Here is a 72089-nt window from a genome sequence, read left to right as displayed (position 1 = left end):
AGGTATGGTATTGTATCCTCAGCTGCCCTGCATGCTGCACTCATTTGGGTCAAGGTAAGTTCACAAGGCTCAGCTCTGTAATGCCCATATAGCAGTCAAATATGTGACCTCCGTAACAAGGATACATCTTCTCCTTTCATTGACACAGTGGTACCAAGTTAGTTAGCGGCAACTGAATTAGCAACGGCCCAAACACTGCATTTACTATTCCTGTGTGTGAGAGAGAGAGAGGATCTTCCTGTGTGACACGACACTAGCACACGCACATGCGCAGGGACGCACGCATGCATGCACACACAGACACACACTCACACACACACATACAAACACAAAGCCACTACTCATTCACCTTCTGCTCACAGTCATCTGTCTGTCTGTCTGTCTGGAACTGACATGCTGGAATATGTTATCTAGACAAAAACATCTGCATGTTACAGCTAATGTTTGAAACTATAGTCGTGCATAGCATACTGTAGGTACAGTAGCTTCTTTTTGTTTGTCTTTTCCTGGAAGTGACACTTTCTTTTTCCTGAAGTCCTGAAGTACAGTCATTTCAAGACAACAAAAACAAAACATAACCGATGTTGTAGGACTTTGGCAACTCTAGGCTGATATGGAAATAATCCCAAAATGTTATAGTCTTTCTCTGATGCTCTTCTCAATCCTCCAATCTTTTTTCCCCCTTTCTCTCTCACATCTGTTTCTCTGGCATGCACAGCAGCCTCTCTCTAGTGCCCAGTTGCCTAAACCTTTTCCTGGTCACTCCACCCGTCTGATTCTCTCGCCATACGCACATCTCTCCCCTCCCACCGAAACACTGCATTTCACTGATCACCACTCAAGGTCTTTACCTCAAAGAGATCGAAGGTTTGGAAGCGAATCACCACATCACGTGAAATTACTCCCCCAAATGTTGGTAAAACACACACACACAGACAGACAGACACACAGACAGACAGACACACAGACACACACACACACACACACACACACACACAACTCCATGAAAGAGCGTGGCAGGGAGAGTTAGCCGGGCCCGTAACTCAATTGCTGTAACTTTGCTCGAGGCACGTGAGATACCACTTGTTACGAGGCCTGAAATATCTCGCTGTTCCGTCTGGGCTTTCAACGTTCACGTGCGGAGTAGCTAGCCTATCCCCTCCCTCCCGTCTTTCTCTTCTGACACCAGGGCCCTTTGATTCCCATATGGGAGCATTTCCCCTACCTGGGTGAACCATGTCAAGCAGTTAATACCCCGAGTTACGCCTTTTAAGTGAGTCTTTTGCTCTCCGGGGCTCCCTGCGGCGATGAAACGGGCGGCGTCGTCTCACGTTAGACTCACGCAGCCTCATGCCCCACGGCATAAGTATTTACAGTTTTCAGTACTTCTACTCCACTACATCTCAGAGGCAAATATTGTACACTCCACTACCATTATTTGAAAGCTTTAGTTGCTAGTTACTCTTTATGATTTTTATTATTGTTACAAAACATACATTAACCTCTTCACCCCAGTATATATTTTGGCCATTTGAAAGTACCCGATCTACAAGCTCACGGCGTGTCGCAATGCGACACTTTGTGAGCTTGTAGATCTGCTATTTTCAATTGGACTTTTGAACACTGGTGACACACATGACACAATGACTATACTTCCTACTTTTGGTACTGCATTTGAATGCCAATACTTTTGTACTTTTACGCGAGTAAATTTAGAATTCTGGACTTTCACTTGTAACAGTAGTATTTCCAGATTGCAGTGTTGATAGATAAGGAGGTGGGGGGGGGGGGTGCGAAGCGTGAGGCAGTGCAGGTGTGGGGGTGTCGATGGTGGAGGTCGCGGGGTAAGAGATGAGGAAGCTAAGAGACAAAAAGAGAACGGAAGACAAGAGTAGAGACAGACACAGACACAGACAGAGAGAGAGAGAGAGAGAGAGAGAGAGAGGGAGAGAGAGAGAGAGAGAGAGAGAGAGTAGGCAGAGCGAAAGTTTTAAAACAAATCAGAGAGAGTAGACAGAGCGAAAGAAAAAGAAAAAAGAAAGAAAACTAGACAAAGACCAAACATCTCAGGAATGTATCAGGATGGTTGCGTTTTCTGTAGTAAGGTCCTATCTAAAGCCAAAGCCTATTAGCCACGTCTTATTAGCCCTGAGAATGTTAAAACAACTGTAGAGCGACCGTGAGTGAGTGCTCACTCGTTCAAAGGCTTTAGAGTCCGCCCAGGCACCCATGCTGACAATACTGCTGAAAACAGAGCAAGGTGTTTGTGTGTGAGTGGAGTTTCAGGGTCACGGCACAGGTCAAAAACATCTTAGCCCGCTAACGGATTCCTTTCTCAGATTCTCATAAGATCCTCTACGTACGTCTTTTTCTGTTCCTTGTACCCACCACGAAGGGGTTTGGCTAGCTGTCCTATCCTCTCCTCCCCTCCTCTCCACCTGCCTCAGTACAATTGAGGGCAGTGGAAAAGCTGTAGTTCTGCAGACCTACATGGGAACTAACACTCTCTCTCTATCAGATCTACACACATGAGAAGTGGACTTTATCAGATATTGCCGATTTCTTCCGTGACTATCTTGTCACTCAATCTCGTCTGAGGAACTGAAAGGTTTGGGACTCGGTGTGGGGAAGGGGGGTGGGTGGATTGCAGGGCAGAGACGCAGGGCTGTGGGGGGGGGGGGGGGGAGGGGAAGTGGAGAGAATGAATGAGAGTGTAAAGAGCGTGCGAAATATATGGGAAGAGAGAAAAGAGGAAGTTAAGAGGGAGAGAAAGGGCCTAGGCCGACTTATCGGTCCAGGCTCCATGTCTGGCAATCCAGCATGACAGTGTGTCGCGGGTTCGAGTTCCGATCCCGACGAACTTTACTGTGTGTCTTCCCCCCATCTCTCTCCCTGTTTCCTATCTACCTACTATACATCTATCAATAAAGGCAAAAAGCCGAAAGAATATCTTAAAAAAAGAGGGAGAAAAAGAAAGACAGTGAAAGAGAGAAAGATAGAGAAGAGATAAACTATACTATAAGCAATATAGTCTATACTAAGCTGACATGAATGTGGGACTGATGGTTCAGTGATGGCCATCAGAGAATTTACAATTTACAATTTAGGCATTTAGGCATTTAGCAGACGCTCTTAATCCAGAGCGACTTACATTAAGCAAGAACAAAAAAGCATGGGAATACATCACATAAAAACATTTATCAAGAAACATGCGTAAGCTAAGAAAGTAACAGTGGAATATATAATTAAGCTATACATATAAACTATACATCTATACTACTATGCTATACATATGTACTATGACGTGCTATGACTACATACAATGCAATTATAGTGCTGTCTACATAACATGCTATAAGTCTGTATCAAATGCTATCTAAGTCTACAGAAATGCTATCTAAGGGGGTGGGGTAAGTGCTATGGGCCTGAAAAGGTGGGTTTTCAGACTACGGCGGAAGATTGGGAGTGATGCTGCAGTTCTGACTGCAATGGGAAGTGCATTCCACAGTTTTGGAGCCAGAAGGGAGAAGAGTTTGGGACCTGTGGAGCGTTGTCCCGGCGTTTTTAGTGAGGGTACTTCCAGATTCCCTGCGTTGGCTGATCTGAGTGCGCAGGAGGGTTTGTAGGGTTCGATCATACTTGCAAGATATGGGGGAGCCATACCTTTGGTTGCTTTGAATGCCAGCATCAGAGTTTTGTATTCTGTGCGGGCAGCGACCGGGAGCCAGTGGAGGGAGCGGAGCAGGGGGGAGACATGTGAGAATTTTGGCTGGTTGAAGACCAAGCGAGCTGCGGCATTTTGGATCAGCTGGAGAGGCACATGCTGGTAGGCCAGTAAGGAGGGAGTTACAATAGTCGAGTTTTGACAAGACTGTTGTCTGGATTAGGAGCTGGGCTGATTCCTGGGTGAGGAGCGGTCTAATTCGTCGTATGTTATAGAGTGTGAACCTACAGGATCAGAGATGGAGACAGGTGGGGACAGACACGTACTGTAGGACAGGGGACTTGAGGGTTTAGGTGAAAGGAGACGGAGGACAAGGTGTGGAGGGTTGGGATATTGCCCCATCACTGTTGTCTGTGCACAAGACATACGGCACGAGAGGTTTGGAGTGTCCACTTTGTGTTCTTGGGTCTGTGGTGGCCCATTCTTCAATCTAAGATTGAACTCAGGCCAAGCTAATTAATCAATTTGGCTGTGACTGGTAAATGAGCGCTGAGAGGTAGTGCATGGGTAGTTGTGGGGGGTGTTGTGATACAATAAAAGCAACTGGACAAATCCAATCAATGTAGTAATCTGTACAGAAATTGATAGGGATCACTATCTTAATCAAATAGAGGAAAGGCTTGAATGAAACAAATACATAGATCAAGCTGATAATTGTTTCCCCACAATTGATTGGAGACAAAGCAAAGTTTGTGTGCAAGGCAGACAGTCAGTGGAGTTTGGACTGTAGGATGTATATTGTGGATTGGGGAGATGCTGCATGGGCACCAGGACAAGGTACAGTATGGCATACATACAGTATGGACGTCTGTAGACCCGGAGCAGGCAGATCTACAGCCCAGTTTAACAATCCATAAGTAAGCCTTGTCAACTCCTGCCGGTTTCTGTAGTGTGAGGCAGCTTTATACAAGTACTGGACATGATGTACAAGTACACCCTCGGACATGACGCTAGTATGTCTCAGGGACTTGCCCCCAATCCAACCCTTAATGCTGAGTGCCAAGCAGGGAGAAACTGAGTCCCATTTCTCAGAGTCTTTGGTATGTCTCGGCCGGGGATTGAACCCCGACCTCCCAGTTTCAGCGCTGGCACTCTAACCACAAGGCCACTGAGCCTTCGGCAAATCTTGCAAACCACTGTACAGATCAGCGCCGAATTATTTTGTGAATTTGCCAGTATAGTAGACCAAGGAAATAAATCCCTGAATGTCTTTCACATATTATTATAAATACTTTTCAAAATAATTAACTTTTTAATTGTATACTGCATGGAAGTCAAGGGAGAGGCACATAAACTCCATATTTGGAAGTTAATAGTCGTCACGGTGATATGACATGACTATGACGTCATAACATGATATCCAACATCCACATGGAAGACGTTCACATTATTAGACCCCATGTTGTTTTGAACTGATTGTTCCCCGTCTATCTACAGTAGGCTTACAGCATGCAACCAAAACAAACTCTTGTCTATATAGAAGAGTAGACATACTTTGTTAGCGATGATAGATGCTACAGTATAGACACTAGTTACTGTATGGATTTCAGTGTATTTTCTACTTGCTCACAAATGCTACGTACAGTATTTGGATTGATGTATTCCGTTTTCTTGTCCTCAGAGGTCAAATATGATTTTATAGTATAGATTAAAGGGATATTGTACCACGGTGCATCTCAGGAGCGGACACGTATAACTGAATAAAGAATTGGCAGCACCCTGTAACTTAACCCATTCTGAACGGGCAGCCATTTTGGTGTCAGCATCATGTTATGCTTTAGCTATTGAAAAATAGCAGATCTACAAGCTCATATCGCGCCACCGAGTCGCGCGATACGAGCTTGTAGGTCTGCTATTTTTGAAAAATCGAAGAGCGACTGACATTTCTAGAATCCGATCTCAGGTCAGAATGGGTTCATCAGACCAGTTTGTCTCCAGTGGAAACCTCGTATGAATCTGATCTCAGGTCAGAATGGGTTAAATAAATAAGGCCCAAATCGTCCAAGTTGCTCTAGCGCCCATTTCTTTATTAAATGATTTGATAGCCTATGTTATTTGGACAGATGCCAAGTAAGCATGCTAGGTTGACATCTACTAGTTAGTAGTTACTTAATTGTAGCACTTAATTTTTGAGCGGTGCAGCCGCTCCAATGCACAGCTTTGTGTGTATACGTCTGTTTAAGCACAGAATGCCCTCATATGATTGGCTGAGCACAGGGCTGGACTGAGACAAAAATTTGGCCCGTATACATTTTCTGTTACCAAGTGCATAATTGTTATGATTTCTTTACATATTAAATCCCAGTTTATAGGCATTTTAGCTCATTTTAGCCACCGCGGACACCATCTTGAAAACGATGCCTTTCTGGTTGTTCGTTTTCCCTAAAATGTTTGTATGTTATTTAACACACCCAATAGTAACAGAATCCATAAAATCTATTTTATCAATTATTTTGGATTTCAACCATACCTATAAGTGTCTAATATTTGAGTCTGTGAAAACAGACCACTAGGGGGCGCTCACAATATGTTTGCAAAGCTTTTTGAAAACATTATACCCATACCTAACACCACGCCAAAATTCAAAAACTAGTTACCAAAAGCCAAATCTTTACAAGTGTCGGCCCCAGCTAGTGTAGTTTTGTCTACCAGTGTTGATTTCGTCGACTAATACTATAGACAAAAAAAATCGTCGACTACCTTTTTTCACTGACGAAAACTAAAGGGAAACTAAACGAAGACTAAGCTATGATGACTAAAACTAAGACTAAATATATATTGGCAATATATCAACAAATAAAAACTAGACTAAAATGTTAGTGGACAAGAGATCCAGTAATGGACACAACTCATTTTAACACTGAAATTAGCAGATATACGAGCTCACAACGCGTCGCCTTGTAGATTGCCTATTTTCAGCAAGTGTAAAATCAGTCATTACAACGTGCCATCAAGGCCCGCCAAAATACATTTTAGTCGACTAAATCAACTGTAGATTTAGTTGACTAAAATCATATGACAATTTTAGTCGACTAAAACCACGCTAGCACTAAAACATTCCATGCAGGAGACTAAAATGTGACCAAAACTAAATTAAAACTATTCAAGAGACTATGACTAAAACTAAAATCTGGCAGGCCTGTGCGCACGAAAGTGCCCCTCGATGGGTCTCCCTCGGCATGCAGCGCCAACCCTCTGTCCTTCACATGGGTCCTCCTCCTCCGCTGGCTGCAGTCACAACAGCTCCCTCGTTCAAAAGATGGGGGCACAAAGATACCCGGAGCTCCGCCGCGGAAACAGACGGCCCCTTTGTCCGCCGCACACAAACCGTGTATTATTAGTTTGGCTAAGGTCAAAGTAGATCTAATTTTCTGCTTAGTTCTTATTAAACAGCTATTGCATTATTTAATTTCCCACAATCAAGTTAAGAGGACCGGGGGAGGGGGGGGGGGACGGGACAGGAGTGTGTGTGTGTGTGGGGGGGGGGGGGGGTGGGGGTGGATGGCACAGGGCGGGGGAGTGGGGTGGAGGGGGTTGGGGTTGGTAATCAATAGATCTCCCGTGCGAAGGCTTTTGAACGGCGAACAGATTTAGCCCACAAATGCCCTTTATAGGCGTTAGGGGGATAGGGCTTCTCCTTTGATGGTGCGCTCAGCTTCAAGAAGGTCAAGAGGGGCCCGCCCCACGCCCGCCAGCCCGCGGGAATCAGAGTACATTTCTATCTGCCCGTCTGCTCGTCAGCCGGAGAGACGGCTTTCGTGACTCCTGTTGTACAGCAGTGGAAGATCAAGGCTTGGAATTAACTTTATAGGGCTGTTACTCATTTAAATCACGATTAACTCACCGCTATATGTGAATTGCGATGTCTTATCTTAATCACAATTAATTAACCATATTCTTTATTATTTTAGCCATTTGGCCTATACCTGTCGTTTAGGTCAGTGTTTCTCAACATGTGGATCGCCCAAATTATTTTTAGTGGTCCCCAGATCGTAATGTATGCAACACTGTTTTCTCACTCAACAGTCAACAAGTAAACAAGTGTATATACAGGCCTGTATCAGCACATTTCTAATTTTAATTATTTTTATTAATACCTCTAAAATGTTTTTTTTGTTTATGTCAAAATCAAACTATACTTTAAAAATGGTTAAACATTGGCTATAATATCCTCTGCTCAATTTAGTTTTGTTTTATTTTGTAGAATACTGTATGATGTCAATACTTTAGTGAACCTTTATGTTAAAGCATAACATACTTAATAAAGCCAGCATATTGTTCCACTCTCATAATAGGGGTATAAAAGACTTGGGGGCACGGTGGAACAGTCGGTAGTGCTGTCGCCTCACAGCTAGAAGGTCTTGGGTTCGATTCCCGCTGGAGACCCTGTGGGCGCTGGGAGCGTTCTCCCTCCTCTGCGTCATCAGTGCCCATACCCGAGGCGGGGTTGGCGAAAGGGCCTTTCTGTGTGGAGTTTGCATGTTCTCCCTGTGTCCCCTATAGGGTAAGTACCCTCACAAAATCAAGCCTGATGGAGGGGAAAGGAACTGGTCGGAATAACGTGTTCCTTCCACGCGCTACGTCCAGCCAGGGAAATCCCCCCCCCTGTCAGGTGAAAAGAAGCAGATTGGACTCCTCATGCATAGATGGAAGCATGAGGTCAGTCCACTGCCCCCCCCCAGGTTGGCAGAGGAAGTGTAGTGCCCAGGATTAGATAATTGGCACTGGGTGAAAGAACTGGGTTGCAAAATCGTGGGATAAAAATTATAAAAGAAATGTTGATTATGTCGACTAAGACTATGACTATTCGCCGCCTACTTTCTTTCACTGGCGAAAAATAAATAAAGAGGAAATAAAAACTAAGCCACGATGACTAAAACTAAAGGTCTTGTGGGGGGAGGGGGGGGGGGGGGGGATTTATAAAATCTCATAAAGTCAATGCAAGGCTCCACATCAGCAACGGATTTCCACGGCGTACCTATACAGTATAGATGTGAATGTACCTATAGTATACAGTATAGATGTGAATGTACCTATACAGTATAGATGTGAATGTACCTATACAGTATAGATGTGAATGTACCTATACAGTATAGATGTGAATGTACCTATACAGTATAGATGTGAATGTACCTATACAGTATAGATGTGAATGTACCTATACAGTATAGATGTGAATGTACCTATACAGTATAGATGTGAATGTACCTATACAGTATAGATGTGAATGTACCTATACAGTAGATGTGAATGTACCTGCCGTGATGGTGAGTGGCTTTGTGAGTTCAGGAGCCTGAGTTCGGGCAGTAGTTCTACTGCAATGTAGAACTACTCAATTACTAGTAAAAGTCCGGAATTCAAAATGCGTCACATCGCGACGCATTGAGAGCTTGTAGATCGGCTATTTTCAAATGGCCGAAATGTATAGGACTGAAGTGGTTAATGTGTAGGCTATGTTTTGTAATAATAATACAAATCTATAAAGTAACTAGTAGTAACAAAAGTTTTCAAATAATTGTAGTGGAGAAAAAGTACCAAATGACTCTGGGCCCCCAACGCAATTGCGTTGTCTGCATTGCGGTAGTGATGAGGTCAGTCCGCTGCCCCCCCCCCCCCAGGTTGTCAGAGGGAGTGTAGAGCCCAGGATTTACATTAGATTATTGACACTGGGTGAAAAAATGGGTTGCAAAATTGTGGGATAAAAATGTAATTACAAAATAAATACAATAGCATCTACAAGCTCGCGACACGTTGTGAGCTTGTAGATCTGCTTGTTTCAGCATACAAAAATACATTTTTGTCAGCAAAATATTTTTAATTTAGTCGACAAAAACATAGACACTAACACTTCGCTGCGTTCTGCCAATCAAACACAAAGGTTTGGTCAATCCATGTGACTTCCATTGGAAAAGCATTGAGGCGGCCATCAAACACAGACAGAACACAGAACATGAGTTTGCTATGTGTGTACGAGGCTGCGTCTGACCCCAGACAGGCCGCCGGCTGAGGACCTGATCTGTCTGATCTTTAAACGAGCCTGATTGTGCGAAAGGAAGTAGCAAATTATAGCAATATGTGTTTCAAACAAAACGTATGTCTTCACCGAATTGAATTATGAATATAGAGATTTTGATCACATTACATTTATCTATAATGCGATACAGTTAGCGAACAGTGATGCATACATCGCCACTGCACCGTGGCAAATTGGAGCAGCAACAATCTGCACTTGACCAGCTTCAGTAAAAGAGAGAGATATTGAATCAAATACAGTAAGTTACATAATGCGAATCCACAGATGATGATATTATCATGCTAACTTTTGGGTCGAACCCCCCCCCCCCCCCCCCCCCAAATAAAAAACCCTGCATTGGATGAGTGAGAGAATACAGTATACAGAGGTGAGCTTTTCATTGAGTGGCCAGCCCATTGAGGCTGACTTTGTTGACAGAGCATTGAATTTATAAACGTGCATTGTCGCAGCAATTCTTTTCTAACTCAAATGTGCAGGTTTCTCTATCAGAGAGAGAGAGAGAAATAGAGAGAGATAGAGGGAGTTACATTGTTTTATTTGATTGTGTTGTTCCACTTCTGCTTTGGCAATGTAAACTTACGTTTTCTCACGCCAATAAAGCTCCTTTGAGCTTTTCGGGTAGGTACCCTCACAAAAAACATGCAGTAATCCTGGTCTCTAAACTACTCGGAATAACGTGTTCCTTCCACTCGCTAAGTGGAAGGAAAATTGTGGAATATAATTATAATAATAAAAAAGCTCCTTTGAATTGAATTGTAGTGAGAGAGAGAGAGTGAGAGAGAGAGAGAGAGAGAGAAAAGATTATATGATTTATGATTTATGACACAAGTGGTAGATTGCAAATCCTGAGCAGCTGAGATATAGCCTAATTTAATAATGAAAGTGTCTTTCAACCACTTTAGCTGTACACTTTGTTGACTGCGGTCCCCCAGGGTCATGTAATTGGTCCCCTCCTTTCCCCCCCTCAACAACAAATCTCTTCACTGAAATGAGCAGATCTACATGCACACACACACACGCACACACACACACACACACACACACACACACACACACACACACACACACACACACACACACACACACACACACACACACACACACACACACACACACACACACACACACACACACACACACACACACACACACACACACACACACACACACACACACACTTTTATAGACAATCTCTGTCGTCATTCTGCTCATGCATTGTCATGGGGAGCACCAATGGAATCCAAGGGATAGAAATGGACCCTTGTTGTTGGCAACTTTTCAAGGCGTGCTACGGTGTAAAACCTACAGTATGGCCGATGTATAAATACTTTTCATCCTTGAGTGAAGAATGTGACTTGTCCATACTTAATGTGGCACCGTTTGCAATGCATTGCTGTATTATACTGTATTATGTATATACAGTACTGTGCACTTCACGTGATCGGAAATCGGGGCCGATCACAGCACCAGCATCAATATTACATCCTTATCATGACATTAGACTGGATATTGTACTATTGTGATATGGCATGGCAAGTGTTCTATAAAAATCTAAATATGGGACCGGGAAAAATCGTTATCGGCAAATACTCAAAATCAAACGATCGGAATAGGATCTGGAGCAAAAAAAGAAAAGAAAAACCTTGATCCCTACTCACGGTATTTTTTTTCCCCACTGGAATCAAATGCTGGAAAAAAATCCCTTATGAAGCAAAGGCCTCGGTTTGTGCATGCAAAGACTCAATCAATCATGTGCATAATTTTAATAGGACTTCATAGTTACAGACTGAGCCCAGCGGGGGGGGCATCCCAAAGTCTGCCACACGGGGAGATTAACCCATTCTGACCTGAGATCAGATTCATACGAGGTATTCCACTGGACACACACTGGTCTGATTAAACCCATTCTGACCTGAGATCAGATTCTAAAAATGTCAGTCGTTCTTCGATTTCTTTCAAAAATAGCAGACCTACAAGCTCGTAGCGCGCCACTCGGTGGCGCGCTACGAGCTTGTAGATCTGCTATTTTTCAATAGCTAAAGCACAACATGATGCCCACACCAAAATGGGTGCCCGTTCAGAATGGGTTAAAGCCGTCTGTACAGTGCACTGCTCTCTGGCATCACTAAGAGAAGTTCAGGCTCACGGGGCAGTGAGCATCAAGGATGATCTCTCCCTTTCTCAACAACAACGGCCACTCAGCAATTTCCCCCCAAAAATCCCTTGGCCTGTACATGTACTGTAGTGTAGTGCCGGCCTAAGGTTTATGGGGACTCTAAACAGAAAAGTCTTTATGGGGCCCGATTTGGCACCAATAGAACTTAACCCACTTCACGCCATTGCCATGAATCTACGTCAATTAAAGCCGAATAATCAATGCTACACTTGACGCCATTGGCGTAGCTCTACGGCAATTGGGTTTTTATAGTGCTTTCGATTGATCAAGTCATAATCACACACGCACACACAGCCTCAGTACAATAGTTTCACATTTGACATGCGTATAAGTTTCCCTTCTACAATGAGCATGTCTCGACAACATATCCTCTCGGCAACTACAGTATACATGGAAAACGTACACTGTCACTGTATCTTGAATGCGACAGGTCTTCTGTATATTCTGTACAGTCAGCAGTGTTGTAGTCGAGTCCACCTAAAGCAAGTCCAAGTCAAGAGTCAGAGTCAAGAACGAGTGTGGGAGGGGTAGAGTTCGAGTCAAGACCGATGGGGGGGGGGGGGGGGGGGGGACTCGAGAGCATGCACACTCGAGACCGAGAGCCGAGCGGAGTAGCCTACTACAACACTAATACTCACAAAGGGCAGACGCTGTGAGTTTGTGTGACTTCGGTAGGTTCCGGATCCCTGGCTATATCCAGGATATGCCATTTAGCCAGTGAATGGATTATTGTCACTATTAACCCATTCTGACCTGAGATCAGATTCATACGAGGTTTCCACTGGACACACACTGGTTTGATTAACCCATTCTGACCCTGAGCTTGTAGATCTGCTATTTTTCAATAGCTAAAGCATGACATGATGCTAATACCAAAATGGGTGCCCGGTCAGAATGGGTTAATAGCCTACATGAACGGATTATTTTCGAAAGCGGAAATATGTTTGCAATTTAATAAACACACGTCTCCAAGAAATGAAGACGTGTGCACCGTAGAGGAGCTAGACGTGGAATATTTAGTGTATGTGTGCGTGCATTGGAATATGCACAATGGCATAACAACACCATTATGGAATATGGATGAACGATTAAGAGCATTGTGTGCATGTCAGCATGCTCATTGACTCATGTTGCTTCAGAGGGACTATAGCGTACAGTACATTTAATCCCACATCATGCAGCAGTCAGCACACATGCGAGGGGTTAGAGACCGCACGTGTGTTTATGGGTAGGCCTGCCCTACTGTATGTCCTCAGTATGTGTGTGTGTGTGTGTGTGTGTGTGTGTGTGTGTGTGTGTGTGTGTGTGCACGTTTGAGCGTGTATGTAACATGGATAGGGTCCTCTCTCTCTCTCTCTCTCTCTCTCTCTCTCTCTCTCTCTCTCAGGTGTGCCTGTGTGAACAGGCCTCTTGTCGTTCCTCACAGAGAATAATGTGCTCTAATTGATTTAGGGCGAAAATCACATTATCCCATTTTGGCTAATTGCATCTCCTCTGCAATGACTGAGAGCCTCGACTGTGCCCTCCTGTCACACCCCCCCCCCCCCACCCACCCACCCACCCCTCTGCCTCTCTCTATCTCTCTCCATCTCTCCCTTCCAGCCTTCAGAAGACCAAAGCTGGTTTATGTAACATCCGTTGGTCGTAAAAATAGACGAAAAACAGAAAAAAAACAAAAGGATTCAATCTCGAATCAGGGCTGCATGTGTTCAGATATTGCTCTTGGCGGAAAGCAGCGCCGGCAACTGGATCCAGTTTGATCCGGCTCGCAGCCAGGGCTGTCGGAAGCTGTCCGACTGCTGTACAGCCGTTACTGTGGTTCACAAGTGTCGTTTTCCGTGATAGCGGCGCTGACATGCTGTCTTGACCACTTAAACCTTTCTCAAGAAATCCAGGGTTGCAAGAAACATGGGGGGTGGTGGGGGGGGGCGGGGGGATATCAAACTGTATACGATTATGCTGGATGAGGCGGCATATGATGTAATTTTGGTTAGTAGTTCAATAATCTAAATGTTGTCATGGGCTGACTTTTTGTGAAGCCATGGAAGACCTAAAGTCAATCTTTATCAATAATCTATATAAATATATATCCATATCATACTTGAGTTAGGTTCCGTCGGGTATATGGAGCTGCCAATCACACCTAAACAACAGCAAGTACCAGTACCAGTAGATGCTTCTACACCAACTAATATGATTTGGTTACATGTGTACATTCTCATAGTTACAAGTGGATAAATTAACAACACACACACACACACACACACCCCTGCTTATATGAGACCATTTAAAATGAAACTTCTATGACAGTGCTGACATAATGAAGTGACATAATTCCGGCCCGTCGCCTTAAACCATTCTGAACGGGCACCCATTTTGGTGTTGGCATCATGTTATGTTTTAGCTATTTAAAAATAGCAGATCTACAAGCTCATAACGTGCCACCGAGTGGCGCGATACGAGCTTGTAGGTCTGCTATTTTTTGAAAAATCGAAGAACGACTGACATTTTTAGAATCTGATCTCAGGTCAAAATGGGTTCATCAGACCAGTGTGTGTCCGGCGGAAACCTGGAGCTATAGACTAAATTGTGACCTTTTTGTATTTCTTTGATATTAACTTATCCTTGCTGTACGCACGCAAGCACACATACACACGCACGCACGCATGCACTCGCGCGCACGCAGGCACGCGTTCACATGTAATCCGGTTAAAATGGCTGTAATATTTAATTCATATTAGAATCATTAGAAGTGCAGTGGGTGTCATGTCTATTATGCATTCCTTTTCTAGCTGGATAAAACAGCCCTCAGATGTGGGTGCAGCCCTTTGAAGTGTATAGTCTCAGAAGCTGGCGCGCTGCAACAGGAAGTTCCTGATGTTTTAAACATGGCTGTGCGAGGGGGACCAACAAAAGGTGAGCGAGTGCGCCGGGGCGCGGCACCACCGAGATGAGCCCAAAGTGGCCAGCCAGGAATTTTGGGTGTTATATGGTTGTGTGTATACTGTGTACACAGAGGGCATCAAATAAACATGATGTAGACTAGGGTATACAGGTGGGTACTGCAGAGGAGACACTCTCTCTCTCGCTCTCTCTCTCTCACACACACACATGCACGCACGTACGCACGCACGCACGCATGCACAGCTTTAAAGAAACATACCATGGGTAAACATAAATCTCTACCACTACGAGACCCGATCGCCTCATGCATGTATGTACTGTACATCTTAACCGTATAGGAACCCCCCCACCGATTCTATACTTCCCATACGGGTCCATTTTGGTTTCAATTTATGTTACATTGTTCCAACATCTGCATTACTTAATTTACAAGAAGTCTACACAATTAGAGAATGTTGAAGAATTGTTATTTTGATCAAAGTTTGCCAACAGAATGCAATTCACGACGACAAAATGTTCTTTGGTTTTGGGGTCTGCGATGCTCTATCTCATCAAATGGGGCGGTCCGTGGCTCAAATGCTGAATAAATAATTCAGTCTTGACATGAAACGGGTTGAAAAGCAATGGTCTAGGTCTCTAGGACGTCTGGAGAACCGGTTAGTGTGTTATAGGGAAGGCTCAAACAACCTTCCTGTGTGTCTTAACCCATTCTGAACGGGCACCCATTTTGGTGTTGGCATCATGTTATGCTTTAGCTATTTAAAAATAGCAGATCTACAAGCTCATAGCGCGCCACCGAGTGGCGCGCTACGAGCTTGTAGGTCTGCTATTTTAGAAAAGAAAAAAAACGACTGACATTTTTTTAATCTGATCTCAGGTCAGAATGGGTTAATAATGAAACTGTCAGGATGTAATAGACATTTTTTTTATCTGATCTCAGGTCAGAATGGGTTAAGATGAGCGGGCGGTGGGCAGGGATGTGGGGTTGTGCCTATAGCTGGAGATGGCTGAGGCCTGGATATGGACACTTCTGATGCTGTAAAACAGCTGTGGTTTTCAATTATTTTCATATCAAGGCCCACTATTTATTCTGCATTTGATCCACGGACCGCCATGTGATGACATTTAGCCTATCGGAAGACCCAAAAAATATATATATGTTGTCGTCGTTTACTGATTTTGTCCACAATTCCATGCTGTTGGCAAACATTGATCAAAATAGCAATTCTTATACATTCTCTGAAATTAAACAAAATGGACCTGTATATGGGTCCATTTGGTTTCATTATGTGCTCTCAAGAGTTAAATATCTATAAGGGTCCATTTGGTTAACAACTCTCCATCAATTAGCTGGGGACCACTGGTGTGTGCGTGCGTGCGTCTTGACAGCCGGCCGGCAGTCCATGACAACAGGCATAGACTCTTGGCAGTTGGAACAGAAGCCACCAGGGAGTAGGCCTTGGTGGAAATGTAAAGGACTTACCTGGGAAGAAGAGAGGCTCATGTGTTTGACCGTGTTGAGCTTGAGGTGGAGGGAGCGTGAGACGTCCACTGTGAGATGTCAGCCATGCGGGCAAGCAGCGATAGCTGCTCTTCAGCCTGAGTGACAGGAGGGAGAAAAGGAAGGAGAAACACAGTTGAGTGTCATCAGTTGTCAGTGATGGGAGAGCATGTGAGCAAAGTTCACAGTGCCAAGAGATTTTGGGCTCCATTTTCATTCGAGCATTCTAAATACACTGTTTGGGGATTTAGCAGTGGGGAAGGGGTGTTCCCCCACTAACGTTGGTATTTTGGTTACCTGTCCAAATCCATAAAACACCTATCATTATGCATAGGTGTGGTTTGGGCGTTACAATAATTAAACCAATCACTGTGCCACATACCATTGCCTTTAAGAGATCCCTTATCCATTGCCCGTTATCTTATGCCGATGTGCTATTGCTTCATAGCCTTACGGTCTCCCATGGAAGAGTGATGCGTTGCTTGCCTTGAAGTCTCACTTGTACTGCAATCTCCCCCCCTTCTTTTTTTCCCCGACCACGCACAGAGCCAAGAACACTCGTCTTTTCATTGAGTCACACCTCGCTCAAATCTCACTCATTTTTAACATTTCAAGCTTTCATTTGGTATATAGATTGTGCGTGTAGGCCGTATACGAAACGGTAAAGAGAAAATGCGCTATGGGGTGATGAAACTGAACGAGCAAATGGAATCGCACACAATGGCTGGCACAACTTAAGTCAAATAACTTCTTTGACTAGATAAACACAATGGACACAAGGAAGGGATAGGCACTTACTATATATTCTTTTACTTCCTCTAATTCCTCTAATCTGGTGTTCAGGTGATGATATGCACATTGCATGCACAATAGAATTACAATTTATTTATTTTACGAATAATGGGCTTCGGTGGCAACGAGGACCAAAACTGGTGTCCACCAGGTGTCACTGAATGAGTCAAATAAAATAAAGAAATAAAGGTCCTGTACCTGCGACAGTAAATCTTTATACTGGAAACGAACTGTATTGTAGAGCAAAAGGTAAACACAACTATTTCTTGTTAACTTAAATGTCACTGTTCTTTATCTCAATTAAGGTAGATCAAACCAAAATAATACAATTGAACAATCAATCCCTTCAAAATGTAAATTAAACATTCACTTCTCCCCCACAATGTCCCTTTAAAGGTGTCCCAGAGTCAAGTATCCCCAAAGTAATCTCCAAAGAGTAATCCGAGTATATTCCGAACGCTGTAGATCCTCTCTTTTGCTAAATAAAGTAGTCCAAAAAGTTATAAAACAAAAAGGCAATGCATGCATTGCTAACTGGAAAAGGAATATCCTTCTCACCCAACCTTTAAGTCAGGAGTCCTCGGCTGGTTCCTTTGTGCACAAACACAGAATTGTTTGCTTAGATTTCAAAGCTTCAGAAATGTCTGACCAAACTTTACTTCTTCCCACACCCAAAATTCTTCGGTCCTTTATAGCTTCTGGAAGTTCACTTCCTGGAATTGGAACTATTCTTGGAACTATTGCTCCCGAGCTGCACAGCTCCCCCTTGACCAAACTTAGTCATTTTGTCAACAGGACCATGGTTCAACTACACAAAACACATTATATTATATTCTCTGTACACTACATTTTAGTGTCAAATACGGTATTCAACCATAGTTTCAACCAATATATTCCCTTGTTAGTCCCCCGTATGTTTCATTTTCTTTCAATACACATACAGGTACAAGGACAGGAAATACATTATGTCCCACATTTTATGTGGCAGTGTCACAACTTGCGAGCCGCAACGCAGGTTTACTATTTAAAAAAACATTTTTGAATAGTTAAAATAGCCAATCTACAAGCTCACAACGTGTCGATGTAGATTGGCTATTTTAACAATTCAAAAATGTTTTACAAAAAAAAAAAAAAAAAAGGTAAATTAGTTTAGGGATAAGGGGTTTAGCATGGACGAATATAGAGCCCTTAGGGCCCTATCTTGCGCCACCCCCTTACCCATTATCGCTTAACTTATTTGCCATTTTTACTATTTTGACAAACATTTAAAAAAAGGGTTCAACCAGCCAATCTACATCAACACGTTGTGAGCTTGTATATCAGCTAGGCTATTTGAACAATTTAAAAATCTTTTAAAATAGTAAAAATGGCAAATAAGTTTAGGGATAAGGGGTAAGGGGTGGCGCAAGATATAGCTGTCGGTGTAGAAGGAATAATGACGGGGCATATTGAGTGCGGACCCCTGGGGGGGGGGGATCCAGGTCGAGAGGCAAGGGGGGGGGGGGAGTGATGGGGGGTTGAAAGCAAAATCTTTACACACGCACGCACGCAGTCGCACGCAGCCGAATTATTTTATTTGGGTGGCGCAATATAATAGACCCAAACACTGATCAGAATTAGGTTACATTATATGGTACAACCAGATATAACTGCTGCACATGCTTAACACAGAGGAGGAAAAAAAAGATAGCACATTGCATTGCATTTGTCTTTTGCAATCCACCCAATTGCAGAGCACAAGTTTATGGACATGGCCCAGACTTCCAAATACAAGGACAATAAGTTGACAAATTATATCCCAAGGCCATAATACGTTCCACCAAAAGCTGATATTTCATAAGTTTGGATGTAAAACAAGTGTCCGTATACAAATCAAATGGGCAGCCTATTTCAAAGATAGTGACAGTTTTTCTAATTTCATTGATGAACACAATATCTGGAGTATTTGGAATATCTTGCAGTGAATTGACATGTGTGTCATTATGATCAAACCAGGGGGGCAGTCAGCCAGAAATTCCGTGAAGCCTCATTTGAAATCGGTAGTTCATATAATGGCCTGTTGTGGCGCTGGACTAGACCCAAAAAGCCCCATAGCTCCATAGAGGCCCATGTATTTTGGCCCAACTTCACCTAGACTGTATTACCTTAATAAACATGGTCATGAATACTTTCTTCTTCCAGTCACTAGTTTAAAGTCTCATTTCTAATGTCATAATATTCTTTTTGGAAAATTATGGTCCCATTAATTAAAAAAATGACCATAAAGAAAAAAAAACATCGCGTATGTTCTGAGGGGCGTGGCTACCGTTACAGTCTATGATCGGGATTCCCCTCCCACTCGAGTCAAAATAAAAACCAACGGAGAAGAAGGGGGGAAGTCCCGCCTCGTTGTCTGGGCAGCCAATGGCCAGCTGGTCCAAAACGGAGCCAGCCAATGGCCAGCTGGTACCAAACGGATCTAGAAAGATGGCGACTTACATCAGGAATTACCATATTATTACAGGCTTCATTTTACGTTCATGTTAGACCCGGCGAACGCTTTGTCCATATTTTTTACAGTCTATGGATCAAACCAGTCTATTTTTACAGTGCTGTGTTTATACATTCTTGTTGTCCTGTCCTCCTCTGATCTTGCACACACACACACGCACGCGCGCGCACGCACGCACGCACGCACACACGCACACACGCACACACGCACACACACACGCACACACACCCTCACACACACACACACACACACACACACACACACACACACACACACACACACACACACAATTCAATTCAATGGGCTTTATTGGCATGAGAAAACATACGTTTACATTGCCAAAGCAGAAAGAACAATACAACAATACAGCAATACAATCAAAACAAAAATTATGTACTTTGTCAGAATCTTCAATAGATCAACTTCTATGTACCAAGATCACTCGATGCAGGTGTGGTGCAGGAATATACACAATGATTAGTCTTTACGGTGGTTGTGTTCCATTTGATATCCTTCTCCTATCACAGCAACTCACAAATCTTGCTGTGTTTGCACATTGTTGTACTTCGCCCAGCAGATATGGGAGTTTTTTGTCATTGGTCATGTTTTCAAAATCTCCGTGTGTGGTTGTAATCTGTGGGAAGTATGTGTCTCTGATGTCTTGGTACAATGGACAGATGGTTAGGAAGTGTAGCTCGGTTTCCACTTCATTTAGTGTGCAGTGGGTGCATAGTCTGTCTTCTCTCGGGATACAGGTCTGCCTATGACGGCCTTTCTCGATCGCGAGACTGTGCTCACTGAGTCTGTACCTAGTTAAGACACACAGCACCTAGTTAAGACACACAGCAGAACAACTCAAAACGTCCAACTTTTAAATGTGATTTAGACAAGAATAACCACCAATCCATCTAATTGGACCGTTGATTGAGTAACCTGTCTGTGTGTTGCTTTATCTTATTCCGTTTAAAGAGCTGACACCGTATTCACTGGCATTAGGGAGCATATAATTGCATCAGGTCAGGGCATTTCCAATATAGTGAAGTCGTCAGCCATGGAAGGCACTACGACATTACGAGTCACAACTGCATGTTTTAGTGTCAAGTTAAGTGACTAATGCCTAAGGAAACTTGCTGGCTTTGAAATGTAATCACTAGCACAATTTCGCTGTACTTCAATTTGGCTCGGATGCACCGAGCCAAATTGCCGCGCTACGAGCTTGTAGATCTGCTATTTTTGAAAAATCGTGAAAATGTGCCGCAAATCTTTGAATATATATTATTTCAGAGCGAACATTTTTAAATGAAAAATATTTGGGGGGTCCCTGGAAACAACATATTTTCAGATGGGTGTTGGCGGCCAATTACATATATTTTTGGGTGACTTTGACATGAAAATGACTGACACAGAAACATAGGGTTTTTCAGAAAACTGTCAGGATTTAGAAGACATTTGTAAAAATCGCCCTCGGGACTAAACGGTTTAAGGCTGAAAGGGGTTTCGCAGCGTTCTTCACTTGCATAACTGACTTGCTGACCTCAGTGGGACGGTCTAATTCTATTTCCGTCCAGTTACAGAGGTTGTTGGCTCCACGGTGCGCTGACTGTCCTCGTATCAAGCGAGCGTTGTGACTGAAGGAGCTTTGCTGTGTCCAGGCGTTCTCCTGCAGGGCAGGGCCCCTCTGGGAAGGAATGCTTCTGTTGGCCGTCCAGCGTGACCCTCCAATGACTGGAACATCAAGTTCCTCCACCGTTATTAGTTACAGCTCTCTGAGGTAGAGACCAAAAGTGCGTGTGTGCGCACGCGTGTGCGTGACTGTGTGTGCACGTGCGTGCGTGCGCATGTGCATGCAATGCGTGCGTGTGTGCGTGCGCACGTGTGTGTGTGTGCGTGTGCATTTTGCATACACGTTTGTGTGCGTTCGCATAAACAGGGGGCTGCAGGTCTGTCTATCTGTATGTGTTGGGGATTCAGGTGCGCGCGCGCACACACACACACACACACACACACACACACACACACACGAGCGCATGCATGTACATTATGTGCGAATGACTGTGTGTGTGTGTGTGTGTGTGTGTGTGTGTGTGTGTGTGTGTGTGTGTGTGTGCGTGGCGGCCTGTGCGCGTGCGTGCATGCGTGCGTGCGTATTCCCCTAGTTAAGGACATGGTTGCAGTTTGCTGCAGTAGTTGAAAGGCCTTGCTGTAGGAAAGTGGGTGTCGTTGCAATAACCTGGAGGGAATGTGCTGAGCTGAGCTGGAAGGCCTGAAGACAGGAAAACGTGGTGTTCCACAGGCAGGAACTCACTGGCTGTCAACGTACTACACACACACACACACACACACACACACACACACACACACACACACACACACACACACACACAAGTGCGCGCACACACACCTCTCCTGCCTTACCCTAACTGCCATCTGTATTTCTGCCTCTGTCAGTCCTTTCACTGACCGACGCGTGCGAGCGCATATATGCACACACCTGCACACACACACACACACACACCCACCCACACCCACACACACACACACACACCCTCACACACACACACACACACACACACACAAACACATGCACACAGGAAACAGCCTGCGCGGCTCACCACCAGTAAGCTGATGTGTCATGTCTTCCTTTTTCTTTTCCGACATTTCTGCAAAGCTCAGGAAGGTCTCAAGCAGCCACCTCGTCTCTCTCTCTCTCTCTCTCTCTCTCTCCCCTCCTCTGCTCATGCTCTATCTTCTCCCCCCCCCCCCTGTTTCTGGAACCCCCGGCAAACGCACCGCCCGAGACACGGAGACACCATCGCCGTCCCGTTGACAGCTCCCCCTCTTCTCGCGTCCCGACTTTTCTTTTTTTTATTCGTTCTTTTTTTCTTCGTATTTTATTTTATTTTGCAGCAGCAGCAGCTCTCCCTATAGCTCCGCGAGGGGCCGGGGGGGAGGGGGGAGGGGGGGGGGGATTGGGTTGGGTTGGGGGCGGGCGAGAGAGACGCACGCGGCTGCCAAGCGCTGGAGCCATGAGTCGACGCCGTGTGGTCAAAGTGATCACCCTGACAGAGGTTCAGCTGCTGCAGGTAGGCTGGGAGGGGGGGGGGGGGGGTGTTGGAAGGAGGGGAGGGGAGCTGGAGGGAGGCAGCGATATGCACGGAGCGGGGGGGGGGGGGGGGGTTGCAAACGGTATTCGATGCATTGAAATAAGAGAGAGATAAGGAGGAATAGGGGTGGGTGTTGCTATTCTGGATGTGAGGAAAATAGAGAGCCTACAGGTGCGTGTGTGTGTAGGGAGGGGGGGGGGAGAGAGAGAGAGAGAGAGAGAGAGAGGCGGGTGCAGTTCGATCACGGTTGTAACTTGTTGTTTCAGTTTGTTCTTGCTTGACCACAAATACTAATAATTCTATTTCAATAGCATGTCGTTTCCAGTTACTTTTCCAGTTAAGCACACAATTTCACTCATGTAATGTACGTTACATGTATACGCAGACAACCTGGTTGACTGTAGGGTTCATGGCATTTACTCCACTATTGCACCTGGTAGGCTACTGTACCTACTGTAGGTTGAATAAGAACGCAATCGAAAGTTGAATGTGGTGAAAATGTATTGATGTATGGTGGGGTGGGGAAGTACATTTACTTAAGTACTGTACTTAAGTATAAATATGAGGCATTTGAGCTTTACTTGAGTATTTCCAATTTCCAATACTTTTACTTCTACTCCACTACAAATATTGTACTTTTACGCCACTACAGTTATTAGAAAACTTTAGTTACTATAGTTACTTTGTAGATTTGTATTATATTTACAAAACATACATTAACCACCTGCAGCCCTGCAGTATATATATATTTCTGCCATTTTAAAATAGCCGATCGACAAGCTCACAATGCGTCGCATAGCTTGTAGATCTGCTATTTTCAAAAGATTTTTATACATTCTAAAACTTGAAACGGGATACCTGATGAAGGTCGTGAGATCGAAACGTTGGAACTCAGTGACGGGCACCCATTTTGGTGTTGGCATCATGTTATGCTTTAGCTATTGAAAAATAGCAGATCTACAAGCTCATATCGCGCCACTGAGTGGCGCGATACGAGCTTGTAGGTCTGCTATTTTACTTATTTTACTTGTAGGACTGACATTTCTAGAATCTGATCTCAGGTCAGAATGGGTTAATCAGACCAGTGTGTGTCCAGTGGAAACCTCGTATGAATCTGATCTCAGGTCAGAATGGGTTAATAAACTATACTGCTATATATGTGAAGACAGTGTGCGGGATCTCCTCTCTCTCAAAACGTGAAACGGGACATTGCGCACAATGAGTACTTTTACTTCTAGTACTTTAAGTACATTTTTATACCAATACTTTTGTACTTTTACTCAAGTACATTTTGAATTCCGAACTTTTCCGGAGTATTTCTATATTGCAGTATTGATACTTTTACTTAACACTTTCAGGGGTTTAAATTCATCCTACCATCCTGCCTAGGCTGCCTAGATTGTCTCATTACCTTTGGAGCATACGCCGAAGTGTTTTCAGCTTTGATCGGCGAACCCCCTTTCTTTTTAATTATTAAAACACTGCGAATTAAACACGTTAAACAAACAGCGGGTTTAGCGTATTTCGCAGCACCGACACATGGATTAAATAGCGGGGGAACGTGGGTGACGCAGTAGAACCGCTAAGTAAAACAAACGAGTACCTTTCTCCACCACAGATGGCGCTGTGGGGTGGGGGATGGAGGGGAAGGTTGTGCCATGGCTCTGGAAGGCTGAGATGACGCCGGGTGGTCTGAAGGATGCTGGAATGGACAGAGAGAGAAAAAGCCAAATAGTACTTAAAACCCATTCTGACCTGAGATCAGATTCATACGAGGTTTCCGCTGGACACACACTGGTCTGATGAACCCATTCTGACCTGAGATCAGATTCTAAAAATGTCAGTCGTTCTTCGATTTTTTTCAAAAATAGCAGACCTACAAGCTCGTATCGCGCCACTCGGTGGCGCGATATGAGCTTGTAGATCTGCTATTTTTCAATAGCTAAAGCATAACATGATGCTAACACCAAAATGGGTGCCCGGTCAGAATGGGTTAAGGTGTTTTGACTTATTGTAGTATTTATTCACAGTATATGCAGAATGGGTACATTGCAAGTGAAAGCACAACTCAATACATTAAAACTGTTGCTGTGGATGACACACTGGGAAAAGCATTACACTTGTTTACAACAGGGACCACCATTTTCAATTCATCAGAACTGAAAGTGTGGAGTGTGCATGGAGTTCATGGAGTGATTTAACAAGCAGCCGCCAACAGAGGGAGTTAAAAGGTGTGAAAGAAAGGTAACATTGTTGCTGCAATGCTGTATATGCACCATGCGGTACGCTGTGGCTGTGTGCGCGCATGCTCGTGTGTGTGCATGTTGTGTGCATGCGTGTGCGTGTGCGTGTGTGTGTGTGTGTGTGTGTGTGTGTGTGTGAAATTGACCAGGCCTTATAGAAAGCACGCTTTTTACAACCGGAATAACAGAATAGGTCATCAGTCGGTCCCTGTGGAAATCCTGATTTTGTGAATCAGTTTGCTTTCGCACACTTATCTGCTCTCGCGTTGCACCATCTGTCCGATGTGTGGTCACGGCTGTTTGCCGGTTAGCAGGCTCAGCAAAACCAGAGCGAGCATGCCTGAGAAAAGGCTGTGTTCCACATTTTGTCCCATCTATCAGTAGATTCAAGATAGGAGAGAGAGAACAGTGCTCAGTGGTCGACGACATTCCACAAAATGTGTCAACATGGCCTTAAATTAAAACATATAGGGCTTTGGTAGGAAATGAATACAAAACTTGTACTGCAGGTTATGTCCATTATGTCCAAAGCTTAACATTGTCCATGTAGCCCTGCAGTGTTTCATAAGTCAGGTTTTTTTTTCTTTTCTTTTCTCTTTTTTTTTCTGAAGTGAAAGGAGAACTTGGGCAAGAATGAAACTAGGTTAAGCAAGAACGGTTCATTGAGGAGACACCTGTGGGTTTGTCTGCCACACTATGTCCCTGTTTGCGCAGCAATTCACTGGGATTTTTAAGACATAGACCTGCTTATGCGAAGGTAATCACATTGCTTTGAATCTGTGTACAATGACAGCTTTAGATAAATCATCAACTAAAATACTCATAATGGGTTTTCTTTATTTCTTTTTAGATTCAGTGTGTCATTTGTTTGAGTTTTTTTTTATCTCCGTCTTGCGTTTGCACTAAAATGCCTTAATAGTCCTCTTAAAAATTTAAGAGCATAAATGCAGAAGGCAGTTTTTGTTAAATTTGAAGTCAAGACGTGCCAATTATCCAGCCTTTTAACTTAAATCTGTTGGTATTTCCGCTTTGGCTTGTGTGCTCTGGGTTGACTTGACTGCTGGCAATATGGATGTCATTTCTCTTTAAGGTTGACATGTTGATTGTCATCAGAAACAGAGTTATCATATGGTACTGTGTGTGTGTCTAATACACATGGCCACATGCATTACGTGCAAGTTCTTTATGGCCGCTGTCAGTATAGTGCTTTGACATGGTTTCCTGGGGTAGCAACACTGCACGTTTCTTGGATTTGATTAGCGTGCGTGCGTGTGTTTGTGTGTTTGTGTGTTGACATGCCTTTACAGCCTGCAATGTTGATGTCAGCTGTAATACAATGTGCACATGACACTTATACTATATACAGTGTGTGTGTGTGTGTGTGTGTGTGTGTGTGTGTGTGTGTGTGTGTGTGTGTGTGTGTGTGTGTGTGTGTGTTTTGCCAACATTTTTGTGATCCCCCATAAATCCCCCTACCTACTCATTAGTACTATCATACTACAGCGTTACACAATAGTTTCAACAAATAGCAATTCTGCAAGCTTGTTTTGTGCTTGTAGATCTGCTACTTTTGCTCTCTGCATTTGAATCCTGAAAAATCACAGTTTTGGACAAAGTCAAAGACTGAAATTGCAAATGTTTTTTTTAAACTATCGACACCAGGGTTGACGTAGTTATGAGAAACAGAAAGACAGACAGAGCGAGAGAGAGAGAGAGAGAGAGAGAGAGAGAGGGAGTGAAGTTCAGATTTGTGTAACATTCCTCATTTTAGTGGCTTAGGCATCCCTAATGAAGTTAAGAGGACACAGCTGGTCTCCTAACAGTGGCAAAGTCTTACTTAACGGGATTAGAAAAACAAACTGAATGACAACTAATCTGTGCCCTGATTCAATCATGAGACAGTATTACTGTATCCAATATGTATTAGGCAACTCGTTTTGAATGTCCAAATTAATCTGGCCCTGATATGTCATATTTGTAGATGATTTGAGGATGGAGTGCACTCTTGGTAGGCAAAAGCATGGGAAATGTTCTTGCAGCATCACTTTTGTTTTTTGTTATGGTGCTGGCCGACTGCAAATTGCACACAAGTGACGGATAGTTCTTTAACACAAGGTGGACTTATTGTGCAGCTCTCGGTCAAGGTTTTGCATACAATGTTGACCTTAGTGGGCACTGGGCTGCTCAAATCCTACAGCCCCTGTTATACCAGCAGCAAACTCTCAGCCACCATGTCAGGAAAAACGCCCCAGCAGGTGTCATCAACAATGGTGGCGTGCATGCGTGCGTGCGTGCGTGCGTGCGTGCGTGCGTGCGTGCGTGCGTGCGTGCGTGCATGCAGGGATGTGGAGGGGGGGGCATGAACAATTGCCACAATAACTCAAAACCAGCTAGTTCTCTTAGCAACTTAAGGGGGCATACATGTGGGCCTTTTCTCTTCCTCAAAATGTTATTTAATTCCCCCCCCCCCCCCCCCCCCCCCAAACTGGTTTTTAATTATTCCTTTATTTAGACATAATTATTGGCCTATTCAGGATTGTTATTAAAGTCTGATTCCACTCAAAACATAATCTCAAACACCTCTAAAATCAGGCAAAACGTAAGCTACTTCATCACTTGCTATTCTGATAGGTTGGTTAGACAACTTCCATCCATAAAGAAGTCTCAGGTGCATGCATGGGACTGGGGGTAGGCTTCTTTGCTATTTTTGAAAAAACAAACAAAAAAAAAACATGACATGACATGACTTGACTTGACATTTTTCTGAATAAAATAAATGCATAAGTAAAACCTATCTCGTCTATAGATAATGACTCGCCCCCCCCCCCCCCCCAAATAGGGACGCCAGGTTAAAAGTAGTTAGATTAGATCGTTATCTCGCTCGCTTGCTGCTCCCGTTTGTCCGTGCGTCAGTACACGGCGCTCCTTCACACATGCACAGGGCACGCCATTGTCGGGGCTGGTCTCAGTGACTGAAGCGCCATTACATCTCAAATTTAATCAGCTGCCCCCACCCCACCCCGACCACCCAGCTTAATTGGCTAATGAGCACGTCTCCGGCATTTACAGTAGTGAGAGCAGCCGATGTGATACCAGGACAATCCCGCCGACACACTGTGTGTGTGTCTGTGTCTGTGTGTGCGTGTGCGTGTGTGTGTGTGCGTGTGTGTGTGTGTGTGTGTGTGTGTGGCGGCTCTGGCATCTCTTCCTCTAGCCCCTGCTCGTCAGAGAGCAATGTTGATTGGGAAACAACTGGCATTTTGTTTGGCCCTCGGCAGCCAGATATAAGAGCCCATAGATGCCGGTGACAAGCTGGGTATTGTGGGTGATGGAGTCGTTCCTTAGCCCATTCTGACCTGAGATCAGATTCATATACGAGGTTTCCGCCGGACACACACTGGTCTGATGAACCCATTCTGACCTGAGATCAGATTCTAAAAAATGTCAGTCGCTCTTTCGATTTTTCAAAAATAGCAGACCTACAAGCTCGTATCGCGCCACTCGGTGGCGCGATATGAGCTTGTAGATCTGCTATTTTTCAATAGCTAAAGCATGACATGATGCCAACACCAAAATGGGTGCCCGGTCAGAATGGGTTAGTTATGTCGACGGGCGCTGAATAACTGCAGCCAATCTACGGCTGACAAGTGGAATTTCATGCTTTTCATAGTTTTTTTTTCCTTTTTTGGTTCTGGGGTATACTGTGACCCTTAATTACGTACTTATAGTATTCCCTCCAATCCTAAACTAAATTAAACTTGATAGAAATCGTCTGACCCACGCCCCCCCACCTGTCGTTTGGCTGTAAATATACCTTATGATTCTATTGAGCTTGCAGGTTCCATTATGTTTTGTATTGTATTTGCCCCTGGGGCTTTTTGTGTGATCCTAAAAGGATAGCATAACCTTTGACTGTACTATAGCCTACCTATACTGTTAATAATCGTGTTAATAAAGTATTCAATCAATCAATCAATACCTTAACTTCTCACTAATACATTGCATGCTTTGTTGTACGATGGATTGTGATAATTACTTTACTTTACTTTATTTGTCTATTTAGTCGGGACAGTGTATATTGCTGAACATTACATTAAAAATGGAGTGTAAATATACCAGATTTAGAAAAGCATGCTAATTTCCATCTGCAGTCCCCCGACATCAAACAATACAAACAGGACTGACATACAGGACATGGCATACAAATACCTAGTACATTTCAAACGTAATAAGACTAGTAAGAATAAAAAATAAGAAAAGATTAAACTATGATTAGGGTAGGTTTACTCTATTTTGGACTAAGCGTCATACATGATCACAAGACTGGTTATTTTTTAACCATTGTTTCAAATTGTCCTTTAAAAGCTGTGAGAGTGCGAGAGAGCTCATTCCAGTATTGACAACGTTTTATGGACAGTACATTTTGACTGAAGGTAGACTTTCTGCCATGGACCTCACAGTCACCCCTGGATGCAGACCTTGTGTCTCTCTTTTTATGTTTAAATTCCTTGAGAGGAGGAGGAGCTAAATCATTTATAGATAAAACAGGCACTCTTGAACTTTCTAAAGTTTTCAAAATTCAAAAGATAATATTTCTCCAAAATGGCACAGTGATGATATGTGTTGGGTTTTTTGTCAAATAATAGCTGATCTACACTCTCACAGCATGTCGCAAGTGTCGCAATGCAGTGTGAACTTGTAGATTTAAGCAATAAGCCACGAGAGGTCTCAGGTTACCGGGTATTTTACACTGCCTGGGAGCGTAGGCAGTCTTCTACCTCCCAGGCAGTGTAAAATACCCGGTAAGCTGGGGCCTCGAGTGGCTTATTGCTTTTCTAAAATGGTTACAAACATATAGCAATATTAACCTAATAAAACTATTGAATTCACAAAAGTAGCTACGCTTTGCGCCACCAGAGCGAGCAACATCATTTCCTTGTTGTGCTCGGCAAGTAGGCTGATGGGAGAATAGCGCTTGATGATTTTACGGGGCTGCCTGGAGCCACACATTCAGTCATATGAGCCGGGCGGTGCTTAGACGCCCGCACGGCATGTGTTTGTAAAGCAATCAAGTGCTCCCCTTCCCCAGTTCAGCTACAAGGCTGCAGGATGATACAAAGTGATTGAAGCAGTGGGTTATCGGTGAAATTTACACCGGTCACGTGACGGTAACCAGCCAATCACAATGAAGTATTGGGACTACCCGTTTTAGAACAATAGATATTGAATGACATCAGACACCACTAAGTGTTCATTTGTTCATAGAAATGTCTGGAGACACAGAAACCATCATGAATCCATTCCCGTTTGATTGGTTCAGCAACAGATTTAAACTGGAAACACAAAACACCTTCATGTGTTTACAGTTCAAATCTCCTGCAGAGCCAATCAAATTAAGCTACTGAGAAACGCGAGCATGGAATCTTCAGCTGGTTTGAGTAGATGGTGCGCTGTGATTGGCCAGTCGCTGTGATTGACAGCCTATAACCCTAACCCTAACCTAACCTCAGTAAAACTATACCTAAACCTAACCCTAATCTAACCTCAGTAAAACTATACCTAACCCTAACCTCAGTAAAACTATACCTAAAACTCAGTAGAACTATAATATGGGGGTGTCATCATTTACTCAAACCAGCTGAAGATTACATGCTAGCATGAGAAACTTCCAGGGGATACGCAGACAAATCTGTTAAAGCACTGGAACACATGCAATTAGAACTGCAGACTCACTCCCATCCCATCTCCTGCCATAGTCTCCACCTTAGCCCATAGCACTTGCCCTAGCCCTAGCCTAGACAGGTCATTATTGACCTGGCATCCTACAGTATAGTGTTTATTAGTTTCAATGTACGGAATATTGCTTTTGGATCTTTGGATATTCTACTGTTAGACTGGTTATTGGTTTATATTTATGATTATAATTTAATAACAATTGCTATGCATTTGATTCATGGTGTTGTCCTTGCTTACTGTAAATCACTCTGGATTAAGAGCGTCTGCTAAATGCCTAAATTGTAATTATCAGCTATTCAAAAATACCCGATCTACAAGCTCACAGTCAAAGCCTTTATTGATATTTTGTTTATTATTAATTTGTTTGTTTATTTCATTGACAATTTTTATTTCTCTTTTGTTTTGTCCTTCACGCAAAATAAAGTCCATATTTAAGTGGTTAATATAGCCATCCTAACTAGGCTTCCAGGATTGATCTATTGCCTTTGGAGCATACGCCGAAGTATTTGCAGCTTTGATCGACGAAAATCCGGCGGGAAAAAAACCCCAGCCTGCACAGCCTGTAGTCCAGTCAAAACCCCCGTTCACTTGCATTGGACTCATTTTCCCAGAAGCCCTAGCAGCCCAGAGCATGGCTCGATTTCCGGTTTCGTCGTCCTAACGTGACAGACTCGTCAACAGGTCCGCGACAAATCCGCTCTTTCTTTTTAATTATAAAAAAAACGTCAAATTAAACACATGAAACAAAAAGCGGGTTTAGCGTAATAAGCAGCACCGAAACATGGATTAAATAGCGTGGAACACGGGTTATGCAGTGGAACTGTTTTAATCTAAGGCCCCAAAAGTTAAGACATTTTTTTCCCCCTTTTTTTTAAGAGAATAAATGACAAACATAAGTGTATGAGAATAGTCAACAATGTGATAGAGAACAGCTCCACATTCTACAGTTAAGTATTCTTAGCACAGGTATAAAATCCGACATCAATGCACGTACAACTTAAGCAATCCAATGCAGCAGAGATAAAATAGTCCATTGTCCCTTGACAAACCTACTGTGCTACAGTACAGTCAACAGTGTATAGTACAGCTTATAAGTCAATACAAAAAAAGAAAAACCTCTCGAGGAAGTACATTGAAGAACACAGACCAGACAACTACAGTATCAGCATTGATAAGAGCATCACAAAACCATTGCAAGCAATGAACTCAATGTTTATTTATACAGTTCTTTAGAAACAGCTTAACAGACCGTAAACTAATAAAGCAACTTGCTACAATGATGGCCTTTGTGCCCCCCCCCCCCCCCCCCCCCCCCCCCGAAAAGTGAATTACACATTTTTAGATATGAGAGGTTCCCCCCCCACCCCCAATCTATTTTCCCTGGCAATTGCATACAACGCAACAATGATAATGGAGACTTTTGTAAAGCCGACTTGGAAAATAGCTTTGCACGCTTACTCATTGGGAAACTGAGGCTATGAAATTTGTCTGGATTGACACTATATGGCCAGGGTAAAAATGGCATCAGGGGAGTTATTTAAAGCCCCCCCGCTGGGAGAACAAGGGTCAATTGTGCTGCCCTCCAGGCCCTGGAGCAGACTGCAGAGGGCTCTGGGAGGAAGCTGCTGGTTGGTCAGTGACACAGAAAAGGGGCGGTCCAGATGAATTACTGATAGACGCTAAAGGCAGATATCCTGCAGTGATCAAACCCTGGGTCATCTGTCGGCCCTCTGTTTGAGGTGATTACCACGCTAGGCAACATAAAGGCTTCCTCTCGGCTTTGAGCCCAATTAGTTCACTTTGGGCCCTTTATAAGACACAGGAGAGAGGACAGGACAGACGCCCACTGCCATAGACGGCACACACAGGATAGCAGCAGCAGCAGCAGCGGATTTGGATTTTGGTAAATTCACCTGCTGCTCCAAAAGAGAGAGAAAAAAACAACAAAAACAAACTGAAGAATATTTGCGTTCCTGAGAATGCCACACCTAACTGACTGTAGCTACTACAGGATGCGGGACGCGACCAGAGCTTCAAATGTAAGAATGTTGCAAAGCTGCGATTTACTTTGTTTTTTTGTAGTTCACACTTCACAGTACAATCTGTGTGAGTGTATGGATTCTTATGGGGTCCGGATGTGTTGATGGGGCAATGCTCACAGCTACATACTTATTTGTGTATCAACAAATTATATGGCAGATTACGCTTTTGCATAATTATCATATGAAAGTAGATAATCAGAGTTACATTTGTGGTGCGTTGTTCTGAAAAAATACATTGAGATTCATATAACGTGTGCGTTTGGATATGTGCACCAGGAGCACACTCACGTATTGGTTTGTATTGGCACCAGTGCACTCAGTGCCTATATCCAAACGCACCCTATGTCTTTAAATTGAGCCTATTAGTAAACTATATTAAAACAACTACAACTGGGGGCGCCCGCTGGCCAAGTGGTCCAGGCGCATGCCACATACTGTATAGCCTAGGCTTTGGCCTGACAGCGCGTTGCGTGTTCAAGTCCCGTTCATGACGACCTTTGCTACATGTCTCTCCCCTTCTCTCTCTCTCTCCCTCTTTCCTGTCAGTCTTTACTATCAATAAAGGCAAAGAAACAACTACAACTTATAGGAGCGGAAAACTGACAATGAATGCAGCAAGTGGTCAAAACAATGACTCTCGAATGTGGTTGATCAGGATGATGATAGCGGTCAAATGCGACTCACTCTGATTTTACGCAATTGTGCACTCCTATGGAGGGTGTTACGGTAACTGCGCCTGGAGGAGGGAAGGTCAACCTAATGACGTTTCTGTTTGTTCGCTTATTGATCAGGTTAGTGGGTAGCGTGGCATTGGTCCGACCTCCAGTTAGTCCGACAATTACTAACACTATCCCAAACCCTAACCTAACCCTAACCTCACAGGAAGCCACGGGTGATTTGTAACCCGCAGCACGGGTGATTTGTAACCCACAGCACGGGTGATTTGTAACCCACTGTAACCCGCAGCACGGGTGATTTGTAACCCACAGCACGGGTGATTTGTAAACCACAGCACAGGTCGGACTAACAGGAGGTCTGACGTAAGGGCAGTCCCCAGGTTGGTGATCATCATCATCATTTTTCGACCGCGGTCGAGATCATGGATTTCACAAGGCCATGCCAGACTTCCCGGTCCTTCATTACCATCCCCAGTTCCTGCTTACTGATGCATGTGTCCCTAGCGATGACATCAGGGTACGACAGTTTTCTACCTCTGGTCTGCTTTGAGGCAGGACTCCAGAGAAGAAGGGAAGATATAACCTCATTGTCAGCTCTGTAGCAGTGGCCGGCAAACTGTGTTCTTCTGAATTGGGCTAGTGAAGAAACGCGGGGAAGGTTGCCGTATATTAGATCAGTCGATGGGTGACTCTTCCAAGACAGATTTTGCGCTCTCATTAGAAGGCGGGTGTAAGTGCCATCCAACCGTTTCTCTTGTTTCTTTGAAAGTGTCCATGTCTCGGAGCCATAGAGTAGAATCGGCTCAACGGTCGTCCTAAATATTTTTACTTTTAACATCTTACTAAGCTGGGATGACCAGATCTTATGCATGTCATTGCAGGCTGACCAGGCCATACCCTTCCTAGTTTGAAAGTCCTTTTGGGAAGAAGATATACGAACCCAAATACTTGTAGTCATCAACCTGTTTCAGAGGAGTGTTTTTATAATGTGGTTATTGTTGGATTTGCATATATTTACGTGTTCAGTTTTCGTCTCGTTGAGATAAAGACCAACACAGTTGGAAGCCTGCTCAAGAGACTGGTGATAGGTTGGTGATGGTGAGAGGTTGGTGAGAGGCTGGTGAGAGGTTGGTGATGGTGAGAGGTTGGTGATGGTGATAGGTTGGTGATGGTGAGAGGTTGGTGAGAGGCTGGTGAGAGGTTGGTGATGGTGAGAGGTTGGTGAGAGGCTGGTGAGAGGTTGGTGATGGTGAGAGGTTGGTGATGGTGAGAGGTTGGTGAGAGGCTGGTGAGAGGTTGGTGATGGTGAGAGGTTGGTGATGGTGAGAGGTTGGTGAGAGGCTGGTGAGAGGTTGGTGATGGTGAGAGGTTGGTGATGGTGAGAGGTTGGTGAGAGGCTGGTGAGAGGTTGGTGATGGTGAGAGGTTGGTGATGGGCACCCGCCAGTAACCTGCCTGAGACAAACTTCTGTTCCCAAGACTCTTTTACTGGTGCAGAAAGTCTGGTGTAGAAAGCCTGGTGTAGAAACACCATAATGCGTGCAGAGTGAAATCCTGCAGGTTCATTTAACTCTGAGAATGTTCAATGCTCTCACTAGTTAAAGTAACACGTACTGTAGGAATCACTGCATGGACAATGATTGCCGGGGGTGAATAACCGAAGGTTAATCGACCTCGCTTTCATCTTCCTTTCTTTTTTTCTTTCTAGGTACAGAACCACCTGGAGAGCTCAAAGTTCCACATCCAGCAGACCCAGAGTCAGCAGCAGGTGAAGCAGTACCTGACGCTTGGCTCCAAACTGGCGGCCGCGGGCGGGCCTGGCCACGTCGTGCCGCACCCCCACGCCCCGGGCCAGCCGCTGGCCGCCGTGCCCATCATGAGGAACGGACACATGCCCTCCGTCAGCGATGGCAGCAACCCCAACAGCCCCGTCACCCTGCTCACGCTGGCCAATCACGACAGCGAGGTGAGTCCGGTGTGAACCAAACTATATACGTGGAAATACAGACGAGTGAATTCAGCTATCTGAGAGCAGCCATAGCAAGTGGAAACATAATTACGATGAATAATCATCCGTACGGCATTGCTGCATGTTTCGAAGTCAAAGAATGGACTTGTGTGCCTTGTAGTAAATGGGGAAAAGACTGAAACAACTAAATATCTACGTATGAACCACAGTTCAGTTGTATACAGATGAACTGTGCATTTCTCAGCAACCCTACAGTAGGCCTACATTTCCACGGCAAGCAGTACCATCCCTGAGGAACTATATTCCATGTCACGTGTAATTTGCAAGAGAGTGGTTCAAAGCTGACATAATCACCGCCACTATGCAAATGGCTAACACTTCATTTGGATGGACCATCAGCACAGCACAAAAGCATGCGAGACTGTGATCCGTACAGAATCACGGCCATTAAAAATAAATTAAAAACATCTGCAGCATTGTCTATTTGACGTTTACTAAGAATAATGACCCTCCCAGTCACTCCAGTCATTCAGTCAACAATGTGTTGTCATTATTGATTCTCCTTGTCTCTGCTGTGCTCGTCAATGACTTCAGACATGGCAATTCTGATTAGGAAAAAAAAAGAAGATCCTCCAGAATGTGATGTGGAAACTAGTTTGATAACAGTTTGATAACAGGGGGCAATCTTTCTCATCACCTAGCTGTCTTGTTAATCAACTTCAAGACATGGTGGCAGGGGAAAATAAATAGGCCTACTCCTCTGTTTTTGGATTAGTCCAACAAACCCACCCTCCTCTTTCTTTTCATGCCATATTTTCTTTTTTTTTTATGTTATGAGGATTCTCTCTATGAGGACCAGTCATGGACAGCATTTCTGTATGGATGAATACACCCAGGATTTTACTGTGTCATAGAACCTACTAGTGTGTATATTCATTTATGTATCTACCTATCAACAGTCTGTCCATGAGTACACTGTAATTACTGTTCTCTTTCAGTTTCCAATGGATGAAGTTATCGATGACCTAATTAGTCTCGAGTCCGGTTTCAATGATGGAGGATTGGATTGCATGGAGTCTAACATGATGATGCAAAACAACGTAAGTATGGCACACATTAACCTTTGCTAACAGCTACAGTATGAGCGAGCGATGTCCACAGTCCACACCCATCGATGGGGTCTTGATTTTGGCCGCTAGACTAGTTTCATTATTTGCAGCTGCGGTGAGAGGGTTCAACTTGGGTTGCATAACTAATGATTTTTCTCTGCCTCAAAGAGGAATGAGAGCTTCCTCCGGCCCACAACATGAACACTCAGGCTTGACTAGCTTGGGAATCGGAGGACCTGTCTTTAGAGTGAGGTCAGCTTAAGTCCAGAGATGAGTCAAAGTTCATTCGGCCAAGGACCAGGGCTTAGCAGCATTTCTCACATTTCTCAACAGTATAGGCAGATTAATTAGGGGGGGGGGGGGGGGTCACACTTGTGTGAATGAGGGGCGCGGGACACACAAAGCTGGGCGTAGGAGGGGCTAGCACCCCTCGAAAAATCCATTTAACTAAAGCAGCTTCAGGATACTAAGTTGACAGTGGCATCGGCTATAGAACAGCCATGAAATACTTGAAGAAGAAACAGCTATGTAATGCTTGAAAATGAATGATGAAGAAAACCTGAAACAAGTAATGCTGCATTCACATGTATTGTAATGTAATCAGGCAAAGGCGGTAGACGGCAAAGGGGAAGTAATTTTAGTGGACGGGAGCAGGACGGTCAACGGAACAGGACGGCATGGCAGTCTGGAAGCCAGAACCGGCGACGGTAACGGCAGACGGCATCAATGTTAAAATATTTTACCGTCCCCTGCCGTCCAGCAGGTTTTGCCGTTTTCCGCCTACCGCGTGCCTGATTCCATGTGAATGCATAAGCTTTTCTTTTTTTTTCTTACATTTTTATCCCACGATTTTGTAACCCAGTTTTCTTTTTGAAAAGCATAACTCTTTGGTGAAGTTTTCTGATGAATGGAAAAGGCTGCACCCTGTTGTAAACAAGTGTGAGTAATCATGGTGTGTCCAGAGTAACAGTTTTAGTATTGACCTGTGCTTTTGTTTGAAATGTACCCATTCTACATACTGTCTACATAAGTCAGTCCCTGGTATCGCTATTTTGGACATTCATTATGAATCACCCCAAATATGGTAAAAAAAATACACTTGTGTGAAGTGAGGGGCGCCCACTGTATTTATATCGGCCACATGATGTCTCACATCAATGTTTATTTAACGGCTGCCCTAAACAAACATTAAAATTCCATAGACTTCATGGCTGCCATTCGGTTTTCATCATAAGTGCTCTAAACAAAGTCCATCTATGGTGCGTTCAGACGACAGATGAAACCATGGGAAAACGCATCACAGCATAATGTGCGGCAGCTTCACGCATGATAGCCACTTCGTAGCTTCCCGTCGCTGGCTTGCATCGTTTCATCTGCCCGTGTGAACGCAACAATAGACTGACATGACGTAATCTTCAAAAGCCATGCATTGGAGGGGCTGGCGCCCCTCAAAAAGTTATACAAATAAATCACACTTGTGTGAAGTGAGGGGCGCTCTTACCATCATACATCATCATACATCATCACATTCCGTGCTCAGCCAATCAAATCATCGCATTCGTGGTACACACAAACACACAAAGCTGGGCATAGGAGCCCTCAAAGATAGCGAAAGCAAAAGCATATCAACAAGCTTTCGCTATTCACAACAAGGTATAGAGCGGTTATAAGAACACCACTTGCATAACTGTTACATAGAGGCATAAACAAGACATTGCAATAGCTGTGATTCAGACGATACATTCCGACAAATGGCAGAGATGGCATTGAGGACATGTGTGCCCCGTGCGATTCGCAGGCAGACGGACGACATTTTGAAAACGGAATTCTGGGACAAGAGATCCATTCGGCTGACACACCTGAACCTTAATACGGTGGTATGCGTGTGGCTGAAAGAGGACTTGTCAAACTTTGGGATTCCAAGACAACACAGTGGAATCCAGGCCTAACGCCTTGCGTGCGTGCAAGTAGGCAGAGACAGGGACTGCTGGCAGACAAAGAACCCTACATCCATACATATTACATGCGTATACATACTGCACATGCTGAGGAACTGTGACAGAGGGGGTAGGATAGAGCTATGCAAGGCAAAGGGGGGAGTGAGGGAGGAAGGGGGCAATCGAAGAGCAAATGACAGAGGAATAGGGGCGGCTTGGACTAATGCATGGTCTCCCCACTGTCTCGTTCAGAAATGATTTTCAGAAACAATGTTCAGAAGATGTTGGTGCTTAAAAAGGATCAGTTTTGCCCTAATTAGTCATACAGTGAAATGTGTCAGGTCGCTTTGCCGTTTCTGCACATCCAGGGACGGGGGCAGGGGCCAGATGGATGGATCTGAGCCATTTCTGTAGGGAGGCAGTCAACACTGCATTCTTGCATTCTTATAAGCACTTCTAACTTCTAACTCACCCCGCTTTCCAAACCAAACCAAATAATCTGTCGTTTTTTTGCTAGTCTCTTTCTTGTTTCATGTTTGCTCTCATTTCCCCTTCTTATATCCTAGCGTCTTTTTCTGTCCTCTTGCGTCCTCTTCCTCTCCTCTCCATGCCCCTCCTCCCTTGCATGTCCTCTAACCCTAGTACCCTCCATTTTCCCATCATCCTCACGGTCTGACCTCCATCCTTATCAGGTTTTACACTCTTTTAGGAGACAGATTTCACAGTACACGCCCTAGTGGATAAAATTGGCCCCGAACAGCAGCGCGGCAACGCACGCAAGCGCTGGGGATTAGACACGGATGTGTGTGTTGTGCGAGCGTGCCGAATCGCCACATTCTCCACCAGTGTCGGTGAAAAGGCGCCGTTATCGCAGCGCTCCACACATGTTTTCCCAGGGAGAGCGTCTTCGCCTAGGAAAACAGTTTTGCCTCTGTTCGGCCACTTGACCCAAAACCAGCGCTTCTCATGTAACGGCGAGGCTATTTTCAACACACAGGCAGCCTCTGTGTTGGAAGCCCCTTCAGAGCCGAGGGGCTTCTGATAATGGTGGCAAAGGCAGATCAAGGCCACCCGGCGCACCAGGTCAAGCCCACGCCCCGGGACCATGGGGGTGGCGGGGGCGTATCGTGATAATGGCCTTTAGAATAAACAAGGGACATCTTCAGTGCTGCTTGTGAGGCTTCTGGTGTGCTTCTTGTGTACTCCTCGCTTTGTGAAATAAATCACACCCGTGCGAAGTGAGGGGCACCCTTATCATCTTACATCATCACAATATATTAACTTAACATATTATGCTTAAGTTATAGGCACGCTGCTGTGCTTTAAAACGTTTTGACATTAATTATGTGAACAAGCCTTAAACTGTTTGCACAGGCATCACTGCACTGCCTGCAGGGATATACTGTAGGGACAAAAAGTATCATCCTCGGTCCTTAAACAGGCACATTGTGACACTCTGCAGCTAACACTCACGCAAGGCCCGTGATCAGAACAACTGGGTCTGTTGGCTTTGATCGAAGCATGAATGCACAATGAAACCTCGAGTGTTCATTTAACTTAAACTTAAGATTTGTACACTTTGAGTTACAAATGGATAAATGAACACTGAGGATTTTACTGTGTTGCACGTGCATGTGTGCATGCGTGCGTGGGGGGGGTGCTCGTAAAACGTTAATGTGTTTCTACTATGTTTCTCCAATTGACAGAATGAATGACACACGCCATCTCAATTTCTGTCCCCTCTTTCTCTTCCTCTCTCGATCTTCTTCAATCCTCTTCTCCTTCACTCTCTTCGTGTCTTTCCCCCTGCTCTGTAATTCCATACCACCCCTTTTTCTTTCACTTTTTCTCTTTCCCAATCACTCATCTCCCCTGACTCTCACTTCCTCCTCTCTCTCTCTCTCTCTCTCTCTCTCTCTATAGGTGTCACTGAGCAGTAGCATGCTGGACGTTTATGGGGGTGAACATCATGAAGGTATGAATGCCCCTCTAACCCGCCAAAGCTCACAGTAAAAAGGGAATACACAGTTATGCACTCATACCTGTCTATGCACAGGTATATGAGCATACGCTGCGACTCGTTGTGCGCTTGTAGATCGGCTATTTTCAGCATGCAACCTACAGCATGTTAAAGGACTTATAATGGATCTCTTGTCCACTTCTTAACATTTTAGTCTAGTTTTTATTTGTTGACGAAATTGTCAATATATTTAGCCTTAGTTTTAGTCATCATAGCTTTGTTTTCATTTAGTTTTCGTCAGTGAAAAAAGGTAGTCGACGGACATTGTCCCAGTTGGGACAACTTTATTTACAGTGAGCAGTACGACACAATATACACTAGACAAGAGGCAAAACAAAGTGCAGTCCGTTGACAATGATACGGCAGCACATTGGTGTATAGGTACTCTACGCAGGTTTCTGAACGGTTCATAAGAAGAAGGCATTTCTGTAAGAATGACTAACACTTTATGCCCTTGGAATGCCAGGACCAATTTTTTTGTTTGGGTAACAAATTGGCATATTTTTAATTCATCGTTTTAACATACAAGAAAGATCTGGTGGATTGAAGAGATGTTTTTCTTTGTTCATTCATTGCAAATGTATTCTCTCGATTCGCCACCAGATGGCGGGAAAGCATCATTATGCTGATTTTGGCTAAAATAGACGGATCTTCCTAAGTCACTTCCGGTTGAACGATCAACAACATCCTGTAGTAGTTTGACCCTAGTCAATAGTTTGGCTGGTCCGGATTGCTAAGCTAATGCTATATTTTTCATAACTAAGTCAAATTAACCTCAAATCAACCCCAAAAGATCGCAAAATATCACATTTTTTACACCGACGCACATAGAGACGGCGCACGTGCACGATAGCGCACGATCACGCGGATTTCGGCCGTTTTTTGGTAAATTACATCCAACATTAGTGATATTAGCGAAAAAATATTAATTTTTGCTCTTTTGACCCCGCGATAACTGATATTGATTGTCATTCCGTTTTTTCCGTTAACGGGAGGTTTAGATTTTTCGATTAATTCCGTTTTTTCCGTGAATTGTAGGCCAAGGGTTAAGGCAACCATTAAAAAAAAGATACCTCTCTGCACATAAAGGTTCTGGGTGCGTGAGTAAGAATCGATGTGCATACAGTGAGTACACTATATCAGATGATCGGAGATCTCCGCCTATACAAAAACACGAGAGGAAACTGAAATTCAACGTACAGACTATAAGAGCGGAGAAACATTTGTCTTAGCATTTTTCTGTAATATGTGGTTTATTTCTTTTGGTTGTTTGAGATTGAGATCCAGCCAGTTTTAGGCCCTACATTGCATTTAGATGTCACCAGATGTATCGGCATATAGGCCAAGATCTCCACTAGACTGGCTACGTGAGACTAACAGCACACAAGCATTGACCGTTAAATGTCTACTTGTTTGGACGACATCAGATCCAATTGCTGGTGTCGAGCCAACACGTCGACGTGTAGTAAGTTGATTTTGTCGCGTTCCGGTCCGGTGTCTGGCCGAGCAACAATCGAGGCACTGTGGCCCACGGTTCCGCATGGGAGGCTGATTGTCTTTGGTTGTTTTCACAGCGCTGAAGAAACGTGTAGACTTTTGTGTCGCACAACGGGAACGGAAAAAAAAGGAGGGAAGCTTAAATCCCACAAAGACCTCTTTGAGAGAATTCTTATGAATGTCATGCATCAAGCAAAAGAAGCTTAATTGATTTAGGAAATAGAAAGGATGCCTGAAGTGCTCTTCACTCTCGACGAGAAAATAAGTAAATTGCCAGCCCCCCACCGCCCCTTCGACTTTGCCGTGCGGACAATGGTGCCGTTACACGGAATTTAAAATGCCTTGATTGAATCAACAGAGACAAATTGGGCAATCCAATCTTAGGTCCCCAATTATGTAATTTGGAAGAATGTGAATGCAAATATGGAAGCCTTAGCATTCCTGTCCCCTTGCTTTGGGGACAGATTAGCGAATTGGCTGAACTGCCTTAAATACAGGCTGAGTTTTGAACCAAAAAAAAGGGAACTACAGACATGCTGGAGGGGATAAACTGAGCTCTTTCACTGCAGGGGTGCGCGCGTGTGCGCGCGTGCGTGCGTGCGTGCGTTCGTTGCGTGCGTGCGTGTGTTCGTCCGTGTATGTGTGAGAAGAGGTCAAGCCTTGTGTCTGTAATGTGTAGACTTACGCAAAGGAAAAGTCCACACTCTATCTGACCCTGAGTGTGTCTCACGAACACACACATACTTACTGTCTGCTAACAAAAGCAGAAGAACAACAGAAGAAACCCTGTGGGGATGTCTTTGGCTAATCAATGTGTTTCTCTTTGCGAAACAGATCATCATAACGACACGAGGGTGATGGCCAAAGAACGCCAGAAGAAGGACAACCATAATTTGAGTAAGTGTCTCTGGGACGCCGTCACAAACCATCACCACAAAATGCATTAAGCTGTGTAGACCAGAATGCCGCGCCCTGTCTTATCACATTGTCCCGCCCTGTGTTTCTTTCTCCCAGTTGAAAGGAGGAGACGATATAACATCAACTACAGGATCAAAGAGCTGGGGACGCTCATACCCAAATCCAATGACCCGTGAGTTGCACATCCGTCTTCTGAGGCTGCCAACTATCCATACGTTTTCTTAGCCATTATTCAATTGATCACTTTTTTTCATTAATCAAATAATCTCAAAGCATGTTTTGACGCTTTCTTTTTTTTTTGCAACAATGACATGCCCAAAATAACTATTGATTAATTTATGATTTGTATTCAATTATATATATATATATATTTTTTTTTTTAATATATAATTGATTAAACAGTTGCACCCCTACTGTTTTCTAGCACCTGTAGGCCTATAGTTTTGGTCCCTTGCTTTATCTGATGTCCATCATGTCCCTGGTCATTTGAGCTTATAGACGCATCACAGTCCCGCCCCTTTCAGAACAACGAGGGCACCAGGAAATAATTCCCCATAATTTGTTTGGGGTTAACTGGGGACAGGGAGGAAAAAATGAGGACAGGATTATCACAACAAAACAAAAAAAGAAGTGATATTTGAATTAAGTGAAATCACTGAATATACCTTTAAGCCAACAGCCGAGTTGACAAATCATAACAATTCATTTTTGGGCCGAACAAATGAATAGAATAGAATAGAATAGACTTTATTTGCCATTTGCACAAGTGCATATAGGAAATCCAAGTGCTTCATAGTCTACCGAAACACAATGCATATTCAGTTTGTCTATCATGACAGAGTAAATAAGTAAAGTGCTTCATAATCTGCCTAAAAACATAATTCAGTTCATCTTTCATCATGATTCAGTTCATCTATCATATTGATTTCCGTCCCTAATGTCCTCGGCTATTAGTCGCACAGTAATTAATATTAATTAATAATTAGAAAGAAGAAGAAAAGGGCAGCAGGGTACAACACTTTTTTTTCTTTTAGTTTTTCTTCTTTCAAATGATTTGTTTGGCCCCCCAAAAAAATATTTATTGTCATGATCTGTCAACTCGGTTGTTGGCTTTGTCCGAGGCTTACAGACCTTTAAATAAATACTTTTTTAAACGCCTATGGGGAAAAAATGAATGGGGAATTATTTCCTGCTGCCTCGTCGTTCTGATCACTATTTTTGCATGACACCATTGTGTAAAAATGATAAAATGCAGCTTAAGTGGTTAATTATTTGTCCAGAATGAATAGCTTGTAGCTTTCATATTATGACCATGCAGGAATATCTAGATACTTTGACTCAAGTACTGGGGTTGAGTACTTTGAACTGAAATCCGCTGACCTTCCTTCCCTCTCCCCCGCTCGCCTCCCTCCTGTGCAACTGAACTTTGATTCCAATTGTAAATGGGAGGTTAGCGTCGGTGGCGCGCCATTAACACGGAATGAAAAGGAGATTATTAGCTCGGAGCAGCCCGACGTCTCACTCCAAAAGAACAGGACAATTTGACTACCTTATACACCTTCTTCCTTAAAAAAAAAAAAAAAAAAAGTAATAATATCTGAGAGAGAACGACTTGCACTCTGCCACCTAAAGTCCAATTTTCCATTTCCACCTCCGCTCGCTCTCTCTCCCCTGCTCTGTCTTCGCACTTCACTTCTTTCTTCCTCACCTATTTTAAACCCGGGGATTAATTTTACCGAACAAGGAGGGCAGGAGAATGGACTTCTTTTTTTCTACGTGCACATACTTAACTATTCTATTAAAACCTCTCATTCAGAGTGTCCGTGCCTCATGTCCAAGGATGAATAATTGCACCCCTGTGTATATCACCGTCCGCTTATTCATATCATAAAAGAAAAGAAAGTGGGGGAAAGAATGTCTTTCTGCCTTAAAGGTAACCCGCCCCCACCCATAATCTTTTCCCTCTTTTTATTTTATTTTTTTCTTACTTTGGAGAAGATTCTGCTGACGTTAGCCAGGTGGTTCATCGGTGTAAAAGGTTATCTTTTTAACACGTTTTTTTTTCTTCCCTCCCGTCCTTGCTCATTGGCTGTGAACAGCGACATGCGCTGGAACAAAGGCACCATCCTGAAGGCCTCGGTGGAGTACATCAAGTGGTTGCAGAAAGAGCAGCAGCACGCCAGAGAGCTGGAGAGCCGACAGAAGAAACTGGAACAAGTGAACAGGAGACTGCTCCTCAGGATCCAGGTATATATACGCGTAGCATTCACGCATTCTCTGGTGTAAACAGGGTTCAGGTTTATTTATACGCGCGGTGCTAATGCACACCTTAAGCGAAGTGATAAAGCGTGTCTCAACGGATGGTAAAGAAAACATATAGGTATACGTGTGTGTGTGTGTGTGTGTGTGTATATATACAAATTCCCAACGTGCAAAGCACAAGGGGCTCATAAAACTCTCAACTCATAAATTTAAGCATGCAACACACATGCACGCTGTTTCTCTGTGGCGTCTATAGGCTGTTGTATTGGCAATTGGATTAGGGTCAATCTTGGAGGGTGATTTAGCATCTAGCTGACTAGTCCACATTTAGCACCTTCCACATGTATTTACAGTGGAATAACAGTCTTCCTCTAGGAATCCCGACAAACCTAATGTTCCTACAATATTTAAAATGAGCTCATGCAGTGGCATTTTCTATGGCAAAATGAGATGATTAGTCATATTTTATACAGTTGTTTATTTACGGTCCAATTTTTTTATTCAGTGACATCATGACACATGTTGTGTGTTGGGGTGGGCTCCGATTTGGTGTAGCGGTAGCCCAACGCACGCACGCACGCACGCTTCTGGGCACTTCAATGTAAAATGAGAAAAAAAGTTACAAAATAAAATATTAGAAAAATGGTCCTATGTAAAGAAAGGAGTGCATCAGCCAATTTTTTTTACCTTTTCCCCCAATTTTTTTTTTACTGGATATACATGTTTTGTAGCAATTTGAAGCAACTGTAGAAAAACTGAGACCTTGAATTTTTAAGCATGTTCTCCATCATGTATAGGCTACTTTACTATTATTATTATTATTATTATTATTATTATTATTAACATTTTGGACAAAATAGCCAATTCTACATTGTGGTGCAAAGTTGTCGTGCCCTATAGTGCCCACCTATCCCGTTACCTTATAGTTACTCTGATAAATAGAGCTACTGTACACTAGTTCAGACAAGAGGACTCTTAAACAGTGATAAATAGAGCTACTGTACACTAGTTCAGACAAGAGGACTCTTAAACAGTGATGGTCTGAAGTCCAAACCGCCCGCCAGGGCTGTGTGAGGAGAACACATACAATGGCCAAATAAGAGCTGATTGCAGAATGCAGACGAATGATTAGATCCTATAACGTGGTGTGTACATACGAGAGGGTCCTCACCTTCCCACGCACACCACAGCTCTCTCCCTCTGAGCCAATACACAACATATTGCGGTCGAGGTTAAGCGGTGAAGATAATATCATAACGTTACACACAATGTAATAATAGTAATGTCTTGTGTGTATCAAAAAAAGAGGGGCACATTTTCTTAAAGCCCTATACAAATAGAAAAAAATTGACCGTTTTTTTGGCTATTTTTTAATAACATAATAAAATAGGGGTGCCAGGTTGTGATTAACATACATTATTACCATACATTTTATTGTAAAGTCTGTTGTAGGCCTACCTTTCCCAGAAGGAAATGCATGTAATTATTTCGGACTGACCAGAAGCAGAAATAAAACATATCCCCACCAGGCATAAAAAAATATGTCCAGAGTGGGGATATCAAAAGTAATAGTAAAAGTGAATTATGTCACAAAATACTTTAGGCAAGACTGTTTCCTAATTGTTTTTCCTTTAAAAAAATAAAATAAGGAACTGATTAATTTCAGTCTGGTGTTCGTGATTTTAGCTATTTTTGTCATTCTGAGGGAAACAAATTGATTTTAAATTCACTTTTATTTATATATGTATTTAACATTTCACCTATTGTGAGAATATACATCTGCGGGTTTTGTCATCATACCACAAAGTATTTGAGAGCATATAGTTAATGGAAACTCTGCAATCGTATCTGTGGGTGGTCCTTGAATGACTCCGCTGCCGAATTTGTGTCATCGCTATTGGTGACCTGCTCCGACTGATTGATTGATGAGAGGCATGGTGGGAGGGAGGGGGGGGACTCAATGTCATTATTCTGTCACTAACTGGTCCCCGGGGTGTGTTTCTGCTTTGAGTCACAGCGCCGCAGCCCGCATGGGGTCTTACACAGCGGAGGTTTGAAGATGACTGTGGTTAATACGTAGTGGTCCAAACACATGACGCTATATGACGTGAAGGTCTGTTGTATTATATAGGCCATTTCATGAAGAGGTTTCTCCTCACCATCAGTCATCATTGACCTGACAGGCTAGGCTGGAGCAGGGCGTGTGTGTGTGTGTGTGTGTGTGTGTGTGTGTGTGTGTGTGTGGGGGGGGGGGGGGGGGGGGGGGGTGGTGTATGCATAATGTGCACACGTTTTGGGCTCATAAAAATGCATCATCATGTGTACTGTACATGGGCTTTGAACTGTGAACCCCCCCGAAGGAATTATCGTTTAGGTATCTCACCTGTGCAATATATTTATTGAATATTGTCCCTTAAACAAACTAATAAAAATACAATTCAGTTGAAGAATTCTATAACCACAACCACTTCTACAACCACAAGCCTATACATACTCCATCATACGACAATGTTTTGGCCAACTTTGTCCATCAAAAATAGCAAGCTTGGGAGTCGTGTTGCATTACAATGCAATGTATTATACACTTTTAGATTGGCTATCCGTGCTACCAAAATAGGACCAGTAGTTTGGAGAGCTTGCGTTGATATCTATCTATCTATCTATCTATCTATCTATCTATCTATCTATCTATTTATTTCTATAAATGCACCTACGGCTGTAATCCACGTAACTCGAGAACCGTACGCCGCACCGACTTCAAATTCGACACACGCGTTCAACACCCCCACAGGGAGTGCAGTGCCCGGTGTCAATCGGACACACGGTTGTCAAGAACCGCCACAAAAGGCATCTGCCCGGGCTCTGGACAAGGCTCCTGCCCAGGATCCATATGGAGCTGGCCTGTTCTGACATCACAACACTCACAGTCACTCATATTTGGCCATGCCTGACACATAACCCCTATAGGAATAAAGGGACACAGAAGCTCTGCGTACATCTGCATAGACTCCATATTTGGGCATGCCTGACAAATAACTCCATATATGGGCATAAAAGGGACATAATAACTGGGTGGGGCATGCATTCTCAACTTGCATTGTTCCAAGTAGGCCAGTTCAAATGGGCACCGCTCTAATATATAATAATGTTATTAAAACACGCCACAACTTTAACTACAACTCTCTTGTTTTCCAGGAACTCGAGATCCAGGCCCGAGCTCACGGCCTCCCCAACATGGAAAGCGCCCTGGGGACTGTGGAGTTCAAACAGCAACAACAACAGCAGCAGCAGCAGCAGCACCAGCCTCTGCCTCCCCAGACCCAGCAGCCCCCTCCTCTCTACCAGGAGGACCTCAACAGCGACTACCTCCAAAGGACGGCCACTGTCACCACGGCCACCGCCGCCATGCAGGAGATGGCCCCCGGCGGCGTCCCGGTGTCGCAGCAGGACCACGCGGTCGCAAGCAACGACGGCTCCACCACGTTCTCCGACCCGCTGTCCCACTTCACGGACTTCTTCAGCGTCACGCTCAAAGAGGAGCACCGGCTGGACGAGATCCTGATGGACGACCCGCTGTCGCCGTTCGGCGCCGACCCGCTCCTCTCGGCCGGCTCTCCCGGCGCCGACGGCTCCAAGGAGAGCAGCCGCCGGAGCAGCTTCAGCGAGGACGACGACGACGACGACCTATGATGGCCGGGAGGAGGGACCGTCCCCCCCAGTTGTCGTTGAGCTCCTGGTCTGTCCTGACTCGAGTCGTCACAGGCAGACTGGTGATTGACGGCCTTGGGCGCACGAACGGTGACAATCGCTCTGCAAGATAGATCTTTCTGAAGAGATTTCTGAAGTGCTTTTAAATAAGTAGGCCTAGACTTTGTGAATCAGGTGGGTTTCAGGAGGTGGAGGACTGGAGCAGAAAAAAAAACTAACAAAGGTTGCCCAGATTGTTCCAAAGGACCAGAAGCAGGCTGAAGGCAATCTGAAAGAGACAATGAACTGTACAGCCCAAAGATGCTCTTTCACACCTCGGTACAGAGAACCCCCTGCCTCTGCCTCCTGGACATGGCATCACACTTAGCCTACCACACAACAAAAGGGAGACATTATGATCCGTATTCAAAACAAAGAAAAAAGAAGAGAAAAAAACTACTGTTTGGATACACTGTGGTAGCTGTACACTGTAAAGCAAAAAAAAAAGAAAAAATGCAAACTTACTCAATCGTTGAAAACTTGCCAGAAGTGTCCTTTTCTTATATTTTTGTGAAAGTGGAAATACTGTCATTTTATTTAAAAGAAAAAGGATTTCAACTCATTGCAGTGGGAACTGTGATATCATGTGCCTTATTCAATACTTGTTCTCACAAAAAGATGGACATGTAACTGTTATACTAGCCAAAATGCCTAACACATCCAATGTCTAGTCTGTTACTTTGAAACATTTTTTTTTGATAATGTTTATAAATGTGCTGTAATCCACATATTCTTTTTAAGAAAAAGTATATATTATTATAATTATTATCTAACATGTTATCTTTTTTATTCTTTGGAGGGGTGGGGAAAATATAATAAAACCCCTTTTTTCATATATTTGATTTGGTTTCATATTGCCATCACTCCATAATAAATGGAGAGTGCCACCTAGTGGACACACAAGTGTAGAGCTTGTGGACAAATAAAAGAGTAAATAAGCGTGCACTCGTGTGCACGTTGTGTGCACGTCAGATTTAAAAAAAGGCATCATTAGCCCATTCTGAACCCATTTTGGTGTTAGCATCATGTCGTGCTTTAGCTATTGAAAAATAGCAGATCTACAAGCTCATAGCGCGCCACCGAGTGGCGCGCTACGAGCTTGTAGGTCTTCTATTTTTGAAAAATCGAAGAACGACTGACATTTTTAGAATCTGATCTCAGGTCAGAATGGGTTCGTCAGACCAGTGTGTGTCCCAGTGGAAACCTCGTATGAATCTGATCTCAGGTCAGAATGGGTTAGGCATCATGTGGCATTGAGTGAGGTATTACTCTTATCGCCCAGCATCATTTGGAACCATTAAACAGTGCGCCCAACGATTTGCAGCTAGATATCACAGCATGTAGCCAAAAGACTCCCGAGAGGATCGACAACCACCGATGAAGTATGATTTGATTCATTCTAACACGACAAGTGACGGGACCGCGATGGGCCGTCAAAAACACAACATTTTGTTAGAATTGGAATCATTGATTTAGATTAAGAGTTATTCACGTTTTAAGATTTTTAATCCCATCCATTAAAATGGAGCTGGACCACGTTGGATGACGGACTAGCCGGAAATGACGTTGAATGTTGCTCAATAGACGCTCCCAGGCTGTAAACTGGTGCGCTCTGTTATGAAACGAGTAATGTTCCTTTTTTTTTATTAATCTCCGTCTATGGCGACAGGTGAAACTATTTAATAGGACGGAGACCTCCGTCTGGGGCGATAAGAGTGTTAAATCAGTAATACGTAGGCCTAAGTCATACAATATGATATTTGTTTCAACAATCATTTTGAACGAGCTGGTATTCTATTCTCAAATCAATTCAACATTCTTTGGTATACAAGCAACAGGTCAAAGAACGTCATTAACTATAATGTATAATGTATAGATATAAATCTTCTAGGTAGTAAGATACCAGTAAGATACATGTGTGCACGCATCCGCCTAGGTGACGGCAGACTGCTGGGCGAGCGCTGATGCTTTGGCATGTCAGATCAACATGGAATGAATTCTGTACAGGAAATATATATGAAGCGTGTCTTGAGTGTACAGGGTTTGATGAGGTCAGATCAGGTCAGCTCCATACAGGAGATCTAAGGGTGGCAGCGGTAGCAGTGTCTTGAGTGTACAGGGTTTGATCGATGAGGGCCCAGGTTGGGCCGGGCCTTAATTTCCTGTTGATAACTGTAATTTTCGCTGGCTGCCGGGGGCGTCTGCACTAATAACTTTGGGGCAGGCCCGTCTAGAGTTTAAATGGACAGGTATCAGTCAAAAGGGAGACATCGAAGAGGAAGGATGGATGGGGAAGGATCAACATATGGAATGTCAGAACAGGTCAGCTCCATATATGGAGATCTAAGGGTTTGAGGTTTGTAGAGTTGCTGGCAAATATTGATGACATCAGGGATCTCCATATATGGGCATTCCCATATATGGGCTTTTACAAATGTCTTGTTATCTAATAGGCTATCCAAGCTATCTAACCATGCTTATCAGCCTTGACATGAAACCCTATAGGCAGAAATACTGTAGGCAAACAATCGAAGACCACGCAACGCAAGCAGCGGTCCTCGACGCAAGTAGAGAAAAGTACCGCTGGAGACCTTTGGCAGCAGAGAGCAAGAGGGCTTTTCCTCCTCTGCTCCACTTGACCTAATGTCCAGTGGGCCGCCCAATGAATGGGCCGCCCCCCGTGCTTTAATATTTTTTTGGGCCAAATGTCAGGGATGAATTTTTGACCCAGTCCAGGCCTGGTGATCATCAGTCCCGAACGGAATCCACGGCTGAGGTGTTCAGATAAGAACTCTGTGGAATTTCAACTGAGAACAGAGTGTGTGCAAGCTCTGATAATTGTGTATATTTTATCGTCCTCCTATGCTTCCATTTGGTGACACTTTGGCCGACCAACAAACCGCGCTTTCCGTTGCAGATGATCATCCACGTCATGTCGCATGCAGGCTTCTTTGACAATGAATGGTAGACATGGACAATGGTATGCATCGTTTAATCTGCCCTGTGAAAGCAACATATTTATATGTAGCCTATAAAGAGTACATAAATGCCATTAAAAGGAAAATCCTATGGAATTTTGCTGGTGCCAAATGATTAATTGATTACATCACTAGAAAAATATGCAAAACTTGGTCAATTCAATTAGAATAAACAAGTTTCAAGCTTGCAAGGCGTCGCGGTGAGAGCTTGTAGATTGGCCAGCACAGGCAGAGGCATATACTTCAATATGACGCTATAGTGTAAAACTCACTATATACAGTTATAACTACATCTCAACTCATAACAAATATAAAGTGGCAGTTGTGTCAGTACAGTGTGTACAATCTAATCTGTCATTGCTGCCATCTAGTGGATGAATAGTTGATTGCACATTATAGACCAACGCAAGCCTACACTAGCATAACTCACGCAGGGACTCTGTAAGGACTAAATAACCTTGCGTGTTTTGTGTGCGTTTTCTCTCACCCCTCCGCAAGGCAAAACAGACTCTGTCGAGACCTTTAGAAGGACGTGACAGGAGGCTCCATTCCAAAAATGTCTGCGATGACAAAAGTTAGCAGTGATAAGTTTGAATGACTCTCACCTTCAAATGATCTAAAGTCACACAAACCCACATCGGAGGGTGTTAGATCTGTTGAAGAAGCCCCGCATCAACAAACGCCTTTTCTAATCTTCAAGTCATGCATTAATAATACAACAAACAGGCCCAGGTTGTTAAAAAACATATCGACGCGTCCTGATGGATATCCTACGCTCATCATCAAAAGCTCCTCCAAATTAATGTTTTAGAATGTTATTAGCTTGTGTGTGTTTCTCCATAATGAAATCGAAGGATTCCAGCTTGCATCTCCACTCCAGCAGCAAAATAAGATTGAACCGACCAATCGTTATGGGAACGTAGGCTCTCCAAGTACAAAGTGGTGAGTGATGTTTACGGGTAATTGGCCAAAGCAATTATGGAAGGTAAATATGGATTTTCATTATGCCGAAAAAACATGGCGGTGTCTGAGAAAAGAGTGCGTGACTAAAATAAATTTTCAAAGGCTTCAATTTACATTTTGATTTCCAATGATTATTTTCTTTCCATTAGGCTTACATTTTCCCTTTTAATGCTAAGTATGCAAAATATAAATAAAAAACCCCTAAAAAACAGAAATGTATCAAAGTAATATTAATAATGAATCATGTGCATAGCGGTTAGCTTAGCACAGCTGTTGATTAATTTAAAAATCTTCAAAATGCACATTAACAGACACCACGGTTCAAGGTAGCTCAAAAGAAAGCTGCAGTGGAAAAGAAAAGTATGACCATACTTTCCTCAACTCTACTTTGTTTTGATCAAGACTTGTCGTGTATCAAAGGCTACTGTGTGGACAACGTTCAAAGGCAGTTCTGCTGCAGCACGGGCGCTTCAAACGGCGATGGATGCGGTCGGATGAGGCAAGGGTGACATCAGAACAAGGGAACTTTTTTATTTGGAATATCACACTTCATCAAAAACCCCTTGGCTCGGAAAGTCGCACAGCACTGATGTGAAACATCCTTTGTGAATTGAGAAACCAGCGGTGGTATCAGATAGCAATATAATGTTAGAGACATTAGCCCCCCTACATTAACAACAGAGCCTCGGTTCAGAGCAGTATAACAGATTCCGCCTGGTTTAAGATTATTCCAAAGGAGGGAGTTTCTCTCTTTCTGCCCTTTATCTAACCCGGCCCTCATAAGAAGGCGATTGTGGTTGGTCCCTCTTTCTTTAGACGATCTGCCAAGAAAACTGTGCACCTTGTAAAATAATCTCCCCATTCCTTTTGTCTTAGCCTACTACTGCATGCACAGTAAATTGCTGTAGTATGAATTACCTCCTTGATGAAGGCAGGGAGTGCTGCATCACATGTCAAACAGTAGGTGGCAGCAGCGGCCCGTGTTTGCTGAACCCTTGCAGCACCTCAAGAGAAGGGGGAGAAAACACCCACGTTATAACTATAGCACAACAGAAGTACCAACTGTGGTGGATCACTTCAAACAGCAAATCTTCGGGTGGGGTGGAAAGGGGGGAGGGGTCATTCCACCTGAACTCCTGCTTCAGCCATCTTATAGCGTGGAAAATGCAACCTAAGATGGCGTCACGCGACCCCGTGTCGGACGACCCCCCCCCCCCTGACTAATAGATACCTCCCAGCGTACGGAGTGACAAATCTGAAGAAGGCAAGCGATGTCGTGAACCTCACAGCGGCGGCGTTCGACCTGTCACCCAAACAACATTGTCACCCCTTCCTGCCAACCGCCAACACTGACACCAACACCGTACTGTACGTGCGTGCGTGTGCACATGTGGTGTGTGTGTGTGTGTGTGTGTGAGTGTGTGTGTGTCAAGGTGGTGGTGGGGGGAGGGGTTGTAGGAAGGGAAGAGAAGCTGTCACCTGTACAGCTGCCAGGCGACAGAGCTACAATGCGCTCACCTGCCATTGGCAACTGTTAATCACCTCCCACTGCCGAGGGTGACTCACTTTGGGGAAGTGTGTGACAAACACAACATAGGCACGTGCACGCGCACCAGCACAAACAGCTAGCAGCCGAAAGCGATCACACACACACACACACACACACACACACACACACGCACGTACACGCACGCACGCGCGCACACACACACACACACAAACAAGCACGACATGCACACAAACATGACAACTGCACACACAAGTGCCAAATTCCCCCACACACACAAATATGCACACTTACACACAAACACACCTAAATATAACCACACACACACACACACACACACACACACACACACACACATGCGCGTCTTAATGCGCCTGGTTGCCGCACACACATCAGCCCAGGAACCAGGAAGTGGGAAAAAGTCTAATCATCTAAAGGCGCTCATCAGGATCTGGACTGTGACAAGAGTTGTGCACAAATTAGGTGAAATTTGAGTGGGAATAACAATATGACAGGCGGCAGTGAGGCTCCCAAAAGCATCAAGTGTCATCTCTATTTCCAGCCCTGACTCGGAGCTGCCTGGAGTGACAAACAACACCATACTGCTTCTCAATCAGTCAGCCAGGCGCGCTGGAAATATGGCAAACCTGACAAACACCCTGAGCCCCGGCTGAGGGGTTTTTTCCCCCCCAGGGAAAAATAGGCAGTGATGAAGGTAATATTCCTATCACCTTTAGTTTTGGGCGAGAGGTTGGAGAGGGGAGTGGATGGGCAGGGACTGTTCTTTTCGATATATTTTCTTGTATTTTATTTTTCCACATTCACGAAACTGACCCAGAGAAGTGAGCGCTGCCATCAAACTCGACAGTGAATAAGACACAACCCTATAATTCCAGTACTGTACGTGAGTGTGTACACACGCACAGTAATCCTCCCCATGATCCTTTGCGGCGGAGGAGGGGGGACTCTTTTATGAGCGGGACCACACCCCGACCAGCGTTCGACAAACACCCACGTCACTCTCGGAGAGCGAGGGTCCCTGTGTGTGCATTAACGATGGAACACAAAAGATGGATGAAGGAAAAGATTTACAACACAGAAAAGAAAGACAGAAACAAAGACAGAAAGACAGAAAGAAAGAAAGAAAGAAAGAAAGAAAGAAAGAAAGAAAGAAAGAAAGAAAGAAAGAAAGAAAGAAAGAAAGAAAGAAAGAAAGAAAGAAAGAAAAAAAGCTTATACGTCCGGGGCTTCTCGAAAAAGCCATAAAATTAAATGTGATTTCCAGAGTTTTTATGAATCGAGCCAGATGCCAAAAACATAACTTCAAACAAATTGACTTCCAATTATTTGGTGCTGAGCACCACTTCCAGATGTGCAACAGATGGGGGGGGGGGGGGAGTAGGGGGGGCAGGGAGGGCCAGGCGGGGGGACAGGGTGGGGGGACGGAGGTGTCTCAACCCTGCTTTCTGCTTCGCTCCTCAGCAGTAAAGCCAGGCATTACAGCATGAATGTACAGTATACAGTATATACGTACATGTACTGTGCAGTGTTGCTTTTTGACAGCAAATTTAGATGTTAGTTTCAGTCATAGTCTCTTGAATATAATAGTTTTCATTTAGTTTCAGTCACATTTTTTTCACCTGGAATGTTTTAGTGTTAGTCTAGATTTAGTCGGCTAAATATCATACGATTTAAGTCGACTAAATCTACAGTTTGGTCGACTAAAATGTGTTTTGGCGGGCCTTGATGCCGTCATAATGGCTGGTTTTACACAGCGCGACGTGTTGCTTGCTATTTTCAGCATGCAACCAAGTGTTAAATGACTTTAGGATCTCTTGTCCACTAACATTAGTCTAGTTTCTATTTGTTGCCGAAATTGTCGATATATTTAGTCTCCGTTTTAGTCATCATAGCTTAGTTTTCATTTAGTTTCCATTTAGTTTTCGTCAATGAAAAAAGGTAATGTCGACGAACATTTTCGTCACTTTCGTCATAGTATTAGTCGACGGAATCAAAACTGGCACTGTGTGTATGTAGGCTACTGCACACATGTATAATGTGTGTACTGTGTGTATGTACCACACACATGTATAATGTGTGTACTGTGTGTATGTACCACACACGTATAATGTGTGTGTTTGAAATCACAGCATGCAGACGCGCCGGCTGGAGGTGACAGGAAGGACATGGGTTGGGGGGCAAAGGATGAAAAAAATATATAGAGGGGAAAACGAAAGTACATCATTAGGAAATTTTAAATCCGTGCGGGGGCTGACGGTGGAGCTCAGGATGTAGCGGTAACCGTAATACACCCTGATATTATGTTTAAGTAAAAAAATAAAGAAAATGTGGGGGCCCCCAAAAGACGTAGGAGCTTGAATGCATATGGCAGAGGCTTGGTTGCACTGCTTGGGATTCATGAAATGTGAATGTTAATGTGATCTGTGCATGCTGTATATTCTATTGCGGCAGATTAAACTGTAAAAAAGCAACACTTACTGGGCCCGTCTTTAGCCGTGCATGCGTTAATAGCTTATAATGCCCCCATGCATAAAGTATGTTACATTATAGCATGTGATTAGGATATATTCCACCCCATATTACTTCTGCAGGGATCACTGGTTTTGGGGCGGCATGCTTGTATAAAGACACCCTCTTGCAAATATATTAGCTATAATCGAATAGCTATAATGTACTATACATTAATATGTAATGTACATAATGTACATGTACATTACTAGTAATGTACATAGTAATTTACTATGTAATGTATACCTGTGTGACAGAAAGAAAACAAAAAATGCAATTTACCAGTGTTGATTTCGTCGACTAAAACCAAGACGAAAAATGCAGGTGGAGCGAAATGCCTTCACGGCGTACGACGGACGTCGCGACGTATATTTTTCCGTCGCAACGTATATTCGAGTACGTCCTGGCGTAAATATCAATTCGTCCCGGCAGAACGGACTCGTCGCGGCTATATCTACCCGTTTGCGACCTAGTAGTTTGACTATTCTTTTACGTCGCGACAGAACGGGACACGTCACGGCTATATCTACCCTTCTCGACGTAAAAGGTAATTCGTTGTGGCGTGTGTGGACTCGTCGCAACAGAACGGAACTCGTCGCGGCTATATCTACCCGTTTGCGACGTAATAGTTTGACTTTGTTATATGCCCGGTGCGCGGTGCCCTGCGCGGTGCCCTGCGCTGCCCTACGCCCACCGCGTGCACCTTGCCGGTCCGCCCTGCGCCCTGTGGCCTGGCACGTGTGCACGTGTGCCAGGCCACCGCGTGCACCTTGCCGGCGGAGCCCTTCGCCGTCCCCAGGCGACCCTGCGTTCCAGAGCTGTCACCCATGCCCACCGAAAATAGCAGATCTACCAGCTCCTCTCCTACATACGGGATGGCCCGACCCGCGTCTGTGGACCCCTGGGGGGGTGTGTGTGTGAGCGTCTGAGCTCCTATCTGTGTGCCTCCCCCCCCCCCCCCCACCCCATGTGGACCCTTGCAGGGGGGGGGGGTCGGGGGGTCCCCCTATGCACTTTGTGTAGATGCTGCGTATCGCCTCATACTGAAAAAATTACTATTTTACGCACAGCGCAAGGCAATATGTGATTACGATCGTCCTTCTGGGGGGGGGGGGGAGGTGGCTGGCCTACACAATAGATAACCTACCCTGGCCAACACAATAGATAACCTACAAGGACATATGAATTTAATTTATATACACGGCTATATTAATTTAGCCGATCATCAAAGCTCACCGCGCTCGTATAGCGCATTGACTGTCTGTCTGTCTGTCTGTCTGTCTGTCTGTCTGTCTGTCTGTCTGTCTGTCTGTCTGTCTGTCTGTCTGTCTGTCTGTGTCTCAATGACTTGCCTTAGGCGGATAGGGGGGGGGGGGGGGGCAGTTCTACACACACACACACACACACACACACACACACACCGAGTACTAAGTATAAGTAGCATATAGGGTACGGCTCTAAAAACATTAAATACTGCGGGAGCATTACACTAAACAAAGTTGGATTTGTACATTGCAGAAACGTAACATAACGTAAGTGTTCTTATTATTGTCCGTCTGGGTTTTATAATGCAGTGTGAGTCCGCTCCGCGATAGCCGATCTGCAAGCTCACAACGCGTTGCGCTGATTGACAGTGCACGTGCAGCAGCTACTGTATAAAATTATATTTAAGTAGACTACTTTTTTGTGTGACGTCTGTGTGTTATTGACTTCTTGTTCCTTAATGTGCAGGTTTATCAGAGCGATATAGTGCAGCTGTGAGTGAGTAGGCCTATAGCTGCTGCTGCTGCGTCCGTGCACCAATAGAGCGACCGCGGCAGCGGCACGTATGCTTGAAATATTAAATAAAAATATGTTGGGCTTCCGGGCGTCCGTTTCTGGACTGTACCAACGGGCTTAGGGCCGGACGGTCCCTTAACTCCACGGGCCCCTATATTTTAGGCCCGTGCAGGGCTCTAGTGTGTGTGTGTGTGTGTGTGTGTGTGTGTGTGTGTGTGTGTGTGTGTGTGTGTGTGTGTGTGTGTGTGTGTGTGTGTGTGTGTGTGTGTGTGTGTGTGAGTGTGTGTGTGTGTGTGTGTCGCATGCGTGCGTAAAGTTAGTAGGCTATCAGAAGCAGCAACCATGCAGAGCTATACCAATCAGATTAAATAGGCTATATGCCTTAAACGTTTGACAAGCAATATTAAAAATACAAATCCACAAGCTCGAAAACCACCTGACGGGCCGCCCAAACGGGTCCGGGGACCCCCGGGCGGTACGGGTCACCGTGGACCCTTGGGGATCAAGGGGGGCCACGGGTGTCCACGTTTGCGGAGACGCTGCCTTCATATTAGCCTACTTAAATAACAAGCAGCTGATCTACAATTGACAATTTGACATGTCATTGCGTCGTATTCTGTCTTTCTTTCACGCACGCACGCACGCAGACATGTCACAGACCACCACATAACCATATTTGTATGGCCATATCGTTTATAGGCCTTATAGCTGAATAGCGCCGGCCGTCGGGGGTTCATTTGGTTCCAACCGTCCCATTATGGTCAACACTTATGATATGCTATTGCATTCTTCCAACTAAAGATTTAAATATTAATCTGAAAAAATGACATGGCACGGACTGGCTCAGAAAATCTCCCTGCATCATTATATCAAAACCAGGCCTATACTGAATGTAGGCAATTGAATTCCATGACTTTTGTTTCAATCAACTGAACTAGACCAATAAAATAGTAGGCTAGTATTTATGTTTTTCGTTAATAATAATGCATGCTAATTATTATTGAACGGTAAGTACGCTGGTATGTATACGCTATGGTACACTATAAGCTTGTAGATCTGTTTATTTTAAGCATGCCGCCGCATTCTGTCAGAATCTCGTGTGTGTTATTATTGAACCATTTCATTTCATGTCTGTCTGTCTGTCTGTCTGTCTGTCTGTCTGTCTGTCTGTCTGTCTGTCTGTCTGTCTGTCTGTCTGTCGGCATCTGATCTACAAGCTCACGCATCGCAGCGGACAGCGGTTGATTATCGCTGGGCCGCAGCGGGTCTATATCGCCTAATGTATCATACAGCGAATGAAAGCAAACGTGTGTGTGTGTGTGTGTGTGTGTGTGTGTGTGTGTGTGTGTGTGTGTGTGTGTGTGTGTGTGTGTGTGTGTGTGTCGCGTGTGCGTGTGCGTGCGAACTTCATGACAGTGGTGCAGCATTACATTGTATTTTGATTTGAAATAAATAATGATGAATAGATGTCTATACTGTTGCTTGTGTGTGTGTTATGCTATAGGGTTAGCTGGAACACACGCCCTGTATGATCTGTGGTGCGCATCTACAAGCTCCAAGTGTTGCGTCCACATGCAGCGCGTTGTGAGCTTGCAGATCGTCGGTGCCCCACTATAGAGAGATGGTAGGGTAGTGCCCAAGCCTATTCCTATATGATCTGTGGCTATATTAAAGGCCTTTTATGTGATCTCACATAATGTGCGAGTCAGAGCTAACGTTACTCAATGATCATTTGCGTCTGATTGATATCACAGCACAGCGTGTGCTGAGAGAGAGAGAGAGAGAGAGAGGGGGGGGGGGGGGGGTGTATGCTCCGTTCATTGGCTCTATATGCCGTGCGAGACAGGATGATTTTAAATAAATATGTCTGTCTCTGCGTCTCTAGAGCTATAACATATAGCACACATGTGTGCACATGTGATGTGTGCGCGCACACACACACACACACACACACACACACACACACACACACACACACACACACACACACACACACACACACACACACACACACACACACACACACACACACACACACACACATACACACACGAGATTCTGACTAAAATAAACAGATCTACAAGCTTATAGTGTACCTTAGCGTACATACCAGCGTACTTACCGTTCAATAATAATTAGCATGTATTATTATTAACGAAAAACATAAATACTAGCCTACTATTTTATTGGTCTATAGTTGTTTGAAACAAAATGGTTGCTGCTTCTGATTAGTTACTAACTTTATTAGACCAATTTAAAATAGTATTAGATGTTTTTCGTTAATAATAACTTATGCTAATTATTACTGAACCATTTTAGATGTTTATATTTCACCAACAGGCATGATAATGCATTTATACTGGCAGAATAGGCCAGTGGCCACCGGCCGGCGCAGTACGGCACAATCACAGCTCAGTCCATTTTAATATCATAGCGCAATTCCATGTTTATATACATCTGCTGGTGGGGGGTGCTGCTATATGTTGATTGCCCATTTGTATAACACATTATATAATATAGGTGCTTGTATGGTGCGTGTATATAATAGGCCTACATTTAAATGACCACATTTAACACACACACACACACACACACACACACACACACACACACACACACACACACACACACACACACACACACACACACACACACACACACACACACACACACACACACACACTAGAGCCCTGCACGGGCCTAAAATATAGGGGCCCGTGGAGTTAAGGGACCGTCCGGCCCTAAGCCCGTTGGTACAGTCCAGAAACGGACGCCCGGAAGCCCAAACATATTTTTATTTAATATTTCAAGCATACGTGCCGCTGCCGCGGTCGCTCTATTGGTGCACGGACGCAGCAGCAGCAGCTATAGGCCTACTCACTCACAGCTGCACTATATCGCTCTGATAAACCTGCACATTAAGGAACAAGAAGTCAATAACACACAGACGTCACACAAAAAAGTAGCCTACTTAAATATAATTTTATACAGTAGCTGCTGCACGTGCACTGTCAATCAGCGCAACGCGTTGTGAGCTTGCAGATCGGCTATCGCGGAGCGGACTCACACTGCATTATAAAACCCAGACGGACAATAATAAGAACACTTACGTTATGTTACGTTTCTGCAATGTACAAATCCAACTTTGTTTAGTGTAATGCTCCCGCAGTATTTAATGTTTTTAGAGCCGTACCCTATATGCTACTTATACTTAGTACTCGGTGTGTGTGTGTGTGTGTGTGTGTGTGTGTGTGTGTGTGTGTGTGTGTGTGTGTGTGTGTGTGTGTGTGTGTGTGTGTGTGTGTGTGTGTGTGTGTGTGTGTGCACATGTGTCACACATGATGTGTGCTACAGTATATATGTTATAGCTCTAGAGACGCAGAGACAGAGACATATTTATTTAAAATCATCCTGGCACAGGCCTATAGTCTATACTAGACAACGGCGTCAACCGTCAACTCCGCTGGTGGCAAAATAATAAGCCAATAATAATAAGTTGCGGGGCGGGTGCCTTAAAATATATAGGCTACTCTAAGGTGGGCACGCACCCACTGTCGTTATAGGAACCTTCTGCCCTTGCCTATAGAACTGCCCCCCCCCCCCCCTATCCGCCTAAGGCAAGTCATTGAGACACAGACAGACAGACAGACAGACAGACAGACAGACAGACAGACAGACAGACAGACAGACAGACAGACAGACAGACAGACAGACAGTCAATGCGCTATACGAGCGCGGTGAGCTTTGATGATCGGCTAAATTAATATAGCCGTGTATATAAATTAAATTCATATGTCCTTGTAGGTTATCTATTGTGTTGGCCAGGGTAGGTTATCTATTGTGTAGGCCAGCCACCCCCCCCCCCCCCCCAGAAGGACGATCGTAATCACATATTGCCTTGCGCTGTGCGTAAAATAGTAATTTTTTCAGTATGAGGCGATACGCAGCATCTACACAAAGTGCATAGGGGGACCCCCCGACCCCCCCCCCTGCAAGGGTCCACATGGGGTGGGGGGGGGGGGGGGAGGCACACAGATAGGAGCTCAGACGCTCACACACACACCCCCCCAGGGGTCCACAGACGCGGGTCGGGCCATCCCGTATGTAGGAGAGGAGCTGGTAGATCTGCTATTTTCGGTGGGCATGGGTGACAGCTCTGGAACGCAGGGTCGCCTGGGGACGGCGAAGGGCTCCGCCGGCAAGGTGCACGCGGTGGCCTGGCACACGTGCACACGTGCCAGGCCACAGGGCGCAGGGCGGACCGGCAAGGTGCACGCGGTGGGCGTAGGGCAGCGCAGGGCACCGCGCAGGGCACCGCGCACCGGGCATATAACAAAGTCAAACTATTACGTCGCAAACGGGTAGATATAGCCGCGACGAGTTCCGTTCTGTTGCGACGAGTCCACACACGCCACAACGAATTACCTTTTACGTCGAGAAGGGTAGATATAGCCGTGACGTGTCCCGTTCTGTCGCGACGTAAAAGAATAGTCAAACTACTAGGTCGCAAACGGGTAGATATAGCCGCGACGAGTCCGTTCTGCCGGGACGAATTGATATTTACGCCAGGACGTACTCGAATATACGTTGCGACGGAAAAATATACGTCGCGACGTCCGTCGTACGCCGTGAAGGCATTTCGCTGTCTCTCGAAAAATGTCGGCGTCGACTACCTTTTTTCACTGACGAAAACTAAATGGAAACTAAATTAAAACTATGCTATGATGCCTAAAACTATAAGACTAAATATATAGGCTATTAAAAACTAGACTAAAATGTTAGGAAGGGACTAGTGGACAAGAGATCCAGTGTAAGTAATTTTACACTTGGTTGCATGCTGAAAAGCACTGAAAAGCTTGTAGATCAGCTATTTTCAAGTGTAAAATCAGCCATTACGACAGCATCATCCCCGCCAAAATACATTTTAGTCGACTAAATTGGCATGACATTTTGTTGACTAAAACTAGACTAAAGCGAAAACATTCCAGGTGACTAGAATGTGACTAAAACTAAATGAAGTTTCGATCCAAAGACTATGACTAAACTAAAATTGAAATTTGCTGCCAAAAACAACACTGCATAATGCGTGGGAAAAGTGTCTGAGAGAGAGAGCGTGACGCTCTCAACAGCCCAGACTAAACTAATAGAATATGTATCTAACAGTACGACGGTGTCCTGGGAGGGTCATGGCTCTGATCCCATTATAGCCACAGACCTTGCCGCCCGCAGGGAGGCAAAAGGTCCACGTGTCTCGCCTTGGGCACATATAGAGGCGTCCCACTGGGGGCCCATGCACTCCACTAACTGGCTGCCTAAGTACCACGGGTCCCCACCGCCATCCTGTGGGCCAAAGGGCTCTCCACGCGCTACCTATTGCCTCCCTGTCGCTCTATATCTCTGGCAGTCCATTCAGATGGGGAGGAGAGAGAGAGAGAGAGAGAGAGAGAGAGAGAGAGAGAGAGAGAGAGAGAGGGATCATTTGGTTTGGCCACCATATCTCAATGCTTGCCTCTAATTCCCTCAGTCTGCAGACGGAGGCCTATGCTAATCTAACAACCCACGGTCCCCTATGACTGGTCGGGCATGCATGCATGCACGCACGCACACACGCACGCACGCACGCACGCACACACGCACGCACGCACAAACGCACACTTAAACCATGCATAATCTGGGTGACCTTGGGCCTGCATGAGAGTGTTTTTTTAAAGACGTCCCTGATTGATTCATAATTCAAGACGGGTGTGTGCCAGGTCTGCATTGATGGCCGCAACTGTTACTCAAAGAAACATGTAGCGCGCACGCACACACGCGCGCACACACACACACACACACACACACACACACACACAAAGCACCCGCCCCTGCTGCCACCACTGGGAAACCCCTTGAACCACCCAAAAGAGAAATGTTTAATTCACAGAAAGGCTGAAAGAAACGACAATTACCTACTCAAGTCCTATACTGTATACTAAATTGTAGGCCTACAGCAAATAGTGAACAAATAGCAAATAATGTTATATTTTGAATAAACACCGTTACTCAAGCTCCCGAATCCTGCCAGATGTGTGAGAAAGAGAGCCAGTGAGAGCCAAGGCTTGGTTAGGCCAAGGTGAAGGAAAAAAGGGACTGCTGGGTAAATGTCAGGTTTTCGGGGCAGGGGGTTGCAGTGTGGCCGGGTGATGTGTGTGTGTGTGTGTGTGTGTGTGTGTGTGTGTGTGTGTGTGTGTGTGTGTGTGTGTGTGTGTGTGTGAGAGAGAGAGAGAGAGAGAGAGAGAGAGAGTGAGAGAGGAGGGGAGGGGGTGTCATGATGATCATCATTACCAGAGTGAGATAATTGGCGCCGTGTGGGCCCTGGTGTTTGGGCCCTCCGATGGGCATCTCGTCTGCATTATTCATTTCCCTCTGTGTACAAAATGTGTGTGCTCACATGTCCACTGCTCACCCCCATCCCTCTTTACCTTTCCCACCCAAGCCGGGTGCCGGGCCTTAGGAGCTGGACTCATCTATTATAGATAGGTAATTGTTTATTAAATGCAGAACTGACCCCATTATGCCTCCTACCCCTGCGTGGCACACCGCCTGCGTGGCACACCGCCTGCGTGGCACACAGCCGTGCAGCAGGCAGGCAGGCATGGCGAGAGAGCGGACGGACGCAGCGTTCTCCCTCTTCCTGCAGAGACCGGAACCTTCCCCCTCGTTGAGGATGTGAAGGTAAGTGTCTGCAGGTGAGAGAGAAAGAGGAGGAGGTGTAACACAGGAAGAGGGGATGAATTAAGCTGAGAGGAATTATTGAAGGACGAGAACTAAAGCCAATGCCCATGTGACTGTCGCTGGCCGGAGAGGTCTCTCTCTCTCTCTCTCTCTCTCACACTCTCTCCTCTCACAGGGTTGGGTGGATGGGGGCGAGTAGGTGCAGAGGAAGACAAAGGCAGAGCTAAAGAGGCTCTTTGCCTCTCATTACTCCGCCTGCTAATCAAGCTCTGACCTAGCCCGGGCCAATCCCCGCTTCGGGCATTTTGGAGGGGGTGTGAGGCACATGGTTTGCATGGGCGGGGGCTCCAATCGGTCGTTTTTTGTCCGAATCAGATTCGTTATCTCAGATAGGACTGCCAATGAGCCTAGCTAAAATGTCCCGTTTAACCAACTCTGAGGCTGAGCTCTGGAAACAGACGAACAGACACTAGAGGACAGTGTTGTAACAGAGTTCAAATGCTACCCCCTCTCTCTCTCTCTCTCTCTCTCTGTCTGTCTGTCTCTCCTGCTCTTTCTTCACCAGCCTATACCAGTCAGCGGTGTGTGTGTGTATGTGTGTGTCTGTGTGTGTGTGTGTGTGTGTGTGTGTGTGTGTGTGTGTGTGTGTGTGTGTGTGTGTGTGTGTGTGTGGGGTGGGGGGGGGGGGGGTAATTCAGGTGATGGGAAATGAATTGAAATGAAATGATTAAGTTCAGTTAATTACTCTGTGGCTTAGGCAAATGAGTTTAAGTTGTATTGAAATCATGATTGCAACCAGGGACAGCGGGTGGATTTTCCCAGTTCGATATTTTAGCCAACACGTATATATGTGTAACACTGTCTGTGAAGTAGGCCTCTGGCTAATGGATCAGATCGAATACATGTGGCATTCGGCATGGTGACACAAATGAATGTGCCATTAGCAATAATAGAGTGTTGGGGGCAAAACATTCAGAGTCAATTGGACGCTACATAATGGCAAAGAGAGGTCGGTGGCCCTCCCATGTGTCTATATCCCAGCCATATATACATTTATGTATTTACATCAAGTCGGCTATCGTCATATATAGGCTTACTAGCTTCCCCTTTTTATTTTGAGAAGAGGCTAAAAACTGTTGCCCAAACTGCCTTTCTTTCTTTCTGTCTTTCTTTCTTTCTTTCGCACAAGATGGGTAGAAAAGCAGAGGAAATATAGCATTGGCTGGGACTGGGGAAGTGGCGCTGTGCTGGGGGATGGAATAGTGATGTGTGTGATGGCATGTCGTTGGCTATTGGCTCGGCTGAGACTGATTAACATGGGGTGTTAATTAGCAGGTCGTCAGGAGCGCGAAGGGGGGTGGCTTAGCACACGGCTCTAAACAACTCCAAAAACACACAGACATGCACACACGCACACGCACACGCACACGCACACACACACACTCTTAATTTTTTTCATTAATTAAGCCAATTAATACAGAGAGAAATAAGTCTAAATTACATCACTTTTATGTTAAGCCTAATCAAAGGGGGACAGTGGAAGATAATGACAAAAAAAACTGTTCAATTAAACAAGAGCAGAATCTAAGGATATTTCCTCAAACAAGAAAAATAAAAGAAAAAAACCCTGTAATATTACTTAAATTATAACATTTGCTACTATATAAGAAAATGTGATTTTTTTTTTGTTTCAGAAAATGTGTCAGGTAATTACAGAGCATATGCAAATAGCATTTTTTTTAACAGAACAGACTATACTGTACCAGCTGAACAGTAAAGATGAAGCATCAATGCGTCATGTATTCTGAAGAATACTCATTATGTTTTCAGCCTATGTCAAGACGCGCTTAGTAGTGAAATTAACCACCAGCGAAGCACAGAAAAATTGGCATTTGTAATATTAATCTAGTCTTTTTTTTTTATTGTACTGTTGTTTTGTTTGAAGTAAAACAAAACACGAATTATATAGCAACCAAAATCAACAATAGTAAAATGATAATTATTACCATCGTCATTAGAATTAGAATTAATAAATTACAGCTTTCATTTGGGTAGACACTGTAGGTGCAAACCGACAAAGGCTGCAAATTCCACAGCCTCTTTTTCAAATTGAAACCACTCATCACCGCTGCAGGGAAAGCAGCCGGCGAGCAGCACGGCTTCACCCCCTTTTAATACTGTTGACTTGACTAGATGAGTGAGAGGAGGGAGAGGAGAGGAGATTAGAGTAAGAATGAATGAATGAATGAATGAATGAATGAATGAATGAATGAATACCCCCCAGTCCTTTGATTTTTATTTATTCCCGTGCCCCCCAAACAACTGATTAGTCCACTACGCACGCTGCTAATACCGCCCTGAATTGAAAGAGAGAAAGAAAGACAATGGACCTTTATTTATTTATTTGATTTCAACACATGGCTTATCTTGTTGTGCCGCGGTCGGTAAATAATGCCTCGCTGAATGCTGTCGCTGCGGACCTCAGAGGATTCTCACAGAGACACGTAGCTTAATGCTATACGTTTGGGGGATTAGCTGTGTTGAATGAAGTCTTGTCATATGAGGAGAGGGGTTGTGTGTGTGTGTGTGTGTGTGTGTGTGTCAGGGGGGGGTTACCAAGCTACCTAACAGTTTACAGGAGGATTCTATGAGTGCCACAACTGGAATGTAATTAAAAGAGTGGAGAATAAAGGAGGTGGTTCGTTAGATGGGGGGGGGGGGGGGGTCTGCACGTGCATGCATGCGCACAAACACGCACCACCTCGTTCCACATATATGCGCATGCTCAAATGACCTGTCTTCTCTCTCTCTCTCTCTCTCTGTGTACTGCTTTATCTCTCTCGCGCACTCTCAACGCTCAGACACGCACACGCACACGCACACACACACACACACACACACACACACACACACACACACACACACACACACACACACACACACACACACACACACACACACACACACACACACACACACACGATCACTCTAACTGCTGCCAATGTGAATGCATTGTTAGATGCCGTGCCTCCTAATACCCAGACCGAGTAAGGTTTTTTTTTTCCTTCTTTTTTTTAAGGCTCTTTTCTCCCGACATCATGGAATTTGTCATGTTCGGTTGGAGCTGTCGTATGTAGAACAGTGTACGCTAATGTGTGTAATCTGCTTTGCAACACATCAATTATGATGGATAATAAATCTGCCGCCATGCTTCCAGGGTTCTGCTACGAAGCCTGCAGGGGAATCAGTCTCCCTTGTTAAGCAACCTGTTTAGTAAATAATGATCCACTTTGAGCCTGGCTGATGCTGTATAATGTTGCTGTGTGTGTGTGTGTGTGTGTGTGTGTGTGTGTGTGTGTGTGTGTGTGTGTGTGTGTGTGTGTGTGTGTGTGTGTGTGTGTGTGTGTGTGTGTGTGTGCTCACGTGTTTGCGTGCATGCAGTGTGTGACTGTGTGTACAGTATGCATGGCTGTGCTTTGGACCAAAAATAAATAAATAAATAAAGCATTGGAATTCAATCAACAGCGGCGTGGCATCAAACGTCACGTCTCCCAAACAAATATCGTTGACTTATTTTACACTTGCTGAAAACAGCTGGGCTGCGACGCGTTGTGAGCTTATAGATCGGCTATTTTCAATACACAATTCATTTGGTAGCCGGGCTGCCTGCCGCCACAGCAGAGTGGACCGCAATGCTCTAGTTATGCTCTGTCGCAACGGCGGTGTCCGAAAGCCCAAAAATATAGACCTACAAGCTCACAGCGTGCCGCAAACATTTAGATCGCACAGTGTCAAAACACAATGAGACCTTCTTTTCCTTTCTCACACCGGGGCGGATTCTATACCACTGCAGTTCTCCAGGGCCCCAACCTTCACTTAATGTGGCCCTCGGGTCAAATTCAGAATACTGATATGTATTGTTGATTTGCAAACATGACCCGCTTAAATTACTTCAGTCTAAATTAGTAGCTGTTAGTCTTTTTTTTATGTCTGATGTATTTGTATTTAGTTAATTCAACGAAAAAATATACTTTTCAGGATTCTAATTCAAAGATAGCAAAAATACCTGATCTACAAGCTAATCGGCAATTTTTTGCTACGACAGAAATGAAGCCCTCTGGAGTGAGTGTGGAAATAAAGTTGCCTACCCCTGCTCCAGGGCATTCTAACGGGGGGGGGGGGGGGGGGGACCATACACCGACCTGCCTCGCTCCTGCACCGTCCTATAGCCCACCCTCTTCGACCACCACACCACCATCACAACCATAATACATAGTATCGTGACGCTCTCTGCCTCTCTCCGTCCCCCAAAGTCCCACTCTATGCTGAGGTCTCATTCCTTCCTCAGGGCTGTGGCTGGCTCCCCTGCTCCCTCTCTCTCCCTCTCTCTCAATCTCGCTACAAGTTGAATGCATACTGATGTCCTTGAATAATGGATGATGTCCACTGATATCATCCATATTTACACGGATGGAATAATGTGTGCGTGTGCCGCCTTCATTTATGTGATTGCGTGATTATGTGACCTTATGTAAAGTGTATTGTATTAACTTAAAGTCTTTGCGTTCTCCGTCTTGCCGTTTTTTCTTGTGTGTGTGTGTGTGTGCGTGCCTGTGCGTGTGTGTGTGACTGCGTGTCCGTGTGTGTGCTATAGAGCACACTGCAAAATCTTGAGTGTATAACTTTTATTTAACTCAGAAAGTTATTACACATGCACACACACACACACACACACAGGCATTAACAACTTGAGATTTTTCCAAGTCGACTTGTCAGACAGTAAAGTCGAAGTTGAATCGATGCATCGTTTTATGACTGGGGGTGGGGTGGGGGGGTGGACACTTTGACAGGGGCGGGTGGAGGTGCGCGCGCTCAAATACGGAGCATGTCAAACAAAGCACTGTGCGCACAGTGGCCTCTCCAATATGCGCTGATTATCAAAACATTAAACTGTTATAGTAAATACTAAACTAGCGTAGCGCAGCGCAGCGCAGCGGCCCGAGAACACAATACAAAATATAACATTGACACTAGTGGCAGTCAGCAGCCCAACCTTCAGAACACAATATACTGTAGAAGACATAGGTCTATATATTAACAAGCAGCCAGCAGCAGTTTGGCACATCATCAGATCAGAATACAATCTGCATTACCTTCCACATTCAAGATGTGACCCTTCTCCTCCTCCTCCAACAACTCGATAACGTTATCATGTTAAGTTTGTTACTTATTTTCTGAGCCATGCAAATAAACAACAACACAAACAGACCGGAGACGGAGAGATTCATGCGTCCCGCCGCTCCCGTGCGTAAGCGTTTAATTTCCAGCACGGAGGTGGGGGGTATATTGTTTGGGGATAAAGTTTGCACAATTTATACCTGTTACTTCTCTGACACAGCACAGTTCAAATTCAGCCAGTCAATAGTGGGACACCGCTGAGAGCCACATACACAGCTGCAGTTAGGTTATTATTAATTAAGGGCGCGTTCTGAATGCAACTTGAAAAATCCACCCGCACAAAAAAACCGAATGCAATTCTGAATGCAGAAGGCGAGTGCGCTCCGGCGCGGTATGCAAAGGGAAAGAATGACTTCTGTCCGTGACAATAATCAATGATACAGTTTGAATTCTGTACACACGCACCCATAGAGCAAAAAATATGATGGGAAAACAATTGATTTTCTTTTCTTTTTTTTTTACTTTTAGTAAGAGAACTAAATCGTTACCAAGAAATTTCCTCACCAATGTGTTTCTAAATGTGTCTAATAACATGTACTAAAAGTTTGAAATTCAACTCCTGTGGGAAATTGAGTTATTAGCATAATATGTGACCATACCCATAACAACCTATATAAGGCCAAAAAGTCAAAATGTAATCATTCTTTCAGTAGCATGTGACATATGAAACTAGGGTGTTTTCATGATTCTGAATCCATTAGTTTTGCACAAAAAACACTCCTTGGGCTAAATTAGGCCATATCCACTTGACCAAATGTGCTGACCTCATCACATTTGTGATGACGGCTATGGCCGTTTTCCTCCCAAGGAGTGTTTTTTGTGCAAAACTAATGCTTGGAATGGATACAGAATCATGAAAACACCCTAGTTTCATATGTCACATTGCTACTGAAAGAATGATTACATTTTGACTTTTTGGCCTTACATAGGATGTTATGGGTATGGTCACATATTATGCTAATAACTCAATTTCCCACAGGAAACTTTCAAACTTTTAGTACATGTTATTAGACACATTTAGAAACACATTGGTGAAGAAATTTCTTGGTAACGATTTAGTTCCCAGATTAGTCAAATACCTGATAAAATGCCCTTACTATTTCGACTTCTCCTAATCTGAATCGACTTTAGTGAATGCCCTAACACACACACACACACACACACACACACACACACACACACACACACACACACACACACACACACACACACACACACACACACACACACACACACACACACACACACACACACACACACACACACACACACTTCCATAACTCTTTTATTATCAACCCACATGCGTGTGTCTCTGTGTGGGTGTGCATGTTTCTACGTATATATTTCTTTCTGTCCCTCTTTCTGCTTCTCTCACTTTCCATGCACGACTTCCGCGGATGGACTCGAGCGAAGATCAATCCTTGAGACATGAATGCACGTTAAGGCTGTCCCCTTCTCTCTGGTTCATCGTGCCAGGCTATTGTATGCGTAGGGGGTAC

General features: G+C 44.4%; 1 protein-coding gene across 1 annotated transcript; it reads left to right on the top strand.

The window, feature by feature from the left end:
* Nucleotides 1-22648: 22648 nt before the first annotated feature.
* On the top strand, nucleotides 22649-48885 carry tfec (transcription factor EC; the record flags this gene model as incomplete). Its single annotated transcript, XM_083794489.1, has 8 exons — nucleotides 22649-22705; nucleotides 35132-35389; nucleotides 36391-36492; nucleotides 40362-40413; nucleotides 42790-42852; nucleotides 42970-43045; nucleotides 44973-45120; nucleotides 48331-48885. The coding sequence occupies 8 exons, from the start codon at nucleotides 22649-22651 to the stop codon at nucleotides 48823-48825; spliced, it is 1251 nt and encodes a 416-aa protein (XP_083650615.1). The 3' UTR covers nucleotides 48826-48885.
* Between the last annotated feature and the right edge of the window lie 23204 nt (nucleotides 48886-72089).

The sequence above is a fragment of the Protomyctophum parallelum genome, assembly GCF_964188405.1.
Source record: "Protomyctophum parallelum genome assembly, chromosome: 22".
Taxonomy (NCBI): Eukaryota; Metazoa; Chordata; class Actinopteri; order Myctophiformes; family Myctophidae; genus Protomyctophum; species Protomyctophum parallelum.
This window is presented reverse-complemented; position numbering and strand designations above follow the sequence as displayed.